The sequence below is a fragment of the Protopterus annectens genome, chromosome 7.part1 (assembly GCF_019279795.1).
Source record: "Protopterus annectens isolate FY-2018-M chromosome 7.part1, PAN1.0, whole genome shotgun sequence".
In the NCBI taxonomy this organism is placed as follows: Eukaryota; Metazoa; Chordata; order Ceratodontiformes; family Protopteridae; genus Protopterus; species Protopterus annectens.
In genome coordinates, this window is record NC_056740.1 from 529,558,972 (window position 1) to 529,631,060 (window position 72,089).

Sequence of the window (72,089 nt, forward strand, 5' to 3'; positions counted from 1 at the left end):
TTAGGCCAGGTACAAAAAACAACCCCTGTCCTGACACCAGCAAATCTGACCTTGAAATTGCCTCACTATTCAATACCTTCTTCACCTCTTCTATCACTGAGCTAACCAAGACCTTTACCAACAATAACCTTCCACCCCTCACTACTCAATCTTCCCCTCCCCGCTTCTTTCGAACTCAAACCCGTCTCCACCAACGTAATAACAAAACTTCTCTCTAAACTAAAGCCTCGTTCCAATGCCCCTGACAGCATTCCTTCCTCCTTCCTAAAAATAGCCTCAGACGTTATTGCTCTGCTATCAGTATCCTGATCAATAGATCACTACTTGAATCCTATGTACCCAAACTGTGGCGTACTGCATTTATTCTTCCACTCCACAAGGGTGGCAAAAACTTTAACGTCTCCAATTTCCACTCCATAGTCATCCTCTCCCCCATCTCCAAACTTCTTGAAAAATGCATTCACCTGCAGCTCTTCCTTACTAAACACCAACTACTCTCTCCTTCCCAACATGGCTTCCGCCCAGGACACAGTACCAACTCCGCCCTTCTCTCCTTCTTATATTCTGTCAATTTAGCCCATGACTCTGGTAATATGGTATCCTCTGTTCTGTTGGACTTATCTAAAGCTTTTAATACCATCTCCCATACCCACCTTCTAAACCATCTCTCTAATCTCAACCTTTCACAAAAAACTCTTTCCTGGTTCTCCAACTATCTTTCAGACAGGTGCCAAGATGTGAAATGGGGCCAGGCCACCTCCACTTTCCTTCCTACCCCCACTGGAGTACCCCAAGGTTCCATACTTGGCCCATTGCTATTCAATATCTTTATTAATGACTTCCACAAAGCCATACCCAATACCAAAATTGTGCAATATACTGACGATTCCACTTTGATCTGCTGCGTCACTAACCTATCAGATCTCCAATTTCTGACACAAACTGCCTTTTCAACCACCGAAAACTGGATTCTCCAAAATCACCTTTCACTAAATGCCAACAAAACTAAGATCCTTCTATTCTCTCCCTCAAAATCCTCCCCTCCTGATAAAAACTCATTTCAAAGTACCAGCCTTAACAACTCCACTATCGAGGTCATACCTTCCGCCAAACTTCTTGGTGTCACCATTGATGATCACCTAAAATTTAACACTCATATCCAGTTAAATATCAAGAAAACACACATAAAACTTGGCCTACTTTACAGAAACAACCACTTCCTCTCTCCTACCACCAGACTAACTCTCACCACAACCTGTCTCCTTCCCTCTCTACTGTATGGCGCTCCTCTGCTCACTAATTTATCTTCTACACTTACCTCCAAACTGGAGTATGTTACAACAAAGTCTCCAGATTCGCCTCCAATGACAAATTCTCCTCTCTCATCACTGCACCTCCCTTCACTCATTAAACTGGCTTGAACTCCCCAATGAACTTGACTTTCTCCAAATCACCACAGCCCACAAATTATTGTTCCAACCCACTAACTGCTCTGCACTATCCAATATACTACAACCATATACCCCCCTCAGATCCCTTAGATCTACCCATCAAAACCTGATCACTGTTCAAAAACCCAAGCGCCCAGCTGGTCAGCTTCTGTTATCCTTTTCCCTAGCTAAAAAATGGAATGTTCTGCTCTCCACACTGAGGACCTGTGACAAACTTAATAACTTTAAAACTCAACTTCATTCCTACCTCTATCTAAACAGGAAATGCAACTTTACTCTTCAGCCTATACCTCTCAAGCTCTCCTCCCCCTTTACTCCTGGCTAACCTTCTTACCTTCCCAACCTCGCTCTCAAATGTAGGTCGTATATGTAACTAAACAGTAAAATCTAGCTATTGTGCTATATGCCTGTCTTTTTCTCCTGAACAAAACTGTAATTGTTTTTTTTTTCTTTTTTGAATGCAACCTGTTGTTTGTAATGCAAACTGTCTTTGAAATAATTCATGTAAGTAAACTTTGTGTTGTGGAGCTTTTCTCCCTGGGCCTCTACTGAAAACGGGCCCTCCGAGTCCAGTGGACCTCCCCGGGCATCAAACTGGAATAAATAAATAAATAATAATTTCATAAAGACAGAGTATCTCTACGTACTAATCCATCTTTTCTCCCCAAAGTGATTTTTGATTTTTCTGTGAACCAATCCATCGCTCCCAGTATTTTTCCCAAACTATTGCAGTAAAGGAGAATACTGTCTACACTCACTGGACGTACATAGGCAACTACTTTTTACTTAGACAGGACTAAATCTATCCGCAAGACAGACCAGCTTTTTATTTCCTTCTCTGTTCCAAAAATGGGATATGCTGTGTCAAAAGTCACTTTATCAAAGTGGCTCAGAGATTGTATTACTTTTTCATATTCACGTACGAATGAGCCTAAACCTCACAATATCAAAGCACATTCAACGAGAGCTATAGCAACCTTTGTAGCTTTTCACTCCAGAGCATCTATGGACAACATTTGCGCAGCAGCCATTTGGGCTAAACCTCACACTTTCATCAAATATTACAAGTTGGATATGGTCTCCAGGGGAAGAGCGGCCTTCGGCTCAATGGTGCTCAGGAATGTTCTTCCATAAGAGCCACCCAGGTTTCTCAGGTAGCTTGGGATTCTGTCCCATCAGTGATGAATGGGAAGAAGATTAACAACTTCAGATAAAGAAGTTATGTCTTACCATAACGTTCCATCTGTGTTGTTGATCTTTTTCCATTCATCACATCCCACCCTCCATCCCTCACCAAAGGCTCCTGGTGGATCTCATGGGTCCTTGTGGTGGTTTCAGGGTTTTTGCACAGAAATGGCCTCTGCTTTACTTCTGTATGTCTTATGCAAACTCAATCTGAGGTAACAGGGAGAAGGGCATTGTGGGTAGCAGCTTAGCTCGAGAGTGTTTGGTGTACGCGAGCTTGGTATTAGGCTGACATGGTTCCGACGGGCTTGGACCCGAACCCATCAGTGATGAATGGAAGAAGATCAACAACATAGATGGAACTTTATGCTAAGACATAACTTCTTTTTTTGAGCTGGGATACAGTATCTGAATTGCCTAGACATAGTAAGGCCTTGTTAAGTTTAATTCTAGTGGCTGCCAAATAAGCAATTACTAGAAAATAGAAATCAAAGTCTAAACAGACCGTACTTGTACTTGAAGTAGTGAATATTGTAACAGAGATAAAAGAACAGGAAGTGGGATCTTTTGAAAATGGGTGGATCAAATTACATAGAAAAAATGGAAATTGTGGGAACAGTACATGCACAAAAATGTTTTGAAGGAGAAATGAGGTTTAACAGAATGTAGGAATTGATCAGTTTATATAATGTTGGATTGATTATATCATACAAAAGAATATATGTGATGTACGTTTGTAACTGTGAACAAGATAATATGGTTTGTTTTCTTTTATATAAATGTAAATGTACCTATGTTACAAGTAGTAATTCAAAAAGGTGTTAAAAAAATAATAACTTCAGCTACTTCTCGAATTACAAGGTTTTGAGTTCAATGAAAATTTCTTTATGGTCTCTTCAGTTTTAGTTTTCTTAGTCTTGAGAATGGTGCAGATGTTAGTATTTATTTGTGAATGTCAGGCGACCAGCCACTGTGCTGTGCTGTATTCATCTGTGCAGTCCAAGGAATCTGTTGCATTGCGCTAACCATAAGTACAATTTTATACTGTATTTTGCACTTTTAAACTGTATTGTTATATTGGTGATTTTTTAAGACTGTTCTTACTAGTTTGGTTCACTTTTTGTCTGTTGTAGCATAGACTAGATTTAGACGTGCTAAATCTAAATCTGGTTCTGTTTGTTAAATTGAGCCCTAAACCAGACTACCTTTTGTTGGAGAGGGCCCCCCTGCACCCTTGTGGCAGGAGGTTGCAGTTAGGACTTATTAGTGCTTGGAGTTATTCAAGAGCTCTCGTCCTCCTCCTTATCTTAAGTGGAGGTAAGCAGCATCTGCTGATTTCTTCCTAAGATCGTATCCTTGAATGTTAGTTAATTATTTGTGTAGCAGTTTACATATGCATACCTTTATTCATTTAAGTTTAAGTATATGTCACTCCCTAGTTTATTGTCTGTGATGGTGGATCCCGGCATATCTTATGAACTGCCAACTGGTTTATGTTTCAGTATTTTAGGTAGAATAGGCTTCTGTTAAGCTGAACTTGTTTGTGGGCATACTTTCAACTGTTCTTCTCAACCACATTATCATTTTATGTCCTTTTACTCCATCTTTTTCTGGGAGAATTACACACATGGTTGACAAGGTCCCTTTGTCGAGGTGATCAATCCTATCCTTTTGAACTCTGTCTGAGTGACTGCTTATAGCACCTGCCTTTATTCAATAGAATGTGGTTCCAGTATTTATATGAAATACCCAGCAAGACCTACCTACTGTCCTGTCGTGATCTGCCTCTATAATTTGACCTTCTTTCCTATACCAAGAGGTCCCAACCTATAGTTTTTAAGCTTGTTGTCTTATATGTACAGTATTCTTTGACTCCTTTCTTGGGAATTCATGCTTCTTCAGCAGAGGTGGAATTCTATAAGAGGACCTAAAAAGCACCCTCATTTATAGCTCAGACACATCTCCCTTTTAGGCATTGCTTTTGGGAATATAGAGTAGAGTTACATCATTTTGGGTATTACTTCATTCATTTTCCTTTCTTATACCATAGGTGATGTCTGCTATGGTCCATGGCACTGTGCCTAGGGTATTTTTCCCATTTGCTGTGGCGTCTTGCATGTTTGCACTTCAGGTAGGCCTTATTGTCTAGTTATGCTTAGTGCTTATAGGATCCAATCCCTAGGTAAAATCTGTAGTTTCTTTTCTTGATTGACAGGGCAGTGTAGTACAAATATGGCAGTTCCATTCCTTCTTCCTTTTCCCTTATACAGTTCCCTTCTAGGAAGCTCATCTGTACAGATTAGGGGTCAACATCTTTCTAATATTCCCTTTACCTAGGCAAGTACAGATTGCTACAGAATTCTGATGTTCTTCATTCCACATTGCTGCAGTCCTAACTATTGGGTAGTCCGCTGTCCAGTCGGCCCGAATACCAAAGTATATGGCTGACGTCGGTCAGGGCGCATTAGACTGACGTCAGTACGTCAGAGTACTAATGCGCATGACCGACGTCATATCCTCAGTCTTTTTTGCCGCATGGTCCGATGCAGAAGCAATTTTGCGAGTGCAGGTTGGCGTTCTGAAAGTTTCTGAAGCCAGAGTTTCAGACCGAATCAAAGTTGGCTAAGTACCCGCTAGAATATTTTGGTTTTCTTGCCTCAGTATTTAACCGGATGTCAGAAAAAGTGAATAACTGTATTTCTTGTGGGAAACAGATACCTCATAGGGATTACCATACTTTGTGTATACCTTGTTTAGGGCCTGAGCACGACGTTGTTGGATGCCGCTCTTGTGCTAGATTTAACAAACGCACTATTAAGAGAAGGTTAGACTGTGCCAGGTTAGTGTTTGGGAAGCGTTGTAATTATAAAATGCCGTTGGATGCTCCGGCCGCTTCGCTAAAAACGCAAGGACAAAACAGCAAAGTTTAGAGGGAAGAACCGACAGTCCCAGACGCCGGTTCTTTAGAGGGCTCAGTGGAGCCGGAGGTTTTGCCAGGTGTTTCTTTGGAGTCTCAGGGAGAGACTTTACTGTTACAGGATGTTTCCTCTCCGGAAGTAGGCCAGGCTGAGGGGGCTTCTCAGGTGGCTGTTCTTCCCTCTCTTCCTAAGGTGGTCAGAGCCTCCCTTCTGTTTCCAAGGCTTCTTTGAGGGCAGGCAGAGTTTTGCTTCAGTGGGGGTTTCTCCTAGTACTCCAGGGTCTTTGCCTAAGAAACATATGCTTAAAATGGCAGAGGATTTGATTACTATGATAAGGGGTTCTATGCCCCCTCCTGATAAGAGGCCTAGGGTGGAGTCTGAGTTTGAGAGTTTTGAGCAATGCTCGAGGCTTCTGAGTCTTCGGTTGAAGACTCGCAGGAGTACCCTCCTTATTCTGATTCTGATGTGGATGATTCTACTCCTTCAGCTTCCCTCCTGAGGATTTTTCATTTTCAGAGACTCTGCATTCCATGAGGGAGCATTTTAAATGGGAAGGTCAAGATTTCTCTGATTCCAGGAAAAGGCTTAGGGAATTCTTGTTTTTACCCCAGCACAGGCCTTTAGCTATACCTCCTGTTTTGAATGTAGTGGAAGATGTTTTTGCAGAGGCTTCCCTGAATCCAGATTCTTTGCCTCCTGCCCCAGTTAAACCGGATAGGTATTATAGGGTGCCTGAAGCTCATAAGTATCTTTTTAAGAGTCCTAGGGCAGACCCGGAAACTGTCTCTCAGGGGCCTAAAGGTGTGAAGGCCTCAGTTGTTAAAAATCCTGTCCCTCCTGATAAAGAGGCAAGGGCTTTGGATAGATGGGGAAAGAAAGTGTATACTTCTTCCACTTTAGCCATGAGGGCGTTGAAGTGTCAGTTTCACATGTTAAAATATCAGAATTATCTTCTTTCACAGTTGAAATCTAAGGTGGATGCTCTGGCGGAAGGTATTGAGTGTAAAGAGTTGCAGGATTTAGTTCATGTGTCTGAACAAGTGGGTAAACATTCCTTGCAATGTGGTTTTGATGCTGTGCAGGCCTCCTCCAGGGTGGCTGCCACTGGTTCTGTTCTTCGTAGGCACGCCTGGTTGAGAGATCAGAACTTAGCTGAGCATGTTAAGACAAGGATTTTGGATGCTCCTTTACAGTCTGATGTGTTGTTTGGTTCGCCTGTGGAAGCAGTTTTAAAGAAGATGGAGGACAAGGCTAAGTCTATGCAAACTGTTAAGGATTTTTGCAGGTGCAGCCTCCAAGTTTAGTAGAAATTGGCCTGCTAAGGGATGGACTTATCCTGCTTATGATTCCCAGTCTAGGGGTAGGTCTAGACGTGGTAGGGGCAGAGCTCAAGGTGCTTTTAGGCCTAGGGCAGGAGTTCACCTGCTCAGACTTCTGGTGAGGGCAGGGGTCAGTCCTTTCGTAAGCAGACCCAATGACCTGCCTTTTCAGCTGCCAGTACCTTCTCGCCTGGCGGCACCTCTAGGAGGAAGACTGTCTCTTTTCAAAGAAAATTGGGATTTAATTACCCAAGACAAATGGGTTCTGGATATCATTCACCACGGTTACAGGTTTTATTTCCATACCTTGCCTCCTTTCAAAGGCATGCCAGACATTCCTCCTCTACAAAGACAAGAGGCTCGCAAGCAAATTTCTCAGTTACTCCAAATAGGGGCCATTCAGCCGGTTCCTGTGCCAGAAAGGGGCCTAGGATTTTATTCTCGCCTGTTCCTAGTACCAAAGAAGGGGAACACGTGGAGACCAATTTTGGATTTATCTATCCTCAACACTTATCTGGACATTCCCAAGTTCAAAATGTTGACGTTACAACAGCTTTTACCTCTGCTGGGCAAGGATCACTGGATGGTAACTTTAGATCTCAAGGAAGCTTACCTTCATGTGCCTATAAGACTGAGTTGCAGAAAGTATCTGCGTTTTCGAGCTGGAAATTCTCATTATCAGTTCTCTGCATTGCCCTTTGGCTTATCTACTGAGCCCAGAGTATTCACAAAGGTTCTGGCTCCAGTGATAGCTTACTTCAGGCTAAAAGGAATTCAAATCTATCCTTACTTGGACGATTGCCTGATTCTGGCTCAAGAAAAGGAAGACCTTCTACAGCATTTGGAATATGTCATAGCAGTGCTAAGATGCCTAGGGTATTCTGTGAACGAAATAAAGTCCAGTCTAGTACCCTCTCAAGACATGTGCTTTCTGGGTGTGAGACTGAATACAGCAGCCCAGATGGCCTTTTAACCCCGGACAAACAAAAGAATCTTTCCAGTTACTTCCATCAACTATCTCTTCAGTCCGGGCTGACTGCAAGGACAGTCCTTCAAGCCTTAGGGTTCATGGCATCTTGTATTCTGGTGCTTCCCAATGCCAAACTGCATATGAGGAAGCTACAATGGTATCTCAAAATGTATGGACACAGCACTGCCAGGATTTGGACACTGTCATTCAAATAATACCTTGCATTCAAAAGGAATTTTTGTGGTGGGCTCAGGAATGTCACCTAAACAAGGGACTCTCTGTGACCCGGCCAGAGGCGAGTCAAATTCTAACGACAGATGCCTCAGACATTGCTTGGGGAGCTCATCTAAATGGAAAGTGGATACAAGACAAGTGGCCTGCCAGACTACAGCATCTACATATCAACATGAAGGAGATGTTAGCAGTCCAGTTTGCATTAATGGCTTTCAAGGAGTTACTTCTTCCAGGGCAGGTGTTGATTCTAACAGACAACACAACTGTCATGTGGTACATCAACAAACAAGGGGAACACATTCTTACCCATTGTGCAGGCAAGCAATGATTTTATGGGAGACTGCTAAGCTTGCAACTAACTCTTCAGGCAAGGTTTCTGCCGAGCACAGAACTCCTTAGCAGATGTGTTAAGCAGACAAATCATGGATCCCCACGAGTGGAAACTGGATCTTCATGTATTTCAAAAGTTGACAGTGTCCTGGGGAACTCCAGACATAGATCTGTTCGCTTCTCCACTAAACCACCAGCTGCCAAAGTTTTGCACAAAGAGGTTTCATCACACAGCTTGGAAAGTGGATGCTCTTTCTTTCAGTTGGAAAAATCTTCATGTGTATGCATTTCCACCTCTGCCTCTTCTTCCAAAGGTGCTTCTAAAGGTCAGACAAGACAAGCCAAGGATGATTTTAATAGCTCCAGATTGGCCTCGGCAGCACTGGTACCCATTACTGAGGAGTCTGGTAAAGAAGCCTCCATGGCCTTTACCCTTGATTCCACATCTGTTGTCTCAGAAGGACGGTCACCTGCCCGATGTCAAGCTTCACTCTCTTCATCTAACAGCCTGGCATATTCTGTTTTGAAAGACAGCAGGTCTCAACTTCCTCAACAAGTTTTAAATGTGATTATGGAAGCCAGAAGACCTAGTACAAGGAAAGTGTACGAGAAAATGGAAGAGATTTTATTTTGGACTGCAGCAAAGAATTTGGAGATTTCAGAGCCTAATTTGAGTGTGGCTCTTCAATATCTTACTGAGTTATTGGACAAAGGTTTGTCTTTCTCTTCCATTAAGATTCATGCTGCAGCAATTTCAGCTCACTATGATTGTGACCCACCATTGTTTTCACATCCTTTGTTCAAGCAATTTCTTAGAGGGGCAAAGAATATAAGACCCCCACGTAGAGCTCCTACTCCTGCTTGGGATCTCAATTTTGTGTTGGAGAAACTTAACTCTACAACCTTTTGAGCCTGCAGCTACTGCTGAACTGAAATACTTGTCATGGAAGACTGCTTTTTTGTTGGCCATTACTTCTGCAAGAAGGGTTTCTGAGTTACAGGCCCTTATGGCGGTTGAGCCTTTTGATTTTTCATAAGGATAGGGTATCATTACGCACTAATCCTTCCTTTATGCCTAAAGTGGTTTCTAGTGTGGCTTTAAACCAAACTATTCATTTGCCTACGCTTATGCAGATCCCCAAAATAAAGGGGAAAAGATTTTGCACACTTTAGATGTACACAGGCAATTGCGTTATTATTTGAGCAGGACTAAGGATTTTAGGCAGTCTCAGCAGTTGTTTGTTTCTTTTGCTTTGAGTTCTCAGGGCAAGCCTGTGTCAAAACAAACTATTTCTAGGTGGATTGGGTTTTGCATTGCATTTTGTTATTCCCATCATGGCAAGGAGATTCCAGCTGGGATTAGGCCTCATTCCACTAGGGCTACTGCCACTTCCACAGCATTTCTAAGGGGTGGCAACTAAGGATATTTTGGAGGCAGCTACTTGGAGTTCAGTGCATACTTTCTCTAAGCATTACCACCTTCCTCTCTACTCTAAGTCTAGGGCTGGTTTTGCCACAGCTATTTTGCAAGGCATGTTATCAGCTCCTGCTTCCTTATGATTTGCCAGCCTCCCTTACCTCTGCTTTGGGATTCTACCCAATAGTTAGGACTGCAGCAATGTGGAATGAAGAACATAGTACAGTTTTGTACCTACCATAAATGTAGATGTTCGAGGATCCACATTGCTGCAGTCCAATTTACCCTCCCTCCTTCCCCTCTGTGTTTAGGGGTGGTTGTGTAGGTGAGGTTATATTCTGCTAATTTTGTATATTTTGTATATATATATATATATTTTGGTGCAGATATGTTGGGAGTTTTGGTTTTGGCCTTATCTTTCAGGGTCTTCTGACATCTGGGGCAAGAAAAGACTGAGGATATGGCGTCGGTCATGCGCATTAGTACTCTGACGTACTGACGTCAGTCTAATGCGCCCTGACCGACGTCAGCCATATACTTTGGTATTCGGGCCGACTGGACAGCGGACTACCCAATAGTTAGGACTGCAGCAATGTGGATCCTCGAACATCTACATTTATGGTAGGTACAAAACTGTACTTTTTATTCTGACATCCCTTTGGGGACTGATTTTAGCAGTGGGCTCTTTCGTCCTTTCTAATTGTTTGTTGTTTGTATTTAGGTTCTGAACTTTGCCTGCTACATTCATTGGCCATAAAGCCTCTTTATCTCTGTAGTTCCTGTAGGTAATAAAGGATCTGATGTTGTCAATCTTCATTCATTCTTGACGAATGGGACTTGGTTCTGACCCCTCGGAACTGGCTCGGCCGTTATATAGCTCGCGACAGCCAAAAAACTCTCAAGCTAAGACTCGACCCATAACTCCCCTCTCTCCATTACCTCAGATCTCGTTTGCCACTCTGATAATAAGATGCATCAACCGATACTCTCCAGCTAAGTCTTTAATTTCATCTGTATATCTATATATTCCCTTAAAACTTGCTTCCTATATTTTACAATACTTTATTTTTTTCTTTGTTGTATTATTTAGTTTGTGTGTGTGTGTGTGTGTGTGTGTGTGTATGTATAAATCAGCTCTACCCTTTTTATTTATTTATTTATTTACATTTGTTGACCAGGAGTGTCCGACTGGACGTAGGTCCATTTTCAGCCGAGGCCCTGGGAGAAAAGCTCCACAGTTAAAATAAACAAGACAGTAGTTACATTGGATTACATAGCGATTAACAATTTAACATGGCAATTAATTACAAACATATTTACAGATGAAGAACATAGTACATCAGGAGACAACTAGAATCTTTATCTGCGAAGTACATAACAGACATTAACAAATGTTACAATAATCTACCCTTTTTACCCAATGCTATTCTCTGTTACCATCTTTGATTTGAATTTGATTTTAAAGGGGTTATTAAAATTCTCCTTTGAAGAAGCCCTCTCTAAGCCAGAGTCTTATAAATTTGAACTGAAAAGAGACGTCATTCAGTGCTGAGCTCACCATTGGCACCGGACTCCAAAAGGGTTGAGAGGGTGGCCTAATGGTTAAGGTGTTTGCCTTACAAACTCAAGGTGCTGGGTTTGAGTCTCACAAGGGATAATTGGCTAGGCTTAAAATGGCCCGCAAGGGAAGTTAGTCTAGTACTAATCTATGAACCTAAAGGCAGAAATCTCTGGTTCCTTCAGTCTGTTTGGAACCAAAGACTCAGGTTCCAAAGCTAATTGTGAAACAGCCTTCAGCACTGGCAGTCATGACCCCCTTGCTATTGATGCTTTCTGCACTGATCTTGACAACCTCGGCACCGACAGCCTCATTGGCACCGACCTTGACAGTCTCACCACCGACAGTTTCGTTGGCACTGTCATCTTTGACCTCCCACTCAGTTCTGACTTCTCCATTTGCTCCACAGCATATGGTGCCGAAGCTCGAAGCATTAGTACCTGCCAGAACAAGACCCCTTTTTGGGTCAGCTCCCCAGTCCATTCATGGATAGGCTAAAGTCTCCCTCGGGCATGTCAGTCCGATCAACCAGATGTCTTTCCAGGATAGACGTGGTGAGATCAGCGGATCAACTTTTGGCGGCCAGAGATCTTCCTGCACCTGCTCAGACCTCCCTTCCTCTTGAAGTTGAGGTCTTTTCTCCCAGGACTCCTCCTGATCTTCCTCCTCCCCTCCTAAGTTCAGAGCCCAGCACTTCGATTACCCTGGTTCCAGCTGCTACGGTGCTGACAGAAGCTCCTTCTTCGGTGCCTGGATTGGCTCTGATGTCTTCAGCTCCCTCGGAACTGATAGACTCTCAGGGCCATAGTTCGGCTGTCAGTTCGATGGGCTCCATTACAGTACCAATTGTATGTTTGGGGCCATCCTTGGCATCCTTGGCTGTCTCAACCTTGGCAGTTTTGGACTCTTCCCTGCCTCCTGGTTTGGAGGGAGGTCCTTCAGAGTGGGGTGTGAGCCTGGTTCCGAGGTTGTCTTATTCGGTTATGGGCTCCCATCCCTCTTCGGGTGGGTCTGCCTTCCAGATCATGTAGGGAGCTTTAGCCTCAGTGGACTCTCAGCTGACCCCTTCTACTTCGGAGTGTCACATATTTGTACCTTCCGGACCGCAGCTGTCACCATCTCTCACATCTGGACAGCGGTCACTGAAACAGCAAGATATCCCTGTTCAGGGCCCCTCTTCTTTGGAGTCTTCCTTAAAGATTCCCACTGAGGAACCACCCCATAAGAAGATTTGCAAGAGGAAGCATCTAGATTCTCCAGAAGAATCTGTCAAGGAAGACACAGACTACGATGAAGGGGAGGGTTCCCCCTGGTCACCCCCTGAAGATGTCTCATTTGGAGACATCCTGGAAATCTTAAAACAGAGGAGTGCTTGGAAGTCCACAAACCCATCCTCAGAGAAATCTGTGTTTCTGCAGGCTTTTGGTGCTCGCTCATCTACTTCCTGGGTGATACCACCCGCTGACGATCTTATTAAGCTTATCGCACAGTGGGCGTGGAAGGCTCCTGATTCCATAGAGCCAATTCCCTGGAGGCCAGACAAAATCTTATCAGCTCTAGAAGACCAACCACATTGGAGAAAGGGTTTAACAGTAGATGCCATGGTGGTGACGGTGACCACCAAAAAGGAACTTGCTGAGGAGATTTTCACTGTCCACCCTCCTAACAGAGAGTCTCAAACGATGGACAAGTTTGGGAAGCGGGTCTTTGCATCATTGACCTTTGCTCTTAGGTCCTTGAATTTCATGGCACACTTTACTAGACTTCAAAGGGACCTGATAAAGGAGCTATCGGATATCCTCACCGGAGCTGTGTCTGATGTGGTGCACGATAAAGTTGCCTCTCAGCTTGCTACCCTGGAGCCTATATCAAACTCATCCATGCAGCTCATCGCTCATGCAGCCAAAGGAGTGACTAGGGCAGCATGTTCAGGTGTTGCCATAAGGTGCCATGGCTGGATGTGCTTGTATGACTTCATGGAATCTTTCAAGTCTTCCTTCGTCAATGCTGCTATTGATGGATCTTCCTTGTTTGTTCCCAAAGTCAGAGAGACACTAGCCACATGTGAAAAAGATGGAAAGAACCTTTCTGCTGTGGGCATTCATTTCTCTACTCCTTAACAATCCTACTCTAGGAATCAGAGGAGTGGAAAAATGTGGCTCAAAAAGTCCCAAGGGCCTTTTCAGGACACACGTGGTGAATAATCCCCTCGGGGCAGATGGGGGAGTTCAAGTGGAGGACGCCTTCCCCATGGCAGAGGAAGTTCATGAAATCAGGGCTCCAGAGATTCCTTCTCTGGTCTGCCCTACCAGCACTCCTGAATGGAGGCCTGATTGCTTACCGCTGGAAGCATTCGGGGGAAGATTTTCGCTGCACCAGACAAGCCTGGCTGTTGATAACTTTGGATACTTGGGTGCAGAGCATTATCACCAGAGACTACCAAATTCCCTTTATTCTCTTTCCAAAGACCCCAAAAAGAGTTACCAGTGTTCCACCCAGTCAGAGGGACCAAGCAGCCATAGAGATTCAAAAGCTGCTAGAAAAAACAGTCATCCAAGAAGTCCCACCAGACCAAAGAGGTTTCAGATTGTACTAAAGACTTTTTTTTTTGTTCCAAAAAAGACAGGGGTTGGAGACCAATTTTAGATCTTAGCCTTCTGTACAATTTTGTTCAGCAAACAAAATTCCACATGGTCATGGTTCAATCTATCCTTTCCTTTCTAGAGGAGAACAATTGGATGTGCTGTGTAGACCTTCAGGACGCATATTACCACATAAAGATGGACAAACGCACCAGAAGGTTCCTCCACTTCCGGTTAAGGACGCAGCTGTATAGACCTTCAGGACGCATATTACCACATAAAGATGGACAAACGCACCAGAAGGTTCCTCCACTTCCGGTTAGGAGCCAGTCATTTCCAATTCAGAGTGCTGCCCTTTGGTCTCACCACAGCCCCCAGGGTGTTCACCAAATGTATGGCAGTGGTAACAGCTCACTTAAGGCTATGCGGATTCCAAGTGTTTCCATAACTGGAAGACTGGCTCCTCACTGCCCCAACCAGGCGTCTACTGCTTCAAGCCACAGACTTCATATTGAACCTTTTCCAGTCTTTGGGAATTATGATCAAAAGAGAGAAATCACAGTTGACTCCAACACAAAATGTAGAATTTATAGGAGTACGCCTCAATACAATTTCTTGTGTAGCCTCTGTCCCTTTACACAGATTACAGAAATTAAGGTCGCAAGTACAAGTAATAATTTCCAGAAACAAGGTTCCTGCTGTTCTCGTCCTGCAAGCTCTGGGGTCTGTGGCAGCGACTATAACTTTAGTACCCCTTGCAAGGTATCACATGAGGCTGCTTCAATTGCTCTTAGCGGTGCAGTGGTCGATACTGACACAGCCAGTGTCTTATCTGATTTTGATAAATTGCTGCAAGAAGAATCTGTCCTGGTGGATGAAGTCAGAGGAAAATCTATGGGGCCATACCTTCGCTCTTTCTCCACCCACTACTGTAGTGACAATGGACACGTCCCAGATGGGGGGGCATTATCCGAGCAGAACAGTTCAAGGCAGTTGGTCACACAAGAAGCCTATTTGTACATCAGTGTCCTAGAATTGAGGGCAGTGCTTCTAGCGTTGCAAGCCTTTCAGTCTGACCTTCCTTCAGGGATGGTTGCAGTCCAGTCAGACAACATGTCAGTAGTCTGGTACACCAACAAGCAAGGTGGAACCAGATCCTACCCCCCTGTGTCAGGAAGCTCTCAGGATATGGCAATGGACTATTGCTTCCAATTGCTTTCTAACATCAACACATATCCCAGGAAGCTCCAGTTGGATAGCAGACTAACTGAGCAGATGCAGCCTTCTGCCTCACAAGTGGTCTGTCAATCCCAAGGTGGCCATAAAAATGTTTTGTCACTGGGGCCAGTCTTGCTGCGATCTTTTTGCCTCCCCAATAAACAAGAAATGCAGCAGCTACTTTGCCCTAATTTCTCCACAGGGGGAGTGCCCAAGAGACACAGTATTCCTCAGTTGGCCCCGGGCCTTCTTTATGCCTTTCCCCCAATCCCTCTCATTCCTCTTTTCTTGAAAAAAGTCCAAAGGTTGAGAAGCAAAGTGATCTTCATTGCACCCTTTTGGTCCCTTCAAGTCTGGTTCCCTTTCCTTTGGCCTCACCCGATTCACGGTCTTTGGATTCTGGACCCATTTCCAGACCTGCTAACTCACCCACAGGGCTTGGTGCACCCCAACCTTTACAATCTCAAGCTTATAGCGTGGTATCTCCAATTCCATTAATTGCCAGGCAGAGCAACTTACCTTCCCCAGTAGAAAAAAATCCTTCTGGCTTCTCATAAACCGTCCACCAGGAAACTCTATCTTAGCAAATGGAAAAGGTTCTCAATCTGGCCCTGTACGAATACTTTAGATCCCGTTTCAACCCTAGTTGACAAGGTCATGGAATTTCTGGCTTCCCTTTTTGAACTAGGAGCTTCTGCTTCCATCACCAAGGTCCAATTAGCAACCATTTCCAATTTCCACAATGGGTTTGATGATCATATTTTGATTTCCCATCGTTTTTGTAAAACCTTTCTTAAAGGTACTTTATGACTAAAATCCCCATTCAGTGGTCCTACAGGTCCATGAGATTTGACCTTAGTATTACAATCCTTAGTCCTTCAGCCCTTTGAGCCAACAGCTACTTGCGATCTCAAGTTTCTGTCGTGGAAAACTTTTTTTGGTGACCATCACTTCTGCCAGGAGAATTTCTGAATTGCAGGCCTTATGTGTGAAACACCATTATATGAATTTTCATAAGGATAGGGTGTCATTAAGTACCAATCCTTCTTTTCTACCTAAAATGGTCTCAGAATCTAATATTAACCAGACTATAGATTTGCCAGTCTTTTTTCCAAATTTTTCAAATGAAGGTGAATAATGCTTGTATTTGCTAGATGTTCAGAGATGGTTACATTTCTCCCTGGACAGAGCCAAACCATGTAGAAAATCAGATCAATTATTTGTATCCTTTTCAGGTTCAACTTTGGGTAAACCATGCTCGAAAGTTACCTTATCAAAATGGCTTAGGGACTGTGTTACCTTCCTTTACAGTCCAAATAACTTCAAGTTGCCTGCGCCTGTTAAAGTGCATTCCATCAGATCTGTATCCACTTCAGCAGTTTTCCACTCCAAGGCTTCCATGGAAGAAAGGTGTGCAGCCGCAACATGGGCCACTCCCCATACCTTTATCATTCACAAACTGGATATGGCCTGCAGGGGAAGGCTCTGTGCTGCTCAGGAATATCCTTCCTTAGGGCCAGCCAGGACCTAGAGTAGCTGGAGACTCTGTCCTAGTCGTCAAGAATGAATGAAGATTGACATCATCAGCTAAAGAAGTTATGCCCTTACCATAACGTTCCATCTGTGTTGTAAATCTTCATTCATTCTTGGCATCCCACCATCCTGCCCCCTCTTGAGGACTTCTGGAGGTTTGGACATTTGTTCTGGGAGGATTTTAGGTTTCACCTTAGACAGGGCTTCTGTTATTCTTCTATATGTTGGCTACAAACTCGATCTCAGATAATAGAGGGAGGGGCATTATGGGTCAAGTCTTAGCTCAAGAGTTCTTTTGGCTGGCACGAGCTATATAACGTCCAAACTGGTTTTGAGGGGTTAGAACCGAATTCCATTTGTCAAGAATGAATGAAGATCGACAACCCAGATGGATTGTTATGGTAAGGACATAACTTTTTTTTTTTGGTTATGTCCTGTCTCTGTGGCACAGCCCATGTTTCACTGCTGTCTCTTGAAATTTTCAGCTATAACATTTTGTTTGTAGGACCATTTTACTATATGATCCTCAGATGTATATGGATCTATCAGTTGTCTGCAGCCATATGATTTTTTCACACAGGTTTCCAAGGTTAATGTCTCCACATCTTTCTCTTTATAGTTTGCTCTATTTATGTACATAGTCTGGAAAGTGTTCTTCCTTTATCTCTGCTTTTCAGCTTGCTTTACTTGAAATCTTTGCACTACGCTGTTCTGCATTTCTTTTGTATGGAAGATATGATGTTAGGTAGTCCAATCACCTTCATTTTTCACATGGGTTCGGAGCTGATCCTTGGCTCCGACTCGGCCGATTTTCAAGCTCAAAGACTTCTGGTTGGCTCATGGCTAAGCAGGTATCCCATGGTGCACCATTGCAATCCCCAGATCTTGTTTGCCGCGTCGACGACTTTGGATGTGCTTCTCTTGGCTCTGGCTAAGTTTTTGCAAATTTTCATTATTTTAGTATCTTTTGCATAGTTATTGAATATATACATTATAAAACTTTAACTTTATTGTCTTGTGTGACCTTATTAGTGGTATCCTGTGTACCAGTAGTTAGGCGCAATTATGCTTTACCTAAACCGTTAGTTTTGGCGGTTTCGCCTTTTTTCTGTTATTTACAGTTAGGATTTACCTAAATTACCTTGTGGCCTTGTGTGACTAGTATAGTAGTTTCCTGTTTTTCAGTAGTTAGACGCACTTGCGTTTTTCTTGTCTAGAGAATTAGTTTGGCGAGTTCGCCGTTTTTTAATCAATAGGGGCTCCTATTAATTATTTCCTGTCAAGCGATTATTGTTGACTGGTGGTCTTTAGCGGGGACCCGCTAAAGTCTTAATTTCTTATAGTTGCTAATTTGCTACCCTTGAGCGTGTGTGTTGTGCTTCTTGGTCTGTTTAAATTAGAAGACTTGATTCTTCACAGGGCTAGGCCCGTTTAATTTAGAGAACCTAGTCCTCCTGTTGCTTCCACTGTATTTTATTTAAAATATTCTTCTGTGTGACTGAATCGGTCTAGTGTTTAGTGGAAAATCTAGTTTTATATCTTACACCAGGCTAGGCCCGTTTAACTTAGAGGACCTAGTCCTCGTGTAATTCGTCTGCAGGGCTAGGCCCATTTTAGTTAGAGGACCTAGTCCTCACTCATTTTTCTTTCTCTTATTCTTTTCCTCTGATTGCTTGTGGGTTGCAGTGTCTAAGGATAGCAAGGAGAACAAACCCTCTGGGTTTAAAAAATGTATGAAGTGCTCCCAGAAAATGTCTCTGACCGATGGCCACAGTAGCTGTGTCTACTGTTTGGGAACCATCCATTTGCAAGAATCATGTTTATTCTGTCATGCTTTTTCTCCTAGGGTGTTGCAGGAGAGAAAGAATAAACTGATATTCAGGGGTCTTTTGAAGCCACCCTTCGAGGAAGCTTTGTCTGGTTCTTCGGCTTCTTCGTCTAAATCTTCGAAGTCAAGATCTGACTCAAAATCTAAAGGTTCAAAAAGACCTTCTCTGGCACCGGCTAGTGTTTCGGAGCTGCCTGCCAAATTAATAAAACCTGCCTCCTCGACTCCTCAGTCTTCGGAGCCAAAGGAGAGCACTGTGGTTTCGGAGTCGGTCACAGATACTTCGGTGCCGACTGCTGAATCCTTGCAAATAGTTGACTCTGCTTCTCGGAGCCAGTCTGTAGAGTCCCTACCGGTCTCTTTGATGGTCAAATCTCCAGTGCCTGCTAGGTCGAGATCCCCAACCTTATCTTCCAGGTCTTCCAGGAGTCTTTCGGAAGAAGATGTGGAGAGGGTAGTACTGAGACTCCTCAAGTCGTCTTCCCTGCCTAAATTTTTGTTGGCTCCGACCCATTCGGCTCCGGAGCCACTCAAACCAGTCTTGTCTCCATCCGTGATTCCTCCTCCGAGCCATGTTGGTTTTTCGGAGCCAGAGTGCTTGTTACCAACGGAGGACCCCTTGGTTCTGGCTCCCCTTGCTGTTGCATTGGAGCCGAGTTCAGCTCTGACACGTTCGGCTCCGTCCGTCGTGTCCAGGGACTGAAGCTCTTCTGTCGGCGCCGAGGGGAGGTTTTGAATCGATCTTCGTCGGTTCCGAGCCTTCCTCTCGGTGCGTCCGCCAGGGTGAGCTCGGACCCTGCATCTATCTTGGAGCCGATGGCTCTGGCTCCGGCACCGTCCTTTGTCTCTTCGGAGTGGGGACGGTCTTCAGAGCCAGAGAGATCTGCTTTTGAGGTGATGAGGAGTGTGCTGTCACAATCTACAGCCCCTGCCATTGGTACAAGCACTCTTCCCCCCAGGGCTCCCACTTCGGTCTCAGTCCCTACTCTCTCTGGAGACTGCAGAGATCCACAACCTCAGGAGCCACCAGCTGGTGGCCCCCACTCTTACGGGGCATCCCCAGAAGGTCCTTTTGAGGAGCCCCTGTGGAAGAGAGTATGCAAGAGGAAGCATATTGACTCCCAGGATGAGTCTCTGACATCGGACACTGACTTTGATGAGTCAGACGGGTCCCCTAAGTCGTCCTCTGATGATGTCTCCTTTGTGGACATTCTCGAGATCTTTAAACAGAGGTGTGACTGGCCCACTGTCAGCCCTTCTGATGAGGAGTCAGTGTACCTGAAGGCTTTCGGGTCTCAACCCTCTGCCTCTTGGGTGTCTCCACCTTTCGACCAGCTAATGGATCTGGTTAGTCGGAAGGTGTGGGATACTCCCGATGCTGTGGAGTCAGTAGCTAGAAGACCAAATAAGTTCCTGTCTGCCCCTCCTGGAAAATAATTCTTATCTAAGGGCATTCCCATAGAAGCCATGGTGGTGGCGGCAGCCACGAAGAAGGAGTTGGCTGAGACTTCTTCCTCTGTACATCCGCCAAACAAGGAGTCTTGACAGATGGACAGATTTGGGAAGCGCGTATTTAGTTCAGCAGCCTTTACACTTCAATCCCTGAACTATCTTACACATTTCATGAGGTTGCAGAGGGATCTCCTCAAGGAGTTAGGAGATTCCATACAGGGTGCTTGTCCTGAGGGAGTCCCGAATAGGATCTCTGCTCAGTTGTCCACCCTAAATTCCGTAGTTAACTCCTCCATGTGGTTCATATCTCATGCGGCTGATGGAGCGACCGGAGCAACGGGTTCAGGAGTTGCCCTTAGGCGCCACTCCTAGATGCGCTTGTGTAATTTTGCGGAGCCATTTAAGTCCACCTTCACCAACCCCCCATTTGTTGGTTCCTCCTTGTTTGGTTCCAAGGTGAAAGATACACTCTCTCGGTGTGAACAGGAAGGAAAGACTCTCTCTGCCGTGGGAGTCCGTTTTACCGTTCCCTCTCGACCATGCCCCAAAGGTCAAAGGGGAGGTAAGATGTGGTTCAAAAAGTCCCAGAGGGCCTTTCCAGACACATAGAGTGAATCCTTATTCAGAGGCAGAGGAGGAGGGGGAAATAGTAGATGTTGCCCTAGAGGCAGGGGCAGTCCGCAATATTAGCAAGGCCGTGGTTCCTTTCGAGGGCGGCCTTAGCACTCCTGATGTGGGGCCCAACTGCATTTCTCTGGGGCCAGTTGGGGGTCGCATCTCTTTGTATCCGAAGCCTGGCTAAATATAACTCAAGACAAGTGGGTACAAAGAGTTGTTACCAGAGGCTATATCATACCCTTTTCCCTTCCACCGTTTGCTCGCAAGAAGATCCCAGATGTTCCACCCATTCACAGGGATCAGGCAACTGTGGAGATCAACAAGTTGCTCCTAAAAAGAGTCATCCAGCCTGTGCCAGCAGACCAGATAGGATCCGGAACTTACTTCAGGTTCTTTTTAGTCCCAAAACGATCCGGAGACTGGAGGCCAATATTGGACCTCAGCAGATTAAATGAATCCATGAAAAAGGACAAGTTTCGGATGGTAACACTGCAGTTGATACTCCTGTTAGGGAAAGACCATTGAATGTGCTAACTAGATCTCCAAGACACCTACTACCATATAAAAATGGACAAGGCGTCGAGGTATCTGCGCTTCTGGCTGGGAGCCAGCCATTATTAGTTTCATGCTCTGCCCTTTGGTCTCACCACAGCCCCCAGGGTGTTCACCAAATGCATGGCAGTAGTAACAGCTCACTTGAGACGTCAGGGATTCCAGGTGTTTCCGTATTTGGACTGGCTCCTGACCGCCCCCACCAGGCATCTACTTCTCCAAAACAGGGACATCACCATTCAGCTTTGTGCTCAACTAGGGATCTCCATAAATTGCGAAAAATCTGCATTACTGCCCTCGCAATCTGTGACTTTTATAGGCGCAGAGGTAGGCACAGTGGATATGATAGTTCATCTTCCCGCCAAAAAAGCACAAAACCTCATCTCACAAGTTCAGCGACTTCTCCCACTTCGGAAGGTCAAAGCAAAGTGGATTCTTCAACTTCTTGGAACGATGGCCTCAACCATTCTGTTAATACCTGTAGCCAGATTGCACATGAGAATCCTTCAATGCTTCCTGTTCTCCCAGTAGTCGTTCCAATGTCTACCATTGAATCACTCTATTCTGCTGACAGAATCATGCAAAAAGGACCTTCGTTGGTGGATAGCCCCCAACAATTTGTTCATGGGAGCTCACTTTGTGCCTGCCCAACCCGTTGCCACTGTGACCACGGATGCCTCCCAGGTCGGGTGCGGGGGGCATTATCTGGGCAGGACAGTCCACGGCACATGGAAAGAACACAAAGCTCATCTGCATATCGATGTTCTGGAGATGAGAGCGGTGCTTCTGGTGTTGCAAGCACTTCAGGACCTTCTTCCTCCGGGGATGATTGCAATACAATCGGACAACATGTCGGTTGTGTGATATATCAACAAATAGGGCGGTACCGGATCTTACCCACTCTGTCGCGAGGCCATGCGAGTTTGGGAATGGGCAATTTCTTACAAGTGCTTTCTGGTGCCAATGCGCATTCCGGGGACAACCAGTGTGATAGCCGACAAGCTGAGCCGGGCAGTCCTGGTGCCCCACGAGTGGTCTCTGAAATGGGAAATAGTGGAACAGATTTTCCTGAAATGGGGACAACCTTGCTGCGACATTTTTGCCAGTCCAGTCAATGCCAAGTGCAGCAGTTATTTTTCCCTAATTCCCCCTCCGGGGGAAGCACCCAGAGATGCTGTGGTACACGATTGGCTCATGGGATGTCTCTATGCCTTCCCTCCATTCCCTCTTATCCCCAAAGTGATACAGAAAGCCAACCGACTGGGAAGCAAGTTGATCCTCATTGCTCCTTACTGGCCTTGTCAGGTCTGGTTTCCCTTCCTCGAGCCTCTTCTCCTGGATGATCCTTCGATCCTGGACCCAGTTCCAGATCTATTGACCCACATGTCGAGTTCGCTACACCCCTCTCTCCACACCCTCAAACTGACAGCTTGGCTGATCCAGTTCCATCTCTAGTCAGGCTTCATGATGTTTCATCGTCAGTGTCCCATATTCTTTTATCCTGACACAAACCATCAACCAGAAGGCTGTATGACAGTAAGTGGAAAAGGTTTTCTATTTGGGCACAGAAAATGAAAGTGGATCCTTACACCGCTCCCGTTCCTGTAATTCTGGAATTCCTTTCGGAGATTTTTCAGCAGGGCTCTGCTGCAGCCACCATCAAAGTATGATTGGCGGCTATTTCACATTTTTATTTGGGATCTCCAGATGTTAACCTTATGTCGCATAAGTTATGTAAAACCTTCTTGAGAGGAGCCACCCTGCTGAGACCACCTTTACAGGAAACTGTGGCTTCTTGGGACTTAAATTTTGTGTTGTCCAAACTAACATCCCCTCCTTTGGAACCATCTCATTCAGCTTCCTTAAAGCACTTGTCTTGGAAGACTGTGTTTTTGGTGGCTATTACATCAGCCAGACGTGTTTCTGAGCTACATGCCCTGTCTATTAAACCACCTTATTTAGTTTTTCATAAAGACAGGGTTTCTTTACGTACCAATCCTTCATTTGTTCCCAAAGTTTGTTCTTCTGCCACATTGAACCAGTCCATTGAACTCCCAGTCTTCTTTCCCAGTCATAGCAATGCAGCGGAACACCGTTTTCACCAGTTGGATGTTCACAGACAGCTGCGTTTCTCTTTGCAATGGACCAAAGAATTTCGGAAGTCAGACCGTTTGTTCTTTTCCATTTCTGATTCCAGATTGGGTTTGCCATTACAGCTCTGAGGGCGGACCCTTACCCCACAGGTTCAAGGCTCACTCTACCAGGTCTCTGTCTACCTCTGCAGCCTTCCACGCCAGGATACCAATTGATCATATCTGTGTAGCAGCTACGTGGGCTACCCCTCACACCTTTATTACTCATTATAAGTTGGATTTGGCTTCTAGGGGCAGAGCATCCTTTGGCTCCACGGTGCTCAGGAGTATCTTCCAATGAGCCACCCAAGAATAAGGAGCTAGGGACGCTGTCCCATATGTAAAAATGATTGTGAGATTGGACTACCTAACATAAAGAAGTTATGTACTCACCATAACGTTCCATGTTGGTAGTCCATCTCACCCTTCATTTTTACCAACCCCCCCTCCTGCCCCCATCCTGGAAGATCTGGAGGTAATATTATAAATTTCTTGGTTGGTGACCCTTTAGTATTGGTTTGTTGGTTAAGGGTTTCTTTCTATCTCTTTCTATCACTAGTGAGCAGCAAACAAGATCTAGGGATTGCACTGATGCACCATGGGATACCTGCTTAGCCACGAGCCAACCAGAAGTCTTCCAGCTTGAAAATCGGCCAAGTCGGAGCTGAGGATCGGCTCTGAACCCATATGTAAAAATGAAGGGTGAGATGGACTACCAACATGGAACGTTATGGTGAGTACATATTTTTTTTCTTGTGACAGTAGAGCCATGGACAGTTACTCCAGTAAGTATGCCTGAAAACACAGGGATCTTATGTGATCTTTACTCATAGTTCCTTTTGTTTTCTGATTTTGTTCTTCAGTACAGGGTCTTGAATATTAAGGAACTTTTTGAGAAGTTTTCTTGTCAACCATATTGTTTCCTTCTTTTTCTTGAGTATCCATTACTGCTCCTTGTAGGACTTCTCATTTATTCCCTTAGGTTTGGGACTGAGGAGCATTCCATAGGCAGCTGTCACCTTCAGGCTGATTGTTTTTTTCTGTCAAGACAGTTGAGTTACATATTGCCTATTGCTTGACAGTTCACAGCTACCTGCCAAGTTCCCTCTTCTCTGTTGGAGTATTCTCTTCCTGGCCTTCCACCTTTCCTTACATTACAGCCCAAGCTGACACTGTTACTGTCATGAGGCTGGACAGCATTTCAGCTAATGTATGTTATTCACGTCTTTGTTTGATTACCAAATTCTTTGCTGTTATGGAAGGTTTACTTTACTGGACCTGTACTTTAGTTTCATTAGTCCCCAGTCGGATTCAGAGATTCTACTGGATTGTTGGCTTGCCTATTGCATGTGTCTTGATAGTCAGTTATGAGTTAGCTTACTCAGTTATCTTTGTTTTTGAAGTCTTCATTTGCTAGCCTTCTGCCTTGCTTTATTTTTGTGTAGTCCTTCTGTGATTCAGCAGCATTCTATATTAATTCTTTCATGTGACACTTGCTTTTTGTTGCTGGCCTTGTTCTATACTTTCATCAAGACCCAGGCAGCTTCTCTTTCTTTCAGACTGTTGGATTGTTTCTTACCTAAGACCTCTTTGTTTTCTTTCTGAACTAGATCCATTTTCATGCCTGAGATCTGCCAGTACTGATGTGGTATTTTAACTGGCTTAAGGTATGGTTTCCTGGTGCAGAGTAAATAACGAACGGTGCAGCTCGAACAGGACAGGAAAACTTTTATTGAAAAACACAATTCCACAGGTTCAAATCCACAGGTTAAGCGCTTTCATCTGTTCAATATACAGACTTCCTCAGAACCAAGATAATCCATCACCAACACTCATTATATATCCAATTTGGCGCCAAAATTTTAAATATCCTTATACAGCCTTAAAGAGACATTCTACACTTCCTCTCATACATGAACTAATGCATAACATTGGTATAGCTTTTGTCTAAACTATTTATCTAAAACACTTGATTCAAATCCTTGTGAACTATATAAATAATTAAAAATTAATAACATTTATACTTATAAAAATGTATGAATATGTCTATATAAAACTAGTATACATTATATAAATATATAAATATATAATTATAAATATACTCTAAAAAATTCACATAACAATTGATACAATATGTTTATAAAAATTCAATATAATATAGACTGGAATATATATAAATAATAATAAATAGTTAAAAAATATGTGTACATATATGGAAAATAGTCATAACAAGTATATAATATTAAAAATCATGTTAAAAATATATGCAGCAAATCTGATGTATTGGGTATACTAAAACAAATAACAAAACAACAACATAATTAGTCGAGAATGAGAAATGGGTATAAAAACAAGAAGTATGGGTGCCAAACTCATAACTTTCTTGCCGTCAAAGAAATCCGCAAGTCTCACTTACAACTCTGACTTTGTAGGTTTGGCAGTTGGCTAGATATCGCAAAGTGGGCAGATAATTGACCACCTTAAATTTTTTGTGAGACAAGTGTATCTTTTTTTGTGAGAATTGATGTTTAGGAGAAAGAAGAAGTGTTTGTGGGCGTGACAAAAAACAGGCAAAGATCACCACTCATTTCATTTGTTTCTGTTCAGGGGAAGAATACAATACTTGGGCTTGTTTAAATTTTCATCCTTACCTGTAGACTGTAAGAAACAAATATACCGTCTTACTTCATTTAGAGAACCAAAGGTTGAAAGGTCTTCTGGCAGTATCATAGACCAGGGTTCTTGCTGTTTACACACACACACACACACACACACACACACACACACACACACACACACACACACAATCCCCATGAAGAAAAGCCTTTGTTGACAGCTCATCTGTGGTCATATTGGGACCCATGAGTCATCCTCTAGTTCCTCTCATCTCCTCTGATTTTGCTCCTTGCAAAACCACTAAGAACCAGGATGTTGGCACAACTTCTGTGGTCACTTGTACGTCTACTCCAGGCAGAGGAGAACCACTTCTGCCAGCATAGGAAGCTTATTCCCTTACAGGACTGGATGGAGGATTGAGTCTCATTGTTATGACTGCACTTCTGAATGCTCCTTTTTGATAGACACTCCAAGAAATAAAGAAACACAAACTAAAACACACATCCACCGCAGTGTCTCCTTCAGTTAAGGTATTGAACGATAATTGGTTAGAATTTGCCAGAGGCTAATTCAAAGCCTTTCAATATTTCCCTATTTCTAAGCGAAAAAAAGCCCCCCCCTGTCTGTCAGACTCTGAATCAGAATAGGATGTTCAGGAACTAGGATTAGATCATGTCTCTCAAATTTCCACTGCAAAGAACTGAGAATTTGAGTTGGAAGAAAACATTCAGATTCCTGTGCTGAAGAGTTTTGAAGAAAATGTTATAAAGATATCAAGAATAACAAGAAACCATTTTATGGATGCATGAGATGTGGAAGGAATAAAAACAGGCAAATTGATAAACTGTGTATACATTATAAAATGTATTCTCAGGCACAACAGCTTATAGACCTATTTACAAAATCTTATGCAAAGCATTTTGGCTTCACAGAGGGAGTGATAAGTTGTCCTAGTGACATCTAGGCTACCTCAGATACTGAAATCAAATTAGATTATATTGGAAAAGAACTATGCAAACTGGATCCAAACAAAGCACGGGAAGGAGATGGAATTAGTAATAATGACCTGGGAACACTTCAGCAAGAACTTACAGTATCATTATATCTGTTATTTACTAGGCCGTGTAAATATGGGGAGATTCCTCAAGATTGGAGACATGCACTTTTTAAACCTGTCTTTAAGGGAAAGGGGACTAGGACCCTTAAGTTTATTTTCATGCTGCAGAAAAATAATGGAGAAGATAATATTGGAAAAGTTATTGTCAGAGTTGGAAAGGTTGGGACTTAAATCCATATATCAGCATGCACATTTTGAAAATCGATCTGCATGCACATTTTGAAAATCGATCTATTACTACCTGCCTGTGCATGATGTGCTATTACGATATAATAACAGCTATGAATGAAAAGTTATGCTGTGATGTAAAGTATTTGGATTTAACTTCAACATTTGACAAGATCATGCACAAAACATTGATCAATAAATTAGAACAATTAGGTATTAATGTACTCTTGATAAGATGGATAGCTGCATAGCCTGCAAATAGGAAATGGCAAGTATCATTTAACAATTCAACAGCTGAAATTCGAGGTCATAGTCAGGGTGTCCCCACAGGGCTCTGTGCCAGGCCCATACTTGTTTAAATTATGTTTTTCAGATCTGTCTTTTTCAGTTGAGGTGTTCTACAGTCTGTATTCAGATGACATGAAATTGGGTAAACTCATTACATGTGTTACAGATAGGGCATGTTTACAAAAGAACTTGACTAAACTGATCATTTGGGCACAGGAGCATAATATGCTGATAAATGCATCAAAACTAAGCATATGAGATTTGAAGGATAGAAACTGAAAGGTAAATAATTAATTCAGCACACAGTGATTAAAAATTAAGGACCTGGGTATATGGGTAGATCCAGATTTTAGTTTTTCTAATCATATCAACCAATTGGTTAATGATGGTTATAAAATTATAGGTTGTATAAAAAGATTTCTAAAGTCTAGGAAGTCAGAAATGATGACGTCATTGTTTGTTAGTTGCATTAAACCTAAACTTGAGTATGGAATAACACTATGGAAACCTTATAAGAAAACAAGCATGATTAAACTAGAAAGAGTACAGTGGAAATATACCAAGGGCTTACATGGATTTGAAAATTTAAGTTATTACGAAACACTAAAAATATCTGAACTTGTATAGTGTCTCATGGATATTTAAAATAAGATCTTATTCAGATATATAGGGCATTTAGAGACAAACTACCCTTGGGAATGTTTGGGGTTATCAAATCATCAGACAACCTATGTAGAAGGTTCTGTAGGTTCATAGGTTGGTACTAGGCTATCGGCCCTAGGGCCTATGCAAGCCTAGCCATAACAATTCCCTGGATATTTCTTCCCACAATATTTACTTCTCCAGGCCCCTGTCTAGCAGGGCGACTGACATGATCCCCGGGGTGAATTTCCTATTTCCCATCCAGTAATCAAGGTTCCTTTTAAAGAGGGCCAATGAGGTGCTCTGCTTGATATGTATGGGCAGTCTATTCCAGAGTATGGGAAGTCTCTGGGTCAGGAACCTATCCCTCCAGCATGTTTTGTTCATTGTGATGACAAGGTTTAGATCCCTGGATCGTGTGGCTCTGAGGGATTGGGATTTCTTTAAGTGGAGCATGTCCAACAGCTCAGGGTTTGACATGGCCTTGTATGTTAAGCAGAGATCGCCTCTGAGTAGACGATATGCCACAGAGTATAGCTGAAGTTTTTTTAGATGGTCAGTATATGGCATCTGCTTTAGGCCTGTGATTCTTTTAGTGAGGTATTTCTGTGGCCTTTCCAGCTGTTGCAGATGTCTTGTGAGGTACATACCAAATGGGCATTATACTCTATAATGGGTCTAATGAGGGATGAGTACAGTGGGACAGTGACCTCCTTTTTTCTGGATGAAAAGCCCTTAGAGATGAGGTGTGCCACATAGAAGGATTTCCTGACTGTTGTGGCAATGTGGTTATCGAAAGTGAGACCACTGTACACCTGTGTCCCTAAGTCTCTCATCACACTTTCGATGTTTAGTGTCCTGCCACCTATGTGGTAATTCATGGGTACATGTTTGTTTCCAAAGGGGATAACTATACATTTCTTGGCATTAAGCTTGAGCCCATGGCTGTGGCACCAGACATCTGTTTCTGTAAGGCCCTTTTGTAGAATATCCACATCATTTGGGGATTCAATAATGGCTCCCAGTTTGCAGTCATCTGCAAACTTTGTTAGCCAGAGTCCCTTAGTGTTGGCCTGTACTTCAGAGAAGTAGATGCCAAACAAGAGTTGTCCCAGGACTGAACCCTGAGGTACTCCACTTGTCACTTGTCTGGAGCTGGACTTGGAGTTGGCTACTTTTACTCTCTGGGTTCTGTCAGTAAGCAACCCATCGAGTGACGTAGGGATTTATGCCCAGCTTAGTAAGTTTATCTATGATTCCAGAGTGGGGGATGGTGTCAAAGACCTTGGTGAGGTCCAGATAGGCTGTGTGGACCACCATACCCTCGTCCACAGCTCTGGAGACTGATTAGAAGAAGTCAATCAGATTCAGGAGATAAGATCGGCCCTTCACAAACCCAAACTGGGTGGGGTCCAGTGTTTGAAGGTTGCCAATGTCTTTGTTTATAAGTTCCATGATAATGCGTTCCATGCCCTTGCAAATCAGGCTTGTCAGACTGATGGGACAGTAGTTCCTGGGATCCAAGGTGGATCCTCCCTTGTGGAGCGGGATAACTGTAGCTGTGCAGCACTCAGTGGGCACGAAGCCTGAGGTGAGGCTATGATTAAACATGACACTTAGGTGAGGTGCCAGTTCATTTTGTAGTTCATGTAGTACACAGCCTGGGATGTCATCTGGTCCCATGGATGCTGTATTCTTAGCTTTGGAGAGTGCGGTTTCTACCTGTGTGGCTGTGATTATTGGAATTTGGCAATCTTTTGGTATTGAGATGGGCCCTTTAGGGGGTGAGAGTGGGGTGAAGTTGGCACTAAATCAATCTGCCAGGATATTAGCAATATCCTTGGGATCAGTATATTTAATGCCATTCTGTTGTAACTCAGAGCAGATCTGAGCGTTGCCATTTAGATTCTTGACATAACTATAGAATGCCTTGTGGTTGTCTTTGGAATCTTTGGCAATTGTATTTTCGTAACTAGCTTTTGAGGATTTTATGAGGGATCTCAGCTTCTTACTGAGGCTGCTGAGGGAGTTTTTGGCATCCTGGGATTTTCCTCTTTTTTGCAACAGTTTCTTCCTTCTGTTGTATAGTTTGTTTATAGCAGGGGACCACCAGATTGGCTTCCTTTTTTTTGGAGAAGAGCATCTTGGTTCTATTTGGGATGGCACAATTCATGCACGAGTGGATGTGCTCATACAGTGCCTTAGTGTAGGATTCTGCAGTCGAACCTCCAGATCCCTTCTGCGTGGGTGTTGTGAAGTTTGTCACTTCTGACTTCAGTAGCATGAAGTTGGCTTTGGAGAAGTTTTTTAAGGAGGTTTCCTTACTGGGGGTGGGGGTGGGATGTGGATGTCAAGGGTGATTTGCTTATGGTCAGACCTTACCAATGAGGGGGTGACCACTGGTGTGGAGCATCTATCTCCCATGTTGGTAATGACCAGGTCTAGGATATTGGAGCCCCTGGTGGGACAATGGATTAGTTGATCCAGGGCGTTGGAATTTATGAATTCCAAGAACTGTTGGGAAAAGGAGTTGGTACCGGAGTAGTTTTCCCAATTAGGGAAATGAGAAGTGTACTAATTGACTCTGAGAGAGCAGCTGATGTATGGAATAAACTGCCAAATTACATTAAGCACTAGTTTGGATATTTTATGGGAACAACTGTTTTGATATATTGACAGGCAAGAAGGTATTAATGCCCATTCTTAAAATATTTGTATGTATGTATGTGGGTGTGTGTTAGCAGGATAAAGGACTTGGCTCACTGGGAACAGAAATAAATATTATAAAGCCAACAAAGATGATGTTATAAAGCCAACAAAGATGTTATGATTTGCTATAAGTGGATTCTCCTCAGCCTGCAGCTATTCCTGCTGTGTTACTAGCTTTAGAAGATACCTTGCTTGCAGATAGGAGTGTGCCTAACAGACCACCACCACTTCCTGAAAAGTTTTACAAACTCACAAATTTCTTTGGGAGGAACCTTCAGGCAGAGACCCTGCAGTGGTTTCTCTTTTTCCAAACACCTTAAGACAGCTAATCCTGTTTCATCCCACAAAGATGTCAGAGCTTTTTATATTATATATATATCTCTACCCTCAGTTTTAGATCAGTGAATTGTCAAGCTCATACGTGTAAGTTTTCGTTGTCTTCATTTGATAATATGAGAAAGTTAATAGTTGATCTTCCTTAGTCTAACACAAAGGCATCATTGAGCTCCCTATTTTCCTCTGTGTCAAAACATTCACTCAAATGATCTTACGACGTTGCTGATGCGGTATCTGAAACAGCTGCCACTGGCTCAGTAATGAGATTTGTTTAGCAGCACTCTCCGAATTTGACAGATTATCAGAAAGCTGAGCTGCTGAATGCCTCCATGGATAAGGAAGTATTATTTGTTTCTACTTCTGCTGAGGTACTCAAAAAGATTTGATGATAAGGGAAAGCTAATTTCAGGGGGGGCTCATGTTTTTCAGTCCTCATTTTCTAAATACAATAAATACTTTCTTCCTAGTCCAGAATATTTTTATGGGAAACAATAAAAATAATCCCAAAAAGGCACACAAACAAAACATACAGAGAACAATATCAGGGAGGGTCAGAAAAGAAAGGAGGGCCCTCCCAAGCCCAAGGACAGTCTAGAAAAAGCCTGTGGACTATACCGACCTTCCCTGGTTTCCCCACCCCCATCCTGTCAACCCATAAAACTATCCTAGAGTATAGGTCTGCACTTTTCTCTGTGGTACCAAATTACTTCTGACTATTTTATTTGCAGAATCATTCAAAAAAGTGTACAACTGGCAGTTGGGGACTTCCTTCCTCTTTTTCATGGGATCCCACTACATCCAGCCAGTCAAATTTCACTGTTTCCTCTGATTCTGGAGCAAATGCTGTCACAGGGAAACATAATGCTTGTACTTTCAGATTAGACAGAAAAAAGTCTTCACCGAAGAATACTTCTGTTGCCAAAGAAAGAGGGAACCTGAAGACCTGTCGTAGACATAGCCGGCCTTAGGCATAGGCGTGCTGGTCTAGCAGGGACACCAGCATTTATTCGGGGTAGTTAGACCAGGATAGTGTGGTGGAGGCACCTTGCCTAGGGCACCTGTTGACCTAAGGCCACTCCTGGTCGTAGACATTTCTTTTCTAAGCCTTTATATCAAGGTTCCAAAATTCAGGATGCAGCGTCTACAGTCTTTGTTGTGTCTCAGTGTTCAACATATATACTGCCTTACTGGCATGTATGTAGTAATGCCCTGCTGCCCTTCCTCTGGCAGTCTGTCAAAGCTCAGAGCTCCTCCCACTGTCTGTCTGTGAGTGTGAAGAACCAGTCACTAGTCAGAACAAGGACTGCCCTTCAAACCCACAGGTGTGACCCTTCAGTATTTTAGTACCATAGTAAGAAAAAACTGCTGCTCTCCTCTGCCATACTTCAGCTACTGAGCTCAGATAAGAAACCCTTTTGGGTTTTAATTTCCTTTCTCTGCCTTTTTTGTCAAAGCTTAAAATGTGTATTCTGCTGATTTTTTTTTCTGAATGGAAAATGTTATGCACTTTTGAGTTTTATTTCTCTTTCAATATAAGAATTATAATGTTTATTTTAAGCTAATTCTGAATTTCTGTGGGGTTTTAACCCTCTTAATGTGTTTTATGGCCATTGGTGAATGTTTAACTGAGTTTCTGTGCAAAGCCTGTTGTAGTGCTCTCATTACCTTGTGCTGCCAGAACTGCAAGTAATTTGTGGCTCGTATTTTCATTGATTAAATGTTTCTTTTGAAAGTTTTCACATGAAAACTTGCTGATCTAAAGTTGCTGTCTTCATTTGCCCTTCAACCTGTGGGACACGGATCCAGGATGGATCTGACTCGGCCGCATTTTGCCAGCATTGGATCCGAGCTCCAAGCTCCTCCCATACCCATAATGCCCCTGTCTCCTTCCTCCCGTCAGATCTCATTTGCAGCATGTAACACTAGGCAGTTTTTGGGTAAGTGTTCTGGTGCTTTAGCTATACTTTCTAACTTTCTATCTCCCCTTTCACTTTTTCATTCGTCTCGTGATCAGGCATCAGTCGTTAGGATAAAAAAAAAAAAGTTTTTCCCTTCTGCTTTTCTCCCTCTCTTTTTCTTCTCTAGAGTGTGCATGTGTGAGTGCTTTGGGTCTCTCTCTCCATTTACCATGGCTGAGACACCCAAACCGGGGTTCAGAAAGTGTTTAGAGTATGGCCATAAGCTCTCCCCAGCAGGCGGCCCGGCCACACTCTCTGTGTAGTTTGTTTAGGTGTCCCACACTTCGATTCCTCCTGCTTGATCTGTGTGGAGCTCAGTCCTTGCGCACTGATCGACAGGAGGAATAAAGCTCATCCTTAAGGGCCTCCTCCTACCATGGAGGCATCAGGTTCTACTTCTGCTTCCTCTGCCTCAGTCTCTGGGACTCAACCTCCCACCAAGAGGACCAGGAATGGAGAGAAGCGTAAACATAGGGACTGGGATAGGCCAAGGAGGTGGTCCCCTGACCACGTTTCCTTGGCGGAGCCACCGGTGAAATGTCATCCTGCTCCTAGCTCGGGTTCCCCCCAGCTCCATTCTCCTTGCTTTTCCCTGGAGCCAGAGGTGTCTCGGGTTCGTTCCCCAGTGTCGGCTTACACTCACCACAACTCTAGGCTGGTGTCAATGGCCTCTTCTGTCGGGTCCTCCTGTGGTCTCTCTGATGCCAAGGTGGACAGAATGATGTGGAGATTCATCAGCACACAGATTCAGATGGGAGTCTTTCCTGCCCCTCCCCCTCTGGGGCTGGGGGCATGCAGTCAGCCTTCATCCCGATCACTTCTTCTCTGTAGAGTCTTTGGGTCTGAGGCCCCTCTGCATCTAGGGGTCGACACCGATGGTACTCTGTACCTTGATGCTGACCATTGCCCTCAGTGGGTCGGGTCTGACAAGCTTAGAGCCGACCGGCTGTCGGAACTGTAGCCTTGGCATAGGATCCAGTGTGGTGGTTTCGGCTCTGAGTTTTTCAGAGCCAGGTTGTCCACTCTGAGTCTCGGCACCTGGAGGTTCATCTCCAGCTCCCCCGTTGGTCAGAGGATTACGGACCCGGTTAAGTTCCCAGCTCCAGGGATGCATTCTCCTTCTCATTTCAACATGGTGGAGAGGGTGTTCTTGGTTCCATCGAGACCCTTGAGGCTTTCATCTTTGGAGTTAATCCTGGCTCCTTCTGTATCTAGTCCAGATTCCGCCATCCTGGCCCCTCAGGGACAGCATGCTGCCTCTCTGCCCCAGGGAGATCCCCCGTGGGAACAGCTTGAGGTTTTCAAGTCCCCAGAGAACCCCCTCCCCCCGAGTAGGTTCCTCGAAAACACATGTGTAAAAGGAGGCACCTAGACTCCCCACTGGAGTCCCTCACGGAGGACTCAGACTTGGAGGAAGGGGAGAGTTCTCCCCGGTCACCCCCAGAGGACGTCTCCTTTGGAGACATCATGGAGATCCTTTGTCAGCACAGGGGGGTGATCTGTCCAAAAGCCCAACCCTGACGAGTCAGTGTTCCTGGAGGCGTTTGGTGCAGGACCCTCTACATCCTGGGTGTCCCCTCCTCCAGATCCCCTGGAGGATCTTGTTACGTCTTTAGCATGGAAGGAGCCCGACACAGTAGAGCCTCTCCCCAAATGCCCTGATAAGATCCTCAGTGCTCCATCCGATAAACCGCACTGGTGGAAGGGATCCCCTGTCGATGCCATGCTGCTGGCTGCAGCCACCAAGAAGGAGCTCATGCAGGAAAGCTCCACGGTCCATCCTCTGGACCGTGAGTCTAGGACCATGGACCGTTTTGGGAAGTGGGTGTACACTTCAGGAAAGTTCTTAGTATGTGAGCTGAACTACATGGCACATGTGATTAGGCTTCAGGGAGACCTAGTTAAAAAGGTCACAGAGTCTATCCCAGCGTCCATGTCTACATAGGAGAAGAAGGTTTTCTCCTGTCAGATGGCCACCCTCACCTCCATTGCCAATACCTCTATGCGACTTCCATCTCACGCTACAAAGGGCGCCGCTAGAGCAGCTGGAGCAGGCATTGCCATCAGGTGCCATGCCTGGCTCAGACATTGTACCTTTTCAGAGCCCTTCAAGGTGTCTTTTACAAATGCCCCATATGATGGTTCCACTCTTTTTGGAAAGACGGTACTTGACACTGGTCCAGAATGAGAAGGACAGGAAGACTCGGTTTGCCATTGGAATCTGCTTCTCAACCCCTTAACGAACCTTCTCAAGGAACCAGCGAGGGGCAAAGAAGATGTGGTTCCGGAAGTCTCAAGGTTATTCCCAGGATGGTCAGTTCTCACCTTCCCCAAAGGCAGAGGGGGGTTTGACAGACGCCGCCCTCGCAGCTGAGGGGGTCTGAGGAACCAAGGGTCTTGGGATTCTTTCCTGGACAGGCTCATACAGCAACCCTGAAGGGTTGCCCGGCTGCTCTTCTCTGGAGGCAGTCGGGGGTCGACTTTCGCTACACCCAACGGCCTGGGAGTCCATCACATACAATCGATGGGTGTTGCAAATCATATCCAGATGATATTCAGTCCCCTTCACACAGAGACTACTCCCTCTCAAACACCTCCTGGACATTTCACCCATACAAAGAGAGAATGCAGCAGTGGAAATTTCCAGGCTGCTCAAAAAGTGAGTCATCCAGTCCACCCCCCCAGACCAGTCCAGGTTAGGCATCTATCCTAGGTTCTTTTTAGTACCAAAGAAGGTGGGGGACTTGAGACCAATCCTGGATGTGTCAGCCCTAAACGTGGGAGTTGTCAAGATGAAATTCCTGATGGTCACACTCCAGTCTATCCTGCATTTCCTGCAGGAGAATGACTGGATGTGCTCTGTGGACTTCCAGGACGTGTACTATCACATCAGAATAGACAGACACTTTTGGAGGTTCATGTGCTTCCAACTGGGGGCCAATCATTACCACTTCAGAGTGCTATCCTTTGGTCTCACCACAGTCCCCAGGGTGTTTACCAAAGTCATGGTGGTGGTAGCAGCTCACCTGTGTCTGCAGGGCTTCCAGGTCTTTCCCTACCTGGGTGATTGGCTCCTTTCTGCACCCTCCAGGCATCGTCTCTGCCAAGCCAGGAATTTCTTTATCCAGACCGCCCACCAGTTGGGCATCACCATAAATCTCAACAAATCCTTATTAGAACCAGTTCAAGTTCTGGATTTCATTGGAGCACGGTTAGACACCATTCAGATCGAGGTTTATTTGACATTAGACAGACTTCAATCCTTCAAACATCATGTCTTGTGCATACCTCAAGCCCAGTCTCCCCCAGCAGAATTTGCCTTAAGGGTGTTGATATCCATGGCAACCACAATCACCCTCTTACCCATAGCTTGTTTACACATGAGGGTGCTCCAATAGACTGTAGTGCTCCATTGGTCATTTCTAGATTTACCATTGTCCCATCTTGTATGTCTATCTCGAGCCTGCAGGGATTCTCTACTCTGGTGGATTTAATCCCTGGACCTGTTGTCGGTTCTTCTGTTTATTCTTCCTTCCCTGCTGACCACAGTGACCACAGACGCCTCCCTGCTCGGGTGGGGGGACATTGCTTGGGAAGGACAGTCCAAGGCACATGGCCTTCCCAGGAGACCCAGTTGCATATCAGTGTTCTTGAAATGAGGACGGTGCTGTTGGCATTGCAAGCTCTTCATGCCCATCTTCCCCTAGGGATGTTTGCTATCCAGACAGACATGTCGGTAGTCTAGTACATCAACAAACAAGGGAGAACCAGGTGTTGTCACCTTTGTCACGAAGCCATGAGATTGTGGGAGTGGGTGATATCCACCGGACATTTTCTGGTGGCAATGCACATTCCAGGGAGGTCCAGCATTCTAGCAGACAGGCTCAGCAGGTCTGTCCTGATGCCTTACGAGTGGTCTCTGAATCCTTCAGTAGCGAAACAGATTAAAGTGGGGTCAGCTGTGCTGCGATCTCTTCACCTCTCCTTCCAACATGATGTGCAGTGAGTTTTTCACTCTGAACCCCTTTCTGGTGGAGTCCCCCAGAGACGCTCTGGTTCATGCTTGACCCTTCGGTCTTCTCTATGCTTACTCTCCACTTGCCCTGATTCCAAAGTTCATTCAGAAAGCACAACATTTGGGGGATCTCAGTCATCCTCATTGCCCCTTTCTGGCCCTACCAAGTATGGTTTCCATCCCTTTTCTGTGGTCTCATGCTGTGCATCCCCCCTGGATGCTGGATCCCCTTCCGGATCTGATTTCACACCCCTCAGGGATTTCACATTCAGATCCGGCCAGCTTGAAGCTTACTGCTTGGCTGCTCCAGATGTTCTTCATGTTCCACTGTTGCAGTCATCACACTAGGGTTATCTGCCTGCAGGTAGCCCTCATTCGGCTCAAATATGAGAGACTTAGTATATCTGCGTTGGATGTTGTCGCTCAAGGACTGACGTCAGGTCATCAGGGGTATAAAAACAGACAGCCGAAGCCATTACAGCAGTCTTTCTTGCCGAGCAGACTGAAGCAGAAGCAGTTTGCAAGTGCCGGTCGGCCACTGCCTGAGTTTTCGTTTACGAATTAAATCGTCCTGAAGTCTTCTAAAGCTAAGTACCCCATTGGGGATCCTTTTTTCTTGCTCTAACCAATGTCAGAAAAAATTAATAATTGTCTTGCCTGTGGAAAGCAAATACCACACCAAGATTTTCATTCTTACTGCTTCACCTGTCTAGGTCCAGACCATGGCCTTCCTCGCTGTTGGTTTTTGGCTTTGTTCAACGCCCGAACCATTCATCATCGGGCCCTTATTTTCGCTAAATACTTTTGTTCTCAAGCTCCATATTCCAAAATGGCTTCGGTAAGCCATCTGACTACCGATATTCCAAAAAACATAAGGATAAAGACAGAGACAGACAGCACAGGTTCAAAGCTGTTGACGACACTTCCATTAAGCTAGTCACCAGTTCGCCGGTACTCAGTGAGGCGGTTTTGTAGCCCCTGATGCCCGCTTCAGTGGATTTGCAGGCCTCTACCGAGACCCGTTCAGAGTCCGGTATGCCGCAAGACTCTTCTTCGACTATGGAACTGGTGGATGTCACTACCTTAAATGGGTCCGGAGCCGCTGAGCAGGCACTGGCTTCTGAGGACGTTCTTCATACAACCGATGTTCAACACAAACCGACTACTTCAGTTCTGTCTAAAACTAACGAGTTTCAAAGGCCAAGAGTATGAGCTACGCCTAAAAAACTGATGACCAAAGTGCATGCACGTGCTCCCTTGCCACAAAAGAAAATGCCTAGAATGGCAGAAGACCTTATTATGCTGATTAGGGGAAGTCAACCTTCCCCTGCTAAGGGAAAAAGAGACCAGTCCCCAGCAGCTTCAACAGACCAAAAATCCAACGACTCTGAGGTTTCTGATTATGAAGACATGCCTTTTTCTGCTTATGAGGATTCTGATGCAGAGGAATCCATTCCCTCTGCCTCTCCTCCAGAAGATTTCTCTTTTGGTGAAACCTTACATACTTTGAGAGCATATCCACTGGGAATGCCAAGACTATCCTTAGTCCAAAAAGAGACTCAGAGAATTTCTAGACTTGCCACAACACAGGCCTTTAGCAATACCACCAGTCCTGAAAGTTGTTGATGATGTCTTTATGGAATCAAGTCTTACTCCTGATACTTTACCTCCTGCCCCTAGGAAACCAGACAGGTACTACAGAGTACCTGACTCTCACAAATTTCTTTTCAGAAATCCTACTGCTGACCCAGAGATCATTTCCCAGGGGCCTACAGATATCTAGGCAACTACAGCTAAGAATTTTCCCCCTTCGGACAGAGATTCCAGAGCTTTGAACAGATGGGGTAAGAAAGTATATATCTCTGCAACTCTTGCCATTAGGGCTTTGAATTGCCAGTTTCACATGCTGACGTACCAACAACATATTATGGAACTTGTTAAGCAAAAAATAGCTACCTTTACAGACTGTGCAGAAAATAAAGAATTGCAAGAGCTTATGCATTTTGCAAGCCAAGTCAGCAAGCATATATTGCAGTGTGGCTTTGATGCCCTAGAAGCATCTTGCAGGGCAGCAGTCACTGGTTCTGTACTGAGAAGGCATGCTTGGCTTAAGGAGCAGACCTTGCCAGATCATGTCAAATCCAAGTTACTAGACGCTCCTTTGAACAAGACCAGTCTGTCTGGCACCAAAGCAGAAGAGGTTCTTAAAATGTTGGTAGAAAAAGCTAAATCTGTGCAGATGGTAAAAGAATTCTTACAAGTACCACCTCCTAGTTTCAGTAGGCATTGCCCCTCGAAACATTGGTCCTTTCCAGCCCTCTCAAGGCCATCTCAAATTAGACCCAGGGGAAACGGACCCCCCCCCCCCAGACTGCAGTCTCAAGGTATGCAGAGATCTAAACAATGGAGTGCCTTCCACCTCTAAAGCAGGGAGTGCTAAACCACCCCCTTATGGAAATAATTCCCAATGACTTCTCAGCTCCACCCCCTCCTCTGCCCAACTGCTTGTGCCCCTAGGAGGAAAACTTTCCCTTCATACAAAAACTGGATTTCCATCACCAAAGACCGGTGGGTCCTCAACATTGTATCCCAGGGGTACAAATTTTACTTCCACTCACTGCCAACCCCAAAAGGGTTCCCAGACCTCCCTCTAAACCAGTGGGCAGAGGCTTAAAACCAAGTCCAATCCCTGCTCTCTATAAGGGCATTTCAGCCAGTTCGTACGGAACAGATAGGTCAAGGATTCTATTCCAGACTTTTCTTGGTACCCAGAAAAGAGGGCACTTGGCGCCCAATCCTAGATCTTTCGATTCTCAACACCTTCCTGGTGGTACCAAAATTCAAAATGCTCACCCTGCAGCAGCTTCTACCTATGCTAGCCAAAGATGTCTGGTTAGTCACCCTAGACTTAAAAGAAGCCTATCTGCACATCCCTATAAGGGAGTCATGCAGAAAATATCTACACTTCAGGGCAGGATCTGTGCATTATCAGTTCTCTGCACTTCCCTTTGGCTTATCCACTGCTCCCAGAGTATTCACAAAATGCCTGGCTCCAGCCATTGCTTACTGCAGACAGAGAAATATTCAAATTTACCCATACTTGGACAACTGCCTAATTCAGGCAGACAGTCAGGAAGTGCTGTTGCAGCACCTGATATTTGTAAAAAAGCCTACTAACCTCCCTGGGGTACACCATCAACGAAAAGAAATCAAAACTAGTCCCCGGTCAAAATATTGTATTCCTGAGAGCAAGCTTGGACACAGCATCCCAGATGGCATTCCTCATGCCAGAAAAACAAGCCTATCTGACAGGCTATGTTACTCAAATGGCCACCAGAAGCCAGCTCTCTGCAAGGAAAATCCTGCAAGCCCTAGGGTTCATGGCCTCATGCATCCTACTAATTCCATATGCCAGACTGCATATGAGGAAACTTCAATGGTACTTAAAAGGTCTTTGGTGCCAACATTCTCAGGACCTGGAAACTGTCATCCCCATAATACCTTGTCTAAGGACAGAGTTTGTTTGGTGGGCAGCAGCATGCAACCACAACAAGGAACTGCCCTTTATCAAACCCCACATTGCCCAGAACCTAACCACAGACACATCAGACTATGCCTGGGGGGCACACATGGACGGCAAGTGCATTCAGGACCACTGGAGCCCAAGTCAAATGCATCTGCACATCAACCAGAAAGAGATGCTAGCTGTGCAGCATGCTCTGACAGCTTTCAGATCCCTACTCTCACCAGGACACCTGTTAATAAAAACAGACAGCACCACAGTTATGTGGTACATCAACAAGCAGGGGGGAACCCACTCTTACCCATTCTGCAGGCTAGCCATGGCCCTGTGGAACATGGCCTTGGCCATGCAAGTACATCTGCAAGCTCACTTCCTGCCAGGCAAACAAAACTCACTGGCAGATGATTTAAGCAGAAATCTCCTAGACCCACGAGTGGCAACTAGAACCACGTACCTTCAACCTTCTGATTCAGAAATGGGGGACACCAGAGGTAGATCTCTTTGCCTCCCCCTGCAATCACCAGCTCAGAAGATTCTGCACCAGGACACCTCACAGCAGGGTCTGGAAAGTGGATGCCCTATCCTTCCAGTGGATAAATCTCTCAATCTATGCCTTTCCCCCTCTTCCCCTTCTCTCAAGAGTATTGCTCAAGATAAGACAGGACAGACCAAGGACAATTCTGATAGATCCGGACTGGCCACTCCAACACAGGTACCCACTCCTGCGAAGCTTGTCACCGTTGCCACCCTGGCACCTACACCAGAACCCAACCCTGCTGTCTCAGCAGGGGGGACAGATCTTGCATCCGCAACTGCAAACCCTAAATCTTGCAGCCTGGCTTATTCCTTGAATTCTCTCCCAGTAACCAGCTTAAGCAAGCAGTTGCTGGACATCATCCTTGAAGGCAGAAGACCGAGTACAAGGAAGTCTTATGCTGATAAGTGGAAAAGGTACTGCTTCTGTATTCAGCTTTGCCCTCCCTGCCTCTAATCCTGGATTACCTAGCAGATCTACTCCATAGAGTCCTATACTTCTCCATTAAGAGCCATGTCTCTGCCATTTCGGCTCATTACAACACTGAGCCACCTCTCTTCTCTCACCCTCTTATCAAACAGTTCCTGAGAGGGACAAACAACTTAAGGCCGCCAAGGAGAGCACCCACCCCTGCTTGGGACCTTAACTTTGTACTGGAAAAGCTCATGCCCTTTGAGCCTGCAGCATCAGCAGAGTTAAATTCTTCTTTTGGAAAACAGCCTTGCTCTGGCCATCACTTCAGCTAGAAGAGTGTCTGAGCTACAAGCACTTATTGCTGTGGAACCCTTCATTATTTTCCCTCAGAACTAACCCTTCCTTTGTGCCTAAAGTGGTGTCCAGTGTGGCTCTCAACCAATCTATCCATTTGCCTACCTTCTTCCCTAAGCCTCAAAATAAAGGGGAAAGGATCCTGCACTCCTTGGACGTGCAAAGACAGCTCAGATTCTACCTTAATAGGACTAAGCCCTTCAGAAAATCTGACCAGTTACTAGTCAGCTTTGCAACAGGGGCAGAGGGCAAGGCCATTTCAAAGCAAACAGTTTCCAAATGGATAGCACATTGCATCCATTTCTGCTACAAGCACCATGGGAAACCAACCCCTCAGGGGGTCAGAACACATTCCACTAGGGCAACTTCTGTCTCTACAACATTCCTCAGGGGAGTCCCTACCAGGGACATCCTGGAAGCTGCTACCTGCAGTTCAGTACACACCTTCACCAAGCATTACCACCTGCCTATCTTTTCCAAATCCAGGGCAGGTTTTGCAACAGCAGTCCTGCAAGGCATTCTAGCCAGCCCTAACTCTTCTTGACTGCCTCCACCCTTCTTCAGCTTTGGGAATCTAACCAAGTGTGATGACTGCAACAGTGAAAGACGAAGAACATAGTACAGTTGTGTACACTTACCATAAATGTAGATGTTCGAGTGTATTCACTGTTGCAGTCCCATTTTCCCTCCCTGCAAGCCCCTTGGTTTTCTCTCTTTCTCTCTCTAAACTCTCTATGCCTTTTACTACCCCCCTCCCTTTTCGGGGGTATTGGTATTTACTTTTTACTGGTGGTGTTTTCCCCCACCATAACTTAGCTCCCTATTGGGGGGCTCCTGACATTTGGGGCAAGAAACACTGATGTAAGGGCGTCGGCTGCCTGTTTTTATACCTCTGACGTCAGTCCTGGAGCGACAGCATCTGACACAGAAATACTAAGTCTCTGGTATTCGGGCCGACTGAGGGCTACCTGCAGGCAGATAACCTTAGTGTGATGACTGCAACAGTGAATACACTCGAACATTTACATTTATGGTAAGTGTACACAAGCGTACTTTCTCCTGATAGTTAGGATTCCCAGGCTATCTTCTCCAGTTAAGAAGATATTGGTAGCGGCTCATAAGTTTTCCACTATGAAAGTTTATTCTAGCAAGTGGAAGCGTTTTTCAATTTGGGCATTTCAGTGTGACTTGGATCCTTTTACTGCCCTGGTGCCTGCTATTTTAGAGTTTTTGGCATATATATTTCAACAGGGTGTCAGCTTTTCTGCAGTTAAGATTTAGCTGGTGGCTATTTCTAATTTCCACATAGGGGATAGTTCAGCTTCCCTAGCTTCTTGTAAGCTCTGTAAAGCCTTTTTGAAGGGCACTTTTGTTCTCGTCACCAGTCAAGGATCCAACGCCTCCTTGGGACCTTACTTTGGTTTCTTCCCCCTTTGAATCTGCTTCTTCGATGGATTTGCAGTTCCTGTCTTGGAAAACAGCCTTCCTGATTGTCATTACAGCAGCTACGAGAGTATCGTAGCTTCAAGGCTTATTGATTAAGCCTCCTTATATGATCTTCCATAAAGACAGGGTGTCCTTTCGCACTAATCCTGCCTTCCTTCCGAAAGTGGCCTCGGAATCAAACATTAATCAGGTTATCAGTCTCCCTATTTTCCTTCTAAACTTTCAGAATAAGGGAGAGTATAAATTGCAAATAATAAACCGGCTCAGCTCCTCAGACACTGCAAACTTTAATAGAGCAAACGAGCAAAAAAAACACGTAATAATACTATACATATGAACAGATAACTTAGCGCTTTCACCCACATACATAGTCAGGCATCATCAGAGTAAAAAAACCCTTTCAACTTTGTTGCATTTAAAGCTATTAATTGCAAACACACCCCTCTAGGCAATCCGCCCCTACCAAAAAACAATTTGTGAATTAAAGTCACAGTAAAACATCACTCCTATGCTTATTGAAAAGCAGAGTTACTTATAACTAGAAAAAATATTGTTCAGCTTAAAACACAAACATTTTAAAAAATCTGTATATAAACATATTTATATAAAAGTAATAAATACAAATAATAAATAAAAATAGTAATAATAATTAACATTCTTTAAACAAATGTAGATTTATACTTTAAAATACTAGAGACTGAGATGTGATCATTAATGCCTGGAGGTCTAGATGCATCCAGCCTCAACTGCCAGATGCACTCCCTCATCTTAGGTAAAACTTTTAAATCACCTCCCTTGTCATTAAATGGAATTCTGTCTATTACAAAAAACAGAAATCTCTTAAAATTAGGGCAACTCAGACTGTGCATATACAAAGCATTATTGGTTCTTTTGTTCCTGATGTTTCTTATGTGTTCCAGGATTCTGAGCCTTAACTTTCTTGTTTTCCCAACATAGAAAGTAGAACAGCTCAAACATGTAGCAATGTACACTACCATCTTAGTATTACAATTACAGAATCCAGGACACCTAATAGTTTTGTAGAAGCCTTGAACCGCCACATAGGGGCCATTGTTGATAAACTTACATATACTACAAACTCCACATTTACTCATTCTGGAGCTCTTGTATGTCTCAACATTTGGTTCAGCTTCCATCAATTCTTTAAGGTTCCTACCACTACTGTATGTAAAAGTTGCGGTGTTACCTATACTTTTAGTATCACTATCAAAAGAACTTTGCCAAGTGTCCTTAATAATTCTAATAATTTGTCCTGCCTGCCCATTATATGGCAAAATCATAGCCCGTTTTTTTGTGTTGTGCATGGGACTCTGAAGCCAACTCATTCCCCTCCTGAATTTCCTTCATTAAACCCCTATGCAAAATAGGTTTAAAGGATGTAGTTCTCATAGTTTCTATTTCTTTTCTAACTCTGGACAGAATTTCTTGTGGGTAACCCCTTTCTGTAAACCTAACAATTAAGCTGGTCAACTCAATGTTTAGCTGTTCATCCTCACTAATCAGCCTGGATAATCTAACCATTTGGCCTTTGACCAAATTCTTCTTGATATAGTGGGGATGACAACTCTGAAAATGCAAGAAACTATTAGAATAAGTTTTCTTGTGATATATACTCAAATTTAGACTTACATCATGCATGTTTTTGTATAACAATATATCCAAATAATTGCAGGTTTCTCCATGTATGGTGTAGGTGAATTTTAAAAATGGGGTGGTGGTGCTTTAAATGCGACAAAGTTGGAAGGGTTTTTTTACTCTGATGATGTCTGACTATGTATGTGGGTGAAAGCGCTAAGTTATCTGTTCATATGTATAGTATTATTACGTGATGTTATGTGGTCCTATCTCGCCTCCATTCTTTACTCGGTCAACTATTTCTCTAGCATGAAGTCTCTAATTGGCTGGGCTAACCCGGTATCCCAAGATGCACCTCGCCGTAGCCCCAGATCTCGTTTGCCGCTCGTAGAGTTAGGACGTGGTCTCGCTTGGCTGTGGCTAAGTACCCTTTTCAAATACTTTTCTAAGTATTTTAGTAGTCAGTTGTATTGCAAAAGCTATTTTAATAGCTACTCTTCCTTTTTTTTGACTAGTTCTTGTGAGCTTTTGTGAGGACTGTGTTTGTTTGTGGTATCCCTCTGTTTCACGGGCTAGGCCCGTTTAAGTTAGAGGACCTAGTCCTCTCCAGTGTTGTTCCCTTGTATTTTTTGTGCTGGTTTTGTGAGTTGTGAGTAGTTGTTTTCCCTCCAAGAAACGTTTAACTTAGAGTTGACTTGGTCGTTAGTGTGGTTTGGTTTTTCCCGCCTTCCTCTTGTGTTGTCTCTGTCAGCTGGGTGTTGTGTGGTTGTTATGTCTAAAGAGCATAAACCCTCCGGGTTTAAGAAGTGTACCAAATGTGGCTACAAAATGTCCATTACAGATGGGCATTCAATCTGTGTGTATTGTCTGGGTGCTATTCACCAACAAGAGTCCTGCAGTTTTTGCCACGTGTTTAGCCCTAGGGTACTGCAGGAAAGAAAAAATAAACTGATTTTGAAGGGGCTGATTAAGCCTGCCTTTAAGGAGGCCTTAGATTCTTCTTTGTCTTCTAGTGTTAAATCTAAGCCTGCTAAGGCCAAGAAAAGATCTCCGGCTCCGTCTGTCTCTTCGGAGCCTTCGGAGAAGGTTTCAAAAGTGGATACTTGGCTCCATTGTCCTCGGGGCCGCAGGAGGTATCTGTTGTACTGGAGTCGACCTCGGTTCTGATATTATTGGAGCCTATTCGGAGCTGGTCACCCAGTGTCAGGCATGAGTCTCCAAGTAGGAGATCCCGATCTCCTATTTCTTCCAAATCCTCTAGGCTGTCTGATTTGGATGTGGATAGGGTGGTCCAGAGGTTCCTGCAGTCGCCGGTGTTAGCAAAACTGTTTTTGACTCCGACCCAGTCGGCTCCGGAGCCAGTCCCTGTCCTGGTACCGATGATTCCTCCTCCGAGCACCCATGTGTCGTCGGCGCCAGAGTGCCCCGCACTGAGTGATGTCCTTGTGTCGGCTCCGATACCCCAGGTGAGTCTATCGGAGCCGGCGTTGGCTCCAACCATGTCGGCTCCGTCCTCTGGTTTCGGGACATGGGTTTCCTCAGTCGGACCTGAGGGGGATACCTCGGGACTCCTGTCGGTTCCGAGTCTCCCTCTCGGTGCATCGGCTCGGGGAATCTCGACTCCGGTCGTGGTCTCGGAGACGGGTCGGTCCTCAGATTCGGGACCTGCCTTGAGGCCATGAGGAGCACTGGCCAGGTCGTCGGTCACATCACCTGGATCGGTCACTCTGTCCCCATACACCCCGGGTAGAGCCTCTGACGCCCCCCTCTCCGTGGATGGCAGAGCCCGAAGGTCTGGGGATACCCCCTTGAGTGGTCCCCTACTTTCTGAGGGCCCCTCAGAGTCGGTGCCTGAGGAGCCCCCCCAGAAAGAAGTTGAGCAAGAGGAAGCACATAGACTCCCAGGATGAGTCCCTCACCTCTGATACCGACCTCGAGGAGTCAGAGGGGTCCCCCAAGTCGTCCTTCGATGATGTCTCTTTCTCCGACATCCTGGAGATTTTGAGGCAGAGAGGCGACTGGCCTTCCAAGACCCCCTCTGAGGAGGAGTCAGTATTCCTCAAGGCCTTCGGAGCTCAACCCTCCGCCTCCTGGGTGTCTCCACCCTTCGACGAACTCCTGGATTTGATTTGTCGAAGGGTGTGGGAGAACCCTGATTCCGTGGAACCAGTGCCCAGACGTCCAAATAAGTTCCTTTCTGCTCCCCCGGGGAAAGAGTTCCTGACCAAAGGGGTTTCGGTAGATGCCTTGGTGGTGGCGGCAGCCACTCAGCAGGAAGTTGCAGAGGCTTCTTCTTCCGTCCATCCTCCTAACAAGGAGTCCAGGAGTATGGACCGCACGGAAGCGTACCCTGTCTTCGATGACCTTTACCTTGCGGTCGGAATTACCTTTGTCATTTCACTCGGCTCCAAAGAGATCTCCTTAAGGAGCTAGGAGATACTCTGACGGGTAACATGCCTGAGGCGGTAACGCAAACTGTTAACGCCCAGTTGTCTACCCTTGGTTCCATTGTCAACTCGTCCATGAGGCTCATATCTTATGCAGCGGAAGGCGAGTAGGGCAACTAGCTCAGGTGTAGCTCTCAGAAGGCAAGCCTGGATGCGCCTGTGTCATTTCACAGAGGCCTTTAAGTCTTCCTTCACTGACGCCCCCTTTGATGGGTCCTCTCTTTTCGGGACCAAAGTGAAAGACACCCTCACCAGATGCGAACAGGAGGGAAAGACACTATCTGCCATAGGGGCCCGTTTCTCTCTCTCCCTTCTAGGCCTTACCCCAAGGCTCAGAGAGGGGGAAAATGTGGTTCAAGAAGTCTCAGAGGCCTTTCCCTACAGCTCAAGGTGAGTCCCCCTCCAGAGGCAGAGGAGGGGAAAATTATTCTGGAGGATGCCGTCCTAGAGGCAGAGGAGGCCCCCGCAACTCGGGAGACCGTGATTCCTTTTGTGGATCTTCCTTCCAGCGTTCCTGAGGCATTGCCCAAATGTGCTGTTCCGGAGCCAGTTGGGGCGATTTCGTTGCATCCGGAAGCCTGGGAAAGCATCACCCAGGATTGGGTGCTTCAATAGTTACTGGAGGTTACGCTATTCCCTTTGTATCAACACCCCCTCCAATCAGAAGAATCCCGAACGTCCCACCAAGTCAACGGGATCAAGCAGCACTAGAAGTTACAAAGCTGCTAGAAAAAGGAGTCATCCAACCAGTCCCCTCAGACCATATCGGATCAGGAACTTACTCAAGACTCTTTTGGGTGCCGAAAAGAACAGGGGACCTGAGACCCATTCTGGATCTCAGTCGACTGAGCCACTACGTTCTGAAGTCCAGGTTCCGAATTGTCACGCTTCAGTCCATTTTTCCATTGCTGGAAAAAGGAGTATGGATGTGCTCCATCGATCTCAAGGATGCCTACTACCACATCAAGATGGACAAGGCATCCAGGAGTCACTTACGCTTCCGGCTGGGAGCCAGTCACTTCCAGTTTCCTGCCCTGCCCTTTGGTCTCACCACAGCCCCCAGGGTGTTCCCCAAGTGTTTGGCAGTGGTGACAGCTCACCTGAGACATCAGGGATTCCAGGTGTTTCCGTATCTGGACGACTGGCTTCTCACCGCCTCCACCAGGCATCTGCTCGTGCAAGCCAGGGAGACTACCATAGCACTGTGTCAACAATTAGGAATTACTTTAAACTGGGAAAAGTCTGCCTTGCTGCCCTCACAGCGTGTTGTTTTTATAGGCGCAGAACTAGAGTCTATTCAGATGCGGGCCTTTCTGCCACAAGAGAGAATAAGAGTGCTGCAGTCTCAGATCCACGCACTGTTGCCCCTCAAAAGAGTTCAAGCCAGGTTAGTTCTCCAGCTTTTGGGCTCCATGGCCGCCACCATCATGCTGGTGCCTCTGGCCAGGTTACATATGCGGATTCTGCAATGGCTCCTTTCCGCCCAATGGTCATTTCAGAAACTTCCTCTTTCCCACTTGATACTTCTCACGGAACGGTGCAAACAGGACCTCCACTGGTGGCTACGTTCTGCCAATCTGGACAAAGGGAGGAGCCTGATTCCTTTGTCTCCAGTGGCCACGGTGACCATGGACGCCTCCCAGATAGGGTGGGGGGCATTATCTTGGCAGGTCGGTCCAAGGCACGTGGCAAGATCACGAGGTACATCTGCACATCAATGTCCTGGAGATGAGAGCGGTGTTTCTAGCGTTGCGAGCACTCCAAGACTCTCTATCTCTGGGAACGAGTGCGATTCACTCGGACAACATGTCTGTAGTGTGGTACCTGAACAAGCAAGGGGGAACCAAGTCTTATCCCCTCTGCAGAGAGGTCATGAGTGTGGCATTGGGCAGTATCTTCCCAATGGTTCTTAGTGGCAACGCACATTCCGGGAAAGTCCAATGTCCAATGTTTTTCCCGCCTTCCTCTTGGGTTGTCTCTGTCAGCTGGGTGTTGTGTGGTTGTTATGTCTAAAGAGCATAAACCCTCCGGGTTTAAGAAGTGTACCAAATGTGGCTACAAAATGTCCATTACAGATGGGCATTCAATCTGTGTGTATTGTCTGGGTGCTATTCACCAACAAGAGTCCTGCAGTTTTTGCCACGTGTTTAGCCCTAGGGTACTGCAGGAAAGAAAAAATAAACTGATTTTGAAGGGGCTGATTAAGCCTGCCTTTAAGGAGGCCTTAGATTCTTCTTTGTCTTCTAGTGTTAAATCTAAGCCTGCTAAGGCCAAGAAAAGATCTCCGGCTCCGTCTGTCTCTTCGGAGCCTTCGGAGAAGGTTTCAAAAGTGGATACTTGGCTCCATTGTCCTCGGGGCCGCAGGAGGTATCTGTTGTACTGGAGTCGACCTCGGTTCTGATATTATTGGAGCCTATTCGGAGCTGGTCACCCAGTGTCAGGCATGAGTCTCCAAGTAGGAGATCCCGATCTCCTATTTCTTCCAAATCCTCTAGGCTGTCTGATTTGGATGTGGATAGGGTGGTCCAGAGGTTCCTGCAGTCGCCGGTGTTAGCAAAACTGTTTTTGACTCCGACCCAGTCGGCTCCGGAGCCAGTCCCTGTCCTGGTACCGATGATTCCTCCTCCGAGCACCCATGTGTCGCCGGGCGCCAGAGTGCCCGCACTGAGTGATGTCCTGTGTCGGCTCGATACCCTAGGTGAGTCTATCGGAGCCGGCATTGGCTCCAACCATGTCGGCTCCGTCCTTTGGTTTCGGTACATGGGTTTCCTCAGTTGGACCCGAGGGGGATACCTCGGGACTCCTGTCGGTTCCGAGTCTCCCTCTCGGTGCATCGGCTTGGGATATCTCGACTCCGGTCGTGGTCTCGGAGACGGGTCCCTCGGATTCAGGGGACCTGCCTTCAAGGCCATGAGGAGCGCACTGGCCAGGTCGTCGGTCACATCACCTGGATCGGTCACTCTGTCCCCATACACCCCGGGTAGAGCCTCTGATGCCCCCCTCTCCGTGGATGGCAGAGCCAAGGTCAGGGGATACCCCCTTGAGTGGTCCCCTACTTTCTGAGGGCCCCTCAGAGTCGGTGCCTGAGGAGCCCCCCCAGAAAGAAGTTGAGCAAGAGGAAGCACATAGACTCCCAGGATGAGTCCCTCACCTCTGATACCGACCCGAGGAGTCAGAGGGTCCCCCAAGTCGTCCTTCGATGATGTCTCTTTCTCCGACATCCTGGAGATTTTGAGGCAGAGAGGCGACTGGCCTTCCAAGACCCCCTCTGAGGAGGAGTCAGTATTCCTCAAGGCCTTCGGAGCTCAACCCTCCGCCTCCTGGGTGTCTCCACCCTTCGACGAACTCCTGGATTTGATTTGTCGAAGGGTGTGGGAGAACCCTGATTCCGTGGAACCAGTGCCCAGACGTCCAAATAAGTTCCTTTCTGCTCCCCCGGGGAAAGAGTTCCTGACCAAAGGGGTTTCGGTAGATGCCTTGGTGGTGGCGGCAGCCACTCAGCAGGAAGTTGCAGAGGCTTCTTCTTCCGTCCATCCTCCTAACAAGGAGTCCAGGAGTATGGACCGGTACGGGAAGCGTACCCTGTCTTCGATGACCTTTACCTTGCGGTCGCGGAATTACCTTTGTCATTTCACTCGGCTCCAAAGAGATCTCCTTAAGGAGCTAGGAGATACTCTGACGGGTAACATGCCTGAGGCGGTAACGCAAACTGTTAACGCCCAGTTGTCTACCCTTGGTTCCATTGTCAACTCGTCCATGAGGCTCATATCTTATGCAGCCGAAGGGGCGAGTAGGGCAACTAGCTCAGGTGTAGCTCTCAGAAGGCAAGCCTGGATGCGCCTGTGTCATTTCACAGAGGCCTTTAAGTCTTCCTTCACTGACGCCCCCTTTGATGGGTCCTCTCTTTTCGGGACCAAAGTGAAAGACACCCTCACCAGATGCGAACAGGAGGGAAAGACACTATCTGCCATAGGGGCCCGTTTCTCTCTCTCCCTTCTAGGCCTTACCCCAAGGCTCAGAGAGGGTGGAAAATGTGGTTCAAGAAGTCTCAGAGGCCTTTCCCTACAGCTCAAGGTGAGTCCCCCTCCAGAGGCAGAGGAGGGGAAAATTATTCTGGAGGATGCCGTCCTAGAGGCAGAGGAGGCCCCCGCAACTCGGGAGACCGTGATTCCTTTCATGGGTCTTCCTTCCAGCGTTCCTGAGGCATTGCCCAACTGTGCTGTTCCGGAGCCAGTTGGGGGCGAATTTTGCATCCGAAGCCTGGGAAAGCATCACCCAGGATCGTTGGGTGCTTCAATAGTTACTGGAGGTTACGCTATTCCCTTTGTATCAACACCCCCTCCAATCAGAAGAATCCCGAACGTCCCACCAAGTCAACGGGATCAAGCAGCACTAGAAGTTACAAAGCTGCTAGAAAAAGGAGTCATCCAACCAGTCCCCTCAGACCATATCGGATCAGGAACTTACTCAAGACTCTTTTGGTGCGAAAGAACAGGGGACCTGAGACCCATTCTGGATCTCAGTCGACTGAGCCACTACGCTCTGAAGTCCAGGTTCGAATTGTCACGCTTCAGTCCATTTTTCCATTGCTGGAAAAGGAGTATGGATGTGCTCCATCGATCTCAAGGATGCCTACTACCACATCAAGATGGACAAGGCATCCAGGAGTCACTTACGCTTCCGGCTGGGAGCCAGTCACTTCCAGTTTCCTGCCCTGCCCTTTGGTCTCACCACAGCCCCAGGGTGTTCCCAAGTGTTTGGCAGTGGTGACAGCTCACCTGAGACATCAGGGATTCCAGGTGTTTCCGTATCTGGACGACTGGCTTCTCACCGCCTCCACCAGGCATCTGCTCGCAAGCCAGGAGACTACCATAGCACTGTGTCAACAATTAGGAATTACTTTAAACTGGGAAAAGTCTGCCTTGCTGCCCTCACAGCGTGTTGTTTTATAGGCAGAACTAGAGTCTATTCAGATGCGGCCTTTCTGCCACAAGAGAGAATAAGAGTGCTGCAGTCTCAGATCCACGCACTGTTGCCCCTCAAAAGAGTTCAAGCCAGGTTAGTTCTCCAGCTTTTGGGCTCCATGGCCGCCACCATCATGCTGGTGCCTCTGGCCAGGTTACATATCGCGGATTCTGCAATGGCTCCTTTCCGCCCAATGGTCATTTCAGAAACTTCCTCTTTCCCACTTGATACTTCTCACGGAACGGTGCAAACAGGACCTCCACTGGTGGCTACGTTCTGCCAATCTGGACAAAGGGAGGAGCCTGATTCCTTTGTCTCCAGTGGCCACGGTGACCATGGACGCCTCCCAGATAGGGTGGGGGGCATTATCTTGGCAGGTCGGTCCAAGGCACGTGGCAAGATCACGAGGTACATCTGCACATCAATGTCCTGGAGATGAGAGCGGTGTTTCTAGCGTTGCGAGCACTCCAAGACTCTCTATCTCTGGGAACGATTGCGATTCACTCGGACAACATGTCTGTAGTGTGGTACCTGAACAAGCAAGGGGGAACCAAGTCTTATCCCCTCTGCAGAGAGGTCATGCGAGTGTGGCATTGGGCAGTATCTTCCCAATGGTTCTTAGTGGCAACGCACATTCCGGGAAAGTCCAATGTCCAATGTTTTTCCCGCCTTCCTCTTGGGTTGTCTCTGTCAGCTGGGTGTTGTGTGGTTGTTATGTCTAAAGAGCATAAACCCTCCGGGTTTAAGAAGTGTACCAAATGTGGCTACAAAATGTCCATTACAGATGGGCATTCAATCTGTGTGTATTGTCTGGGTGCTATTCACCAACAAGAGTCCTGCAGTTTTTGCCACGTGTTTAGCCCTAGGGTACTGCAGGAAAGAAAAAATAAACTGATTTTGAAGGGGTTGATTAAGCCTGCCTTTAAGGAGGCCTTAGATTCTTCTTCGTCTTCTAGTGTTAAATCTAAGCCTGCTAAGGCCAAGAAAAGATCTCCGGCTCCGTCTGTCTCTTCGGAGCCTTCGGAGAAGGTTTCAAAAGTGGATACTTGGCTCCATTGTCCTCGGGGCCGCAGGAGGTATCTGTTGTACTGGAGTCGACCTCGGTTCTGATATTATTGGAGCCTATTCGGAGCTGGTCACCCAGTGTCAGGCATGAGTCTCCAAGTAGGAGATCCCGATCTCCTATTTCTTCCAAATCCTCTAGGCTGTCTGATTTGGATGTGGATAGGGTGGTCCAGAGGTTCCTGCAGTCGCCGGTGTTAGCAAAACTGTTTTTGACTCCGACCCAGTCGGCTCCGGAGCCAGTCCCTGTCCTGGTACCGATGATTCCTCCTCCGAGCACCCATGTGTCGTCGGCGCCAGAGTGCCCCGCACTGAGTGATGTCCTTGTGTCGGCTCCGATACCCCAGGTGAGTCTATCGGAGCCGGCGTTGGCTCCAACCATGTCGGCTCCGTCCTCTGGTTTCGGGACATGGGTTTCCTCAGTCGGACCTGAGGGGGATACCTCGGGACTCCTGTCGGTTCCGAGTCTCCCTCTCGGTGCATCGGCTCGGGGAATCTCGACTCCGGTCGTGGTCTCGGAGACGGGTCGGTCCTCAGATTCGGGGGACCTGCCTTCGAGGCCATGAGGAGCGCACTGGCCAGGTCGTCAGTCACATCACCTGGATCGGTCACTCTGTCCCCATACACCCCGGGTAGAGCCTCTGACGCCCCCCTCTCCGTGGATGGCAGAGCCCGAAGGTCTGGGGATACCCCCTTGAGTGGTCCCCTACTTTCTGAGGGCCCCTCAGAGTCGGTGCCTGAGGAGCCCCCCCAGAAAGAAGTTGAGCAAGAGGAAGCACATAGACTCCCAGGATGAGTCCCTCACCTCTGATACCGACCTCGAGGAGTCAGAGGGGTCCCCCAAGTCGTCCTTCGATGATGTCTCTTTCTCCGACATCCTGGAGATTTTGAGGCAGAGAGGCGACTGGCCTTCCAAGACCCCCTCTGAGGAGGAGTCAGTATTCCTCAAGGCCTTTGGAGCTCAACCCTCCGCCTCCTGGGTGTCTACACCCTTCGGCGAACTCCTGGATTTGATTTGTCGAAGGGTGTGGGAGAACCCTGATTCCGTGGAACCAGTGCCCAGACGTCCAAATAAGTTCCTTTCTGCTCCCCCGGGGAAAGAGTTCCTGACCAAAGGGGTTTCGGTAGATGCCTTGGTGGTGGCGGCAGCCACTCAGCAGGAAGTTGCAGAGGCTTCTTCTTCCGTCCATCCTCCTAACAAGGAGTCCAGGAGTATGGACCGGTACGGGAAGCGTACCCTGTCTTCGATGACCTTTACCTTGCGGTCGCGGAATTACCTTTGTCATTTCACTCGGCTCCAAAGAGATCTCCTTAAGGAGCTAGGAGATACTCTGACGGGTAACATGCCTCTGGCGTAGCAAACTGTTAACGCCCAGTTGTCTACCCTTGGTTCCATTGTCAACTCGTCCATGAGGCTCATATCTTATGCAGCCGAAGGGGCGAGTAGGGCAACTAGCTCAGGTGTAGCTCTCAGAAGGCAAGCCTGGATGCGCCTGTGTCATTTCACAGAGGCCTTTAAGTCTTCCTTCACTGACGCCCCCTTTGATGGGTCCTCTCTTTTCGGGACCAAAGTGAAAGACACCCTCACCAGATGCGAACAGGAGGGAAAGACACTATCTGCCATAGGGGCCCGTTTCTCTCTCTCCCTTCTAGGCCTTACCCCAAGGCTCAGAGAGGGTGGAAAATGTGGTTCAAGAAGTCTCAGAGGCCTTTCCCTACAGCTCAAGGTGAGTCCCCCTCCAGAGGCAGAGGAGGGGAAAATTATTCTGGAGGATGCCGTCCTAGAGGCAGAGGAGGCCCCCGCAACTCGGGAGACCGTGATTCCTTTCATGGGTCTTCCTTCCAGCGTTCCTGAGGCATTGCCCAACTGTGCTGTTCCGGAGCCAGTTGGGGGCCGAATTTCGTTGCATCCGGAAGCCTGGGAAAGCATCACCCAGGATCGTTGGGTGCTTCGAATAGTTACTGGAGGTTACGCTATTCCCTTTGTATCAACACCCCCTCCAATCAGAAGAATCCCGAACGTCCCACCAAGTCAACGGGATCAAGCAGCACTAGAAGTTACAAAGCTGCTAGAAAAAGGAGTCATCCAACCAGTCCCCTCAGACCATATCGGATCAGGAACTTACTCAAGACTCTTTTTGGTGCCGAAAAGAACAGGGGACCTGAGACCCATTCTGGATCTCAGTCGACTGAGCCACTACGTTCTGAAGTCCAGGTTCCGAATTGTCACGCTTCAGTCCATTTTTCCATTGCTGGAAAAAGGAGTATGGATGTGCTCCATCGATCTCAAGGATGCCTACTACCACATCAAGATGGACAAGGCATCCAGGAGTCACTTACGCTTCCGGCTGGGAGCCAGTCACTTCCAGTTTCCTGCCCTGCCCTTTGGTCTCACCACAGCCCCCAGGGTGTTCCCCAAGTGTTTGGCAGTGGTGACAGCTCACCTGAGACATCAGGGATTCCAGGTGTTTCCGTATCTGGATGACTGGCTTCTCACCGCCCCCACCAGGCATCTGCTCATGCAAGCCAGGGAGACTACCATAGCACTGTGTCAACAATTAGGAATTACTTTAAACTGGGAAAAGTCTGCCTTGCTGCCCTCACAGCGTGTTGTTTTTATAGGCGCAGAACTAGAGTCTATTCAGATGCGAGCCTTTCTGCCACAAGAGAGAATAAGAGTGCTGCAGTCTCAGATCCACGCACTGTTGCCCCTCAAAAGAGTTCAAGCCAGGTTAGTTCTCCAGCTTTTGGGCTCCATGGCCGCCACCATCATGCTGGTGCCTCTGGCCAGGTTACATATGCGGATTCTGCAATGGCTCCTTTCCGCCCAATGGTCATTTCAGAAACTTCCTCTTTCCCACTTGATACTTCTCACGGAACGGTGCAAACAGGACCTCCGCTGGTGGCTATGTTCCACCAATCTGGACAAAGGGAGGAGCCTGATTCCTTTGTCTCCAGTGGCCACGGTGACCACGGACGCCTCCCAGATAGGGTGGGGGGCATTATCTTGGCAGGTCGGTCCAAGGCACGTGGCAAGATCACGAGGTACATCTGCACATCAATGTCCTGGAGATGAGAGCGGTGTTTCTAGCATTGCGAGCACTCCAAGACTCTCTATCTCTGGGAACGATTGCGAGTCACTCGGACAACATGTCTGTAATGTGGTACCTGAACAAGCAAGGGGGAACCAAGTCTTATCCCCTCTGCAGAGAGGTCATGCGAGTGTGGCATTGGGCAGTATCTTCCCTATGGTTCTTAGTGGCAACGCACATTCCGGGAAAGTCCAATGTGATAGCAGCCAGGCTGAGCAGAGCTATTCTGATGCCTTACGAGTGGTCCCTGAACAACCGAGTGGCTGTTCAAATTTTCAACAGGTGGGGTCAGCCTTGCTGCGATCTCTTTGCCAGTCCCCTCAATGCCAAATGCAGCAAGTACTTCACACTGTTCCCCCCACAGGGAGAGTCACCCAGGGACGCTCTAGCCCACGCTTGGCCTCCCGGTCTGGTCTACACTTTCCCTCCATTTCCTCTGTTACCAAGAGTGATTCAAAAAACCATATCCTTGGAAAGCAGGTGATTCTTATTGCTCCACACTTGCCTTGACAAGTATGGTTCCCTTTTCTTCAGAAGTACCCAGTGGACGGTTCTTGGACTCTGGACCCAGTGCCAGACCTCCTGACTCACATGTCAGGCCAGCTCCATCCATCCCTGTGAACCCTCAGGCTGACAGCCTGGCTACTCCACTTCCATCACTAGTTAGACGGCATTCTTTTTCACCGGAGGTGGTACACATCTTGTCTTCATCTCATAAGTCTTCTACCAGGAAAATTTATTCCAGCAAATGGAAGAGATTCTCCATTTGGGCTCAGGCTCAAGGTTTGGACCCCTTCACAGCCCCTATTCCATTGGTTTTAGATTTTTTAGCCATGCTTTTCCATCAGGGCTCTGCGCCCGCTACCATTAAAGTGCAATTGGCTGCAATCTCCAATTTCCATACATCTTATGAGCCCTCTCTTATGGGCCATAAATTCTGCAAGGCCTTCTTATAAGGCGCTTGGCTACTTCGCCCTCCTGTGTCAGAGCCTGTCATGCCATGGGACCTAAACCTTGTGCTACAAGCCATCATTTCACCACCCTTTGAACCAGCTGCCACCTGTGAACTGAAATTTTTATCTTGGAAAACGGCGTTTCTAATAGCCATTACATCGGCCAGAAGAGTATCAGAACTTCAAGCTCTGTCCATTAAACCTCCGTATTTGACCTTTCATAAGGACAGAGTTTCACTGAGACTTAACCCATCCTTCCTTCCAAAGATGTTATCCACTGTTAATCTCCATCAATCTATCGAGTTACCAGTGTTCTTTCCAAATTTTTCCAATAAGGCATAGTTCAGGTTCCATCACTTGGATGTGCACAGGCAACTGAGGTTCTATTTACACAGGATTAAACAGGTTAGGAAGTCTGATCAACTGTTTGTGTCCTTTTCAGAGAACAGAGCAGGTTGTCCTGTTTCCAAGTGCGCAATTTCTAAATGGATTAAAGATTGTATTTCCTTCATCTACTTGGCGGCAGGCAGAAATTTACCTTTTCCCGTCGGAGCTCACTCTACCAGGGCAATGTCTACATCGATAGCTTTCCATTCCAGGCTTTCACTGGATGATATTTGTGCTGCGACCACCTGGGCCTCTCCTCACACCTTTATCACTCATTACAAGCTGGACGTGGCTTCTAGGGGCCGGGCTTCCTTTGGTTCCACGGTTCTCAGGAGTATCTTTCTATGAGCCTCCCAGGATAGAGGTGCTGGGGACGCTGTCCCGTGAGTAAAGAATGGAGGCGAGATAGGACCACATAACATCAGTTAGTTATGTACTCACCATAATGATCGATGTGTGTGGTCCATCTAGCCTACATTCTTACGTACCCGCCCACCTGCCCCCTTGTTTATGGCTTCAGGAGATTTCTGAGATTTGTTGTATTTGGTTTGCAGTAATATTTTTCTGCATTACCATTTGGGCAATCCACTGTACCTTGAGTGTTTACCAAATGCTTTGCCCCAGTAGTGGCCCACTGATGGATTCTGGGAATCCACATTTTTCCTTACAAGGATGATTTGATGATGTGTGCAGAGTCTGCATGCAGGTGTTTGAATTCACTGGAGAAGATATCAGTCTTATTGTTCCAGGTATGGTTCAAGCTGAACCTCCTGAAGTTGTGTCTGACACCCATGCAAAGAAGTCTTTGTTTCGATTTTTTTTTTTTATAAATGTTGAATTTTGTACTTTATAATGTCTGAACAGAAAGCTTGAGTTTCAAAAAATGTATGGCTTACAGTCATAAGATACCGCTGTCTGATGCGCACTCTAAATGCATCTGTTGTCTAGGCCTTACACATTTTGACTCAAACTGTGATATATGCAAAGCCTTTAATCTAGGAGCTTTGACAGACTGAAAAAATAAACTGATCTTAAGAGGTTTGCTTCCTTCCAAGTCATCAGCATCATCTGGGGCTCAACCCCCCAAGAAATCTGATAAAAAGGATGCAAAAAAGTGTTCCCTGGATCCACAGTCTCCTTCAACTCCAGGCTCAGAACCTCCTCGCAAAGTTCCAAAATCTTCAGATTCAACCCCTTCAGATCCAGAGGCAAAATCTGATAAGTCTCCTCAGATTTGATTGCCACCATTGGTATTGGATCTGATTTCCTCTAGGCTGCCTTCACCTGTTTTGGATAGGTCTCCTAGACACCATTATTAAAGAGCACCATCAACAGCATCTTCTGCATATTCCTCCAGAAGTCTGACCGAATCCGATGTGGACAGGATGATGAGTAAGCTCCTCTCGATGCAGATTCAAATGGGGGGTCCATCCGGTTCCAACCCCATTAGGTCTGGAGACCTTTGTTAGTACTACTCTCCACCAATTCTGGCTCCTTCTGCAATCTGACCAGTGGTTTTGGAGCAGTCCGATCCGAAGATTTCAGAGTCATCCACATCAGATCTGAAGATCATGCTGTCTTCAGCCCCTGGTGGTATCTCTGTGTGGACTGGCACCATTCCCTTCAGAGCCAGATGACTCTTGGAGTCATAATTTTGGCATCAGATCGAGGGTATTGGAGTTTGACTCCAAAATTGTCAGAGCTGTCTCTGCCCCTTGGAGCTTTGACATTAGATAACTCTGCTCCAACTTCTTCCTCAAGTGGTTTGCCTTCAGGGTGGAGGGAACCTATGATTTGAAAGCATGTTTTCCTGAAGCTGTTGGCTTCCTACTCTCCGAGGCACTTGGCATTCAAGATAGTGGAGAGAGCTTTTTCTGTTCCCAGAATCTGGACGACTTCCCTCTCCTCAGCTCCAACTTCCCAACTTTATTTGTCTCAGCGTTTAGAGCCTCAACCACTTGTGCCACTGAGACAGCTTCCCCAGGAAGCCACCAGGATATCCAGCAGCATACATTAATTTATTCAGATACTCCTCCAGAGCATCCCACCGAAGAAGTTCTTAGAAACAAAACATGCAAAAGAAGGCACTTAGACTCTCCACAAGAGTCTGTCACAGAGGATACTGACTTTGATGAGGGGGAAGGGTCCCCAAGATCACCACCCAATAACATCTCATTTGGAAACATTCTAGAACTTTTAAAGCAAAAGGGTGGTTGCTCTCCCATTGACCCTTTCCAAGAGAAGTTGGTATTCCTAGAGGCTTTTGGAGCTGGCCTGTCAACCTCCTAGGTGACACCGCCTGCTGATGAGCTTATTAATTTGGGCTTTTAACAGGTGTGGAAGGAGCATGACCTGATTGAGCTTATCCCCAAGAGACCAGATAGGAGTCTGGCACCACAAAAATATAGAGAGTTTTGGAGCAAAGGAGTACCTGTTGATGCCATGGTCATAGCAGCCTTGAAAAAGGAACTAATCCTGTGTCCACCCCCAACAGGCAGTATAGGTAACTGGACTGATTTTGGGAAGCATGTGTATACTCCAGCAAACTTTGATCTTTGGTCGCTGAATTATTTGTCATAATTCAGTAGAGTTCAGAGGGGTATGATTAAGGAACTCACCAAATCCCTCTCTGAGACTATATCTGCCAAAACAAAAAGAGTACTGTTGCCTTGCAGCTGGCTACCCTCCAATCCATTTCAAACTCGCTCATGAGGCTTATCTCCAGTGCAGTACCTCACGGGCAGTGGGTTCAGGCATTTTCATAAGGGACATGCATGGATGCGCCTGTGTGATTTTGCTGAATCCTTCAAGTCTTTCTTCATCAATACTACCTTTGACAGAAGTTAGGCCCCAAGGTAAAAGACACACTCTTTGCATGTGAGAAGGAAGGTAAAAACCTGTCTGCTGTGGGCATACATTTTTCAACCCCTCAACATACATTTTCTAGGAACCAACTAGGCAGATGGAAAATGTGGTTCAGAAAATCCCAGGGTATCTTCCAAGATCCATGTGGAGATAGTTCCCCAGGGGTTGAGGGGGAACTCTAATGGAAGATGCTGTCCCCATGGTAGAGGTGGCCTGCAGAACCAGGGATCTACAGATACCTACTCTGACAGATCCTGAAAGGAGGCCCGATTGTCTGTCTCTGGAGGCAGTCGGGGGTCGTTTACCCCTGCACCAGAGAGCCTGGCTAGAGATTTCAGAAGATTCTTGGGTGCAGAGAATTATTTCCAAAGGTTATATAATACCCCCCCCCAATAATAAACAAAATCCCTGATGTTCCACCCAGTCAGAGGGAAGCAGCAACATTAGAGATAAACAAGCTGCTAGAAAGAGAGAGTCATCCAATAAGTTCCCCAGACTAGAGGGAATCCAGAACTTACTCAAGATTTGTTTTAGTGCCCAAGAGAACAGGGGACTGGAGACCAATTTTGGATCTCAGCAATTTGAACAAGTCAGTTCAGTACACAAAGTTTTGGATGGTCACGGTTCAGTCCATTCTGCCTTTCCTGCACAAGGATGACTGGATGTGCTCAGTAGATCTTCAGGATGCCTACTATCATATCAAAATGAACAGATGATCCCGGAGATTTCTACGCTTCCAGCTGGGAACGAGTCATTACCAATTCAGAGCTCTGCCCTTTGGTCTCACCACAGCCCCCAGGGTGTTTACCAAGTGCATGGCAATAGTAGCAGCATATTTGAGTAGTAGCAGCACACTGGATGGTGCAGTGGTGCAGTGGTAGCATTGTCACCTCACAGCAAGAGGTTCTCTGGTTCGGTTCTCGGTTTGGGTGACTTCTGTGTGGAGTCTGCATGTCCTCCCTGCGTTTTTGTGGGTTTTCTCCAGGTGCTTCACTTTCCTCCCACGTTACAAAGACATGCATCTGGAGCCTTTCTGCCTGGGCCTCCACTGAAAATTGGCTTTGTTACAAGTCGGACTCTCCCGGTTAACAAATGTTAAATAAGTAAATAAATAAAAATAAATTGAGATTACAAGGATTCCGGGTGTTTCCATACTTAGATGACTGGCTCATAACCGCTGCAACCAGGTATCATCTGATGAAAGCTTGAGACTATATACTCCAGTTATGCTCTCACCTGGGAATTACCATGAATCCCAAGAAATTCTAACTCGAACCAACTCAAGTACTGGAGTTTATTGGAACCTTCCTCAATACAGTTTCAATAACCGCCTATCTCCTTATCACAAGGGTTCAAACAATTTCGATTCCAGGTCAGAAAGGTCATTCAAAATTCTTCTCTTTCAGCTCCACTGATCCTCCAAGCATTGCCATCTCTGACTGCAGAAATCATTCTAGTACCATTAGCAAGGTATCACATAAGGATCTTTGAGTGGACACTAGCGACTCGAAGCTCCATTCTCCATTAACCTTTATCTACTCAGATCAAGATAACGCAGGCTTGCACAAATTACCTCCTATGGTGGATTCATTCAGACCAGGTGAAAGAAGATTGTCCTTCTGTTCTCCCTCCAATGCCATATGACATCAGTGACCATGGACACTTCCCAGATCAGGTGTGTGTGTGTGGGGGGGCAGCATTTATTGGGAAAGACATTCCATGGCTCATGGTCCCCTGAAGAGGCCAACATGCACATCAATGTTCTGGAAATGAGAGCTGTCTTCCTAGTGCTGCAGAACTTCCAAGACAATCTCCCTTCTGGGACTATTGAGATCCAGGCAGACAATATATCAGTGGTCTGGTACATCAGCAATCAAAAGGAAACCAAATCATAACCTGTATGTCAAGAAGCTATGAGAGTGTGTCAGTGGACAATCTCATCCATTCAGTTTCTGATAGCAAAACACGTTCTGGGGAAATCCAGTGTGATTGCAGACAAGTTAAGCAGGTCCATTCTAAAGCCTCATAAGTGGTCCTTTAATGTGGAGGTTGTGGAAAGAATTTTATGCTAATAGGGACAATCATGCTGAGGTCTGTTTGCATCTTGCCTCAGCAACGAGTGAGCAGGTTCTTTGCTCTGATCCCCTGTCAGGGGAGTCACCAAGGGACACTCTATTCACAATTGGCCCCCTGGTCTCCTTTATGTGTAGCCCCCACTACCTGGAATCCTCAGAAAGCTTCTCTATTAAAGAGCACAGTTATACTCATTGCCCTTTATTGGCCTTGTCAGATTTGGTTTCCGTTTTTCTGGCCTCATCTGCTTCACCCACCATGGATTCTGGATCCAATTCCAGACCTTCTGTCTCATCCGGCAGACATGACACATCGGACATTTCAGGGCTAAAGCTGACCGCATGGCTTCTCCACTTCCATTGATTGCTAAACAGCCCAGGCTGTCCTTCCCTGTCTGCCACATTCTTTTATCTTCCCATTTTGGACACAGCAAAAAGACATAGACCCCTTTTCAGCACCGGTTCCTAAAGTTCTTGAATTTTTAGGTGCAATTTTCAGTGAATTGTGGGAATTTCTTTGCTTATTTGCTTTTTGTAAGATGTACATGTCTTCTACTAAGGAAAAGTGTGCTTGTGGTAGGCAAATCCCTTATAAGGACACACACAAACATTATTTATTTTGTCTGGGGGAGGCTCACGATTACAAGGCCTGTAAGATCTGTCAATCCTTTGTTCCGAAAACCCTAAGAAGCTGTCTAGCGGCTTTAAAACTTTTTTAGAAAACCAGCACCTCCGATGTTTGGCATCCGGAATGGAAAGTGGTGCAGATCCTTCTGACGAACCTCATAGGAAGAAGGTCAAGAAAGTTAGGCCTGACGCCTTGGCTGCACCTCAGTCGTCTGGTGTTAAAGTTGAGGCAGATATTAGCCCAGGATCGCTCCAGATGCTGGGTACTGCACAGCAACCAGGAACCAAATCTGAAGCTGGCTCTGCAAATACCCAGAGTACATCCGCTGAGGCTTTTCAACCATCACACCCTGATAGTGAAGGGGAACCACAGTTCATTGTTTTGGAGGGCCCTGCTTCTACTACAGTCTTAGCAACCACTAAACAGTTGGCTCCTAGGCCCACTTCTGCTCCCTCTTCTCCTTTAACAAGGAAACAGAAGCATAAGCACACTTCAAATGACCCTACTTCTGCCTGGGAGACCTTTTCCCAAACTCTTTTTAAAGCTTTTCAGGCTCTTCAGACTGGCATCCCACAGGCAGACCTAGCTGTTGTCTCTCAGGAACTCTCTGAGGAGGAGTCTTCCTCCTCAGATGATTCCTTAACTTATTGCTCAAAGTTGGATTCAACCAAAGACTTTGTTACCTCAGATGAAGAAGAATCTCTCACTCCTGATTCCTCTGGAGAAGATTTTTCCTTTGGGGATACAATTTCCCTGCTCAGACAACATTTCAAATGGGAACTATCAGATGTCTCTGAGACAAAAAAGAGATACTTTGAGCTCTTGCAGATGGAGCAACCCTCACCATTTGCAGTCCCCCCCTTTCTTCCTGCTATTCAGGATGCATTCTCTGCTGCCTCACAAAGCCCAGAGTCGCAGCCTCCTGCATCTAAGAGGCCAGACATATTTTATAAAGTGTATGCTCAGGAGCAGTACCTTTTCAAAAATCCTCCAGCAGATCCTGCAGTGATTACAGTGTCACCGGATAAGTCATCTAGGCAACTTCCTTCTTCCCTTTTCTCTACAGATAAAGACAGTAAATTTATAAACAGGTTGGGGAAGAAAGTTTATACTTCTTCCACTTTGGCCATTAGGGCTATTAATTATCAGACACATATGGCAAAGTTTGCCTTAGATTCCCGACGAAAGCCTGTAATCTTCTGTCAGAGGTTCCAGAATCTTCAGTTAAGACTGAAATAAGTACCCTTCTGTCCACGGTATGTCAAATGACCAGACACTCAAGTGCAGCTATGATGCTGTAGAAGCTTCTTCTAAGTCAGCTGCTTCTGTTAAGGAGATTTTCATGGCTGAGACTTCAGCCCTTACCTTTGGATGTTCAAGCTAAGTTGCTAAATGCACCTTTGGACAACAAAGCCCTATTTGGAGCTGCCTCTGCAGAGCTACTTAAATCTCTACAGGAAAAAGGTAAAGACTTACAAAATGTAAAACATCTACTAGTCTCACCTGTTCCTAGATTTCATAGAAATTACCCTCAAAAACCTAGCTTTGTCAAGAGACCGTCCTCTCACCCCTCTGCTACTCAGTCCAGGGGACGCAGACATACCAGAAAACAGTCTGCTCTGAGGGCTTCAACCACTTCCACTCCTTCTTCCTTTCAGAGGCAGCCAGACACAGGCAGAGCTCCTCCACTGTGACTCTCCTCCCTTAACCAGCTCCACCTCCCCATCCCTGCGTCTTACCCTATCCCTACCTTCCTGGCAGAAAATCACCTCAGACAAGTGGGTGCTTTCCATCATCAAGAGGGGATACTTTATGACCTGGTGGGCTATCCTCCCTTACAGGGGATACCACAACCCCTTCAAAATTAGCTCCCACTCCTCCCACCAATCCTCAGCCAACTTTTTTCTCAGGGTACTGTAGAACCAGTACCAGAGGATCATTTAGCCAAAGGATTTTATTCAAAGATGCTTCTGGTCCCAAGAAAAGATGGCCCTTGGAGACCCATCCTCGACTTATCCCACCTCAATCTCTTCCTCAAAGTGCCTACCTTCAAAATGCTAACTTTACAGCACCTCCTTCCCGTCATACCTCAGCAAGCCTTCATGGTATCCCTGGATCTGAATGATGCTTACCTACATATCCCCATCTTTCCCCCTTACAGAAGATATTTACATTTCTTTGTGGGTCCTTCTCATTTCCAGTTTTCTGCCTTACCCTTTGGCCTCTCCACAGCGCCAAGAGTCTTCACAAAGTGCCTAGACCCAGCCGTTGCACACTGCAGACTGCAGGGCATAGACATTTATCCCTACTTGGATGACCTTCTTATTCTGCACCAGGATCCATTCATCCTCTCCCAACGCTTGGACATGGTATTCCTACAGAGTCTAGGCTTCACACTAAACAGCCTAAAATAACTCCGTCCCAAGTCCTTGTCTTCCTGCGGTGCAGGATCAGAACAGACTTGATGCCAGTCTTTGTCCCTTTACAGAAAATAGAGTTTCTTTCTCTGTTCTTCCACTCCCTGCTACCTCTAGCATCCATCACAGCAAGGGAATTTTTCAGGATACTAAGATGCATGGCTTCCTTAATTCCCATGATCCCTCTTGACATAATCCACATGAGGAAGTTTCAGTGGGTCTTGAGAAACTCGTGGAGCCAACACTTTCATCCTTGGAAACAAAACTTCCCCTTCTTCAATGCTTAAAGAAGGAACTCTCTTGGTGGATTGCCACCATTACCCTCATTCAAGGGGTATCACTGCAGGTCCCCCCACCCAAACAGCATCTCTACACAGACGCATCGGATTTAGGTTGGGGAGACATCCTTTACCATGCCAACAGCCAGCACAAAGTTCAGGGGGAGTGGCCTATTCAAGACAGGAAGGACCACATCAACCTGAGAGAGCTAAAGGCTCTATCCTTGGGCATGCAGGCCTTTCAACAGATTCTTCTGCCAGGCACCCTGCAGGTCATCACAGACAACATGCCTGTCGTAAGGTACATAAGCAAGAGGAACAAAGTCTTACCGCCTCTGCAGTCTGGCAATAAAGATTTGGTCCCTGGCATCAAGTCTTCAAATTCACTTGCAGGCAGTCTACATCCCATCAGAAGAAAATGGGACAGCAGACACCCTAAGCAGAACTTTATCACCCTCCCACAAATGGATTCTCTACAGGGAGGTATTTCTGGATCTAATTCACAGGCGGGTATTCCTCAAGTAGCTCTGTTTGCCTCCTCCCAGAACAAACAGATGCCTCTCTTCTGCTCAAGGCTCCCTCATCCACAGGCTTGGAAAGTGGACGCCTTCTCCTTTTCATGGGAGGGAATGTTCCTTTATGCCTTCCCTCCATTTCCTCTGATTCAGAAAGTCATCTTGAAAATACAGAAGGACAAACCAAAAAGTCCTGCTGGTGACTCCCTTCTGGCCAAGACAGCATTGATTTCCCCTTCTCAACCTTTTAGCCCAGGGTAGTCACCACAGGTTACCTCGCCACTTTGACCTACTCACACAAAACAGGGGATCCCTGATTCACCCTACCTACTCAGTCTCAAACCGACAATGTGGGTGATAGAGATGTTCTTTGTGTTTCACTGTTGCAGTCATCTCATTTGGGTTATCCCTGTCAGAGTAGCCCTCATCTGGCCAGAATACCAGAGGCTTAATATTTCTGTCAGTTGCTTTTGCTTCAGGACTGATGTCAGGTCCTCAGTAGTATAAAGTAAGGCAGCCGACGCCATTACATCAGTCTTTCTTGCCGTGGACCCCGAAGTAGAAGCAGTTCGCATGAGTGCCGGTCGGCAGCTACTTGAGTTTCGTCTTCTGAACTAAAGCTGAAGTCTTCTAAAGCTAAGTACCCCGATAGGGATCCTTTTTTCTTGCACTAACCGATGTCAGAAAAAGTTAACAATTGTCTCACCTGTGGAAAGCAAATACCACACAGAGAGTTTCATTCTGACTGCGTCACTTGCTTAGGCCCAGACCACAACGTCCCTTGCTGTCACTTCTTTGCTTTGCTCAACGCCAGAACTATACATCGTTGGGCCCTTATCATAAGTAGATATTTTCGCTTACAGTCCTCGAATTCTGATATGGCTTTGATAAGCCATCTGACAGCAGATCTTCTGAAAAAACGTAAAGGTAAAGACAGAGACAGACCACACAGATCCAGACATTCTGATGACGCTTCCGTTAAGCTAGTCGTTAGTTCTCCGGTCCTCAGTAAGGCACTTTCGCAGCCCCTAATGCCCAATTCTGTGGATTCGCAGGCCACTACTGAGACCCTTTCGGAGTCCGGTATGCCGCAGAACTCTTCTTTGACAAAGGATCCTGCAGTTGTCTTTACCTTGGATGGATCCGGCGCCTCTGAGCAGGGACCGGCTTCTGAGGAAGCCCTTCGCACAACCGATTCTCAAAACAAACCAAAGACTTTTGCGACTACCATTCTTTCTAAAACTACCAAGTTTCTTAGGCCCAGGCTACGAACCACACCCAAGAAACCAACGACCCAATCTCAGGCACCTGCTTCCATCCCTCAGTCTCAAATGCTTAAAATGGCGGAAGACCTTATCATGCTGATTAGGAGAAGCCAGGCTACCCCTTCCAAAAGAAAAAGAGATCTGTCCCTTGTAGTTTTGTCTGAACAGGAGTCTGATGACTCTGATGCATCTGAGTATGAAGACATGCAACCCCTCTCTGCTTATGAGGATTCTGATGCAGAAGATTCCATTCCTTCAGCCTCTCCTCTAGAGGATTTTTCCTTTGGGGAAACCCTTCACACCTTAAGGGAGCAATTCCAGTGGGAAAGTCAGGACTATCCTCAGTCTAAAAAGAGACTTGGGGAATTCCTTGATCTTCCACAGCACAGACCCTTGGCCATTCCCCCAGTCCCAGATGTTGTGGAGAGCATGTTTTCCTGGAATTCAGCTTGACTCCTGGCACCCTCCCTCCTGCATCCAGAAAACCAGAAAGGTATTAGAGTCCCTGACTCACACAAATTTATTTTTAAAAATTCTACTGCTGACCCTGAGGTAATTTCTCAAGGGCCTAAAAGAATTAAAGCAACCTCTGCTAAGAATCCCACCCCCTCAGATAGGGATTCCCGAGCACTAGACAGATGGGGTAAAAAAGTATACACCTCAGCTACTCTTGCTATCAGAGCACTAAATTGTCAGTTCCATATGCTAAAATTTCAGCAACATGCCCTCAAACTCCTCAAACAAAAATGTCTTCCTTTCCTGCTTGTGCAGAATCTAAAGAGTTACAAGAAGTAATGCATTCTGCAAGTCAAGTAACTAAACACACCTTGCACTGTGGTTTTGATGCCCTAGAAGCTTCTTGCAGGGCACCAGTCACCGGTTCTGTCCTTCGAAAGCATGCATGGCTTAAATAACAGCCCTTGCCAGACCATGTTAAATCTAAATTGTTGGATGCTCCCTTGCACAAAGACAATTTATTTGGCACCAAGGCAGAAGAGGTCTTGAAAAGGATGGAAGAAAAAGCAAAATCTATGCAGACAGTTAAGGCTTTCTTACAGGTCCAGCCACCCAGGTTCAGCAGGCATTGTCCCTCCAAGCACTGGTTCTTTCCTGCTCCCACCAGGTCAGTTCAGCCCAGACCCCGGGGAACCAGACCCCACAGACAGCAGCCACAGGGAATGCAGAGATCTAAGCAGTGGACTACCTCCACTTCAAAACCAGGGAGTTCTAAGCCACCCCCTTATGGTAAGAACTCACTATGACTCTCCTCCCCCACCCCCTCCCTCTGCCCAACTCCACTTATGCCTAGGAGGAAAACTCTCCTTTCATGCAAACACCTGGGCCATCATTACCAACGACCACTGGGTTCTCAACATAGTGTCCCAGGGATACAATTGTTTTTCCATCCCCTTCCAGCTGCAAAACGTTTCCCAGATCTACCTCCAAACCAGTGGGCAGAGGTGCAAAAGCAAGTCCTTTCGTTGCTCTCCATGAGGGCAATAGCCACTTTCCTGCAGAACAAAAAGGCCAAGGTTTCTACTCCAGACTTTTTCTCGTACCCAGGAAAGAGGGCACCTGGCACCCCATCCTCGATCTATCCATTCTAACACTTTTCTGGTGATCCCAAAATTCAAAATGCTCACCCTTCAGCAGCTGCTACCCATGTTCTCCAAGGATGCTTGGCTAGCCACCCCAGACCGAAAGGAGGCCTACCTCCACATCCCTATCAGGGAATCATGCAGAAAATATCTCCATTTCAGGGCAGGATCTCAGCACTTTCAGTTCTCTGCACTTCCCATTGGCTTATCTACTGCTCCCAGAGTTTTCACAAAATGTCTGGCTCTGGAAATTGCCTTTTTCAGACAAAGAAATATCCAGATTTACCCATACTCAGATGACTGCCTAATTCAGGCAGACAGCCAGGAAATGCTGCTCAAACACCTGGCCTTTGTAAAGTTCCTACTATCCTCCCTAGGGTACACAATCAACGAAAAGAAATCCAAACAGGTACCCACCCAAAGGATTATATTCCTGGGAGCAAGCCTGGACACAGAATCCCAGATGGCATTCCTTACACCAGAAAAGCAAATATTCCTGACAGGCTACTTCTCTCAACTAGCCACCAGACCCCAACTATCTGCAAGGGAAATCCTGCAAGCTCTGGGGTTCATGGCATCTTGCATTCTACTCCGTCCGTATGCCAGGCTGCATATGAGGAAACTTCAATGGTACCTAAAAAGCCTTTGATGTCAACACTTTTAAGACCTCGAGACTCTTATACCTATAATAATTTGCCTTAGAAAAGATTTTCTTTGGTGGGCAACAGCATGCTCCCTCAACAAAGGACTACCTTTCTCATCACCCCACACCACCCAGACCCTCACCACAGATGCATCAGATTATGCCTGGGGTGCACACCTGGACGACAGGTGCATACAGGGCAAATGGGCCCACAGCAAATCCATCTGCACATCAGCCAAAAAGAGATGATAGCTATCCAGCGCGCCTTGATAGCTTTCAAGCCCCTTCTCTCCCCAGGGGCTCTCCTGATCAAAACAGACGACACATCTGTGATGTGGTATATCAACAAGCAGGGAGGGACTTAGACCTACCCGCTATGCAGGCTGGCCAAAGACCTTTTGACACACAGCCTCTGCCATGCAACTCCACCTCTTAGCACAATTCCTGCTGGGTTCTCTCAACTCTCTGGGAGACCACTTAAGCAGAAATCTTCTGGACCCACACGAGTGGCAACTCAACAGAAAAACCTTCGCCCTAATAACTCAGAAACGAAGGGCCCCCAAAGTCGACCTCTTTGCCTCCCACACCAACCATCAGTTAAGCAAGTTATGCACCAGGAAACATCACTGCATGGCTTGAAAAGTGGATGCCCTATCCTTCCCCTGGGTCAGTCTATCAGTGTATGCCTTTCCTCCACTACCTCTCATCCCCAGGGTAATGCTCAAAATAAAGGAGGAAAAGCCAAGGACAATTCTTATAGCTCCAGACTGGCCTCGCCAGCACTGGTACCCTTTACTTTGCAGCCTGTCCCCTCCTCCACCTTGCAATCTCCCTCAGATTCCAAACCTCCTAACCCAAAGGGAAGGGGAATTCATGCATCCCCAATTGTAGACTGCTGTAGATCGTCGAACTGTTTCTTTCTGAAATTGGTGCGCCTTGTTGCTGTAGCATAGGACCAGATTCAGGCCTGCTGAATCTAGCTTTGTTTGTATAACTTGAGCACTGATCCAGGCCATCTTTTTTGGAGAAGGTTCCCCTGCACCCTAGTAGCGGGAGTGTGCAGTTAGAACTTGTCTTATATATATATATATATATATATATATATATATATATATATATATATATATATATATATATATATATAAAATTGCACTTTATTCATCTGCTTTTACTGTATTTGTTTTTCTTCCTACTTTATTACTAGGGGCATTGAGTACAACTCTGAAGTGTGATATATAACAATAAGCATCTTTTTATGCGCATTTAAAATATTTTTTTTATTGTATCTGCTTTTTTTCTGGGGAAAAAAAATATATATATTTGTTTCCTGCCTTTCTAGGCTAGTAAAGACCAGTTTTCAGGTTAGTGCTAAATTCAGGGCTGTGTTACAAATCTCTGTGTTTGCCCATACCCTACTTGGATAGAAGGAAGTTTCTCTGTTCACCTGTCAGAGTGGGGAGCTTTGAGCAGCCTATCTGTCCCTGGAGGAGTGGTTTCAGGTCAGAAAGTAGTAGTTTATTGGCCATTTTGGCCTAATTTCTATCTCTTTCGTTTCCCTGCTATAAAAACCGCATTTGCCCGGTTTTGCCCACCGGGCAACGCCTGTTAGCTAGGGTATAATTATTCCCGGCTCCACAAAGTCTCCTCTTCAATTTTTCCCTTGGAACTAGACAAACTTTCAACTTAAGCACTCAAGCCATTCATTTCTCAGCCCGGCACTTGCTCAAAACTCATAGCAAGCACTTATAAACCCTAGCACTACAGAAGGACAAGGCTCTCTATTCCACCTTACCAGCCATTCAGTAAAACAGTTTACTGTACCTGTCCAGGCATGTCCAAAGGACAGTATCAGGTGTACTCTCCAATCTGACTGGTGAATCTGGGCATT